The sequence below is a fragment of the Anomaloglossus baeobatrachus genome, chromosome 1 (assembly GCF_048569485.1).
Source record: "Anomaloglossus baeobatrachus isolate aAnoBae1 chromosome 1, aAnoBae1.hap1, whole genome shotgun sequence".
NCBI classification, from domain to species: Eukaryota; Metazoa; Chordata; class Amphibia; order Anura; family Aromobatidae; genus Anomaloglossus; species Anomaloglossus baeobatrachus.
The window spans coordinates 214,449,811-214,521,899 of record NC_134353.1 but is presented as its reverse complement, the minus strand read 5'-3'; positions in this window follow the sequence as shown (position 1 = coordinate 214,521,899).

The following is a 72,089-nucleotide window of genomic DNA, read 5'->3' as shown; positions in this document are numbered from 1 at the left end:
CCGCGGGCAGGAGGGGGCGGAGCGAGCTGAGCGGGGAAGTGTGGGCTTCCTGCACGTAACTAGGATAAACATCGGGTTACTAACCAAAGCGCTTTGCTTGGATACCCGATGTTTATCTTGGTTACCAGCTTCTGGCAGGCTGCCAGCGATGGCTCCTGCACACTGTAGCTGTAAAAAGCCCTGCTTTTTGCTGCTAGAACCGTTCTCGAACATATCTAGAACTATCGAGCTTTTGCAAAAAGCTCGAGTTCTAGTTCGATCTCGAACAGCCCCCAAAATCACTCGAGCCTAGAACTGGAGAACCGCGAACCGCGCTCAACTCTAGTTGTGATAGTCACAACCACTGATAGAGCATAGGATGATGGCGTCTGCTGCAGCCCCACGTGGATGTGCATACAAATCAGAGTGAAGAGGGGGTTAATGCCGCGCATCAGCCAAAATGAAGATGTAGCACGTTGATGTTATAAACGTATTCTTTTATTCCATCGGTCTACGCGTTTCGAGGATATACCTCTTCTTCAGGACTAGTGCATCAACATAGTATAGCATAAATGAAGATGTCAGACATATATATACAGCTGATAACAGAGAGCACCGCCCATTAGATGGAAAAAAAAAAAAAAACAGTAGGAGGAACCACTGATTCAGTGGTTTATAACACGTTTATAACATCAACGTGCTACATCTTCATTTTGGCTGATGCGCGGCATTAACCCCCTCTTCACTCTGATTTGTATATACTATATGTCTGACTGTTTAACTTAAGAACCTAACCACTTTTCTAATGTACTTAAAGAATTCTCTACTCTTCTCTCTTTATTTTAACTTTCTGTCTGTGTTCTTTTTTTCTTCCGATTATAATTTGTTTAAGTCACCCAGCATGCACTGGTTATTCTCAAATAGATTGCCATCAGGGGTATGGCTCTGCTATCACTCCCAGTGCTTCTTTTTCCACCCGGAAATGAAATGTCATCAGTTGGGACTGGGAGGCGCTGTGATTGCCTATTACAGCTTCTTTTTATTAAAATGATTATTATTAGGTTTTGTAGTTAACAAATCGTGAAATCATGCGTTATAAAATTTAAGGACATATAGATAGTAATAACAAGGTTAAAAAAATGCACATATTTTGACCCTCCAGTTTGTTAGTGTTGATACATCAAGCAGTATATTTTGTTAGTCAAATCAATTGCTTATGAATTAACATTTTGCAAAATATAACTAAACAACAAATAAAATTAACAACTTCCTGACATGGATTCCGTAGACAGTCCAGCAAATTTGCGAGATCAGAAACATATAATTCTAGTGAGTTTTCGATCAGGGAGGTATCAAAGACTAGAGCTTCAAGCCTGTAATTATTAGTGAGCTTGTATTTCTCGAATATAGTTAGTGTTTTCTTAACGTCAGTTGGGCTATATAGTCTGTCGGTAATTGGGCTCTGGCCATAGGTCCCATTTGGTGAGGTATTTTGTTTGAGTATTATTTTTTTATGGCATAGTAGTACTCTAAAGTTTTATGTAGAGTTAGTTTCTCCTTAGCTTCTTGAATATTAGAAGCTTTCACACTTTTCCATTTGGATGCAATGAGATTAGTGGACACTAGTAGAATATGTATTACTATGGGCCTAAAATGTTTAGGTATCGCTTCAATGTTTAAGAGAAGAAGAACTAATTCTGGAGTTAGAGCTACATCTAGCTGTGTAATGGACCTTATAAGTTATTGAATGTCTCTCCAGAATGTCTTAATTTTTGGACACGACCAAAATATGTGAGTTATGTTGCCTGAATTTCCACAGTTTCTCCAGCATTTGTTTGATGTATCTGGGTTAATTAAATGCAATTTATGGGGTGTGTAATACCAGCGGGTTATTATCTTATAATTGGTTTCTATAAGAGCAACGCAAGGTATATTTTTGTAGACTGTGGCCAATGACTTTTGAAATCTTTCTTCAAATTGATTTTCTGGGATTTTTAACTCGATTTTCCACTTTTCCAAGTGTTTTAAGTTAAGGAGATTTGTGTCTTCATTATAAATTTGGTAGATATATTTGGTTTTCCAAGTGTTTTGATTATTTGGATTCTTTAAGAGAGCTGTGATGTTACTTGGAAAGTGGAGGTTGGTTCTAGGTTTCATGAATATTTTTTCTATTATCTTTCAAGTTTTCTTATTTGACTTTGTTAGTTTGAATTCTTTTGCTAAGTCTTGGTAGAGTTTCAGCTTATCGTTATCGAGTATGTCTGAGATTAAGCATATTCCCTTGTATTTCCAGTGGTTGAGCTTTAATCTTGGTGAGAATGCAGAAAGCGTTTCGATCTTCATCCAACCTAATGATTCGGTGCCGTGTATTTTTCTAGATTGAGCTCCAAATTTCCTCCATGTTATTATTGAGTTCCTGGTGATGACCTCCTTAGGTAGTCGCTTTTTAGAGTCGCATAGGTAGGCCACCACCAGGTCACCAACTTCTATATTTGGACAGTAAGAATCTTCAAGTCCCACCCATGCAGGTTTATCATCTCTGTTCCAATACTTCTGGCTGCTTTTAATAGTCATTGCTTGATAGTAGGCCATTATGTTTGGCATCCACAACCCCCCATTGATTCTGTTTTTGTTTAGGGTAGATTGTGCTACTCGAGGTTTAGTTTTACCCCATAGACAAGATGTTAGTTGAGTTTGGAGTTTTTGTATAAGCTTCTTCTTGATTGGTAATGGGATAGTTCTGAATATATAAAGTAGCTTGGGAAGTTCCAGCATTTTGTATGTGTTTATTTTTCCTAACCAGGAAAGCTCTACTTTGGATACATGTTGTAGATCTTTTTGGATGGTATTATAAATGTCAGTAATATTCTGCTTAGCGCAGTCCTTTGTGTTTTTTGTTAGTTTGATTCCTAGTTAAGACATGCTGTCCACATTCCACTGAAATTTGATTTCCGATTGTAGGACTTTTAATAGATCCTGATCCAGATTGAGGTGCATAGCCTGGGTTTTATCCATATTGACCCTATATAATGAGACCCTTGAGAATTCTTTAAAAACTTCCAAGGTCTGTTTGACCGAGTTCAGTGGATCCGTTAGATTGAGTAGGATGTCATCTGTGAAAAGTGACACTTTGAATTGTCTGTTATTAGCAGGGACGCCCCTAATCCGGCTGTCCATCCTGATCTTCTCTGCCAAGGGCTCAATGGAAAGATCGAACAATGACGGGGGAAGAGGACACCCCTGCCTTGTTCCATTCGAGAGGTTGATTTTAACCGAGAGGAGACCATTTGTTAAAATTCTTGCAGACGGGTTTGAGTAGAATGATTTTATAAGGTCTAATACCCTCCCATTGAAGCCAATTTTTTTTAAAGTTTGAAGTAAGTAGTTCCACTGACCCCGGTCAAATGCCTTCTCAGCATCAATTGTGATAAAGACTGTGGGAGTCTTAGTTTCCCCTGAGTGAGTGAGTAGGTTTAGGATTCGTCTGGTAGCGTCTTCTGCTCCTCTGTTCGCAATGAACCCCACTTGATCTTTGTGTATAAGGTTCGGTACTATTTTTTGTAGTCTGGTGGCTAGGGTTTTTCCCAATATTTTCAGGTCAGAATTTAGGAGTGAAATGGGTCTATAGTTTCAAATGAGGTCTCTGTCTCCCTTTTCTTTATACAAAACTGATATAGTGGCTTCTTGCATCTCCTCAGGTAATTTTAAGCTTAGTGATAGTTCATTGATGAGGGTGGTTAAATATGGGGTTAAGATTGTAGCAAACTTTTTGTAGTACTCATTGGGAATTCCATCTGGTCCTGGTGCTTTATTTTGTTTTAGAGAGTTTATTGTAGCCATTATGTCACTGTTTTTGTATGGGGTGTTTAGAAAATTTAAATCTTCGTTAGACAGAGAGGGTAACTGAATTGAGTCAAGGAATTGATTGATGTCTTCCTTAGTGGGTTTGTCTTCTAGTTTATTATTTTTTAAGTTATATAGGTTGTTAAAAAATTCCTCGAATTTTAGTGAAATGTCTTTAGGATTTTTGTAAATTTTGTTGTCCCTATCTCTTATCTGTAAGATTTTGGTCTTAGATTGTCAAGGTTAAAATGACGATGATGATGAGACTCAAAGGATCTCTCGGATCCGGCTGCTGTTTCTAATTTAAATGTCATGAGTGCACTTAGAGACTAAATAACTAGACACCAAGTCAGTTACATCTATCTCCATGACTGGCTCTTAACCAAGTGTACTTTTTATTGTTTGAAAGAAACTCTAGACCAAGCAGTAAGGGGGTGTAAACAAAAGTTTTAGTCCAATCAAGTATCGCAGGGCAGGGCTTCATGACGTAGAGAGATCTACACATCCTCCTTGGATTGGTCAGTCCAGACTCCAGGAATTTCCTTTGTCCATCTGTCTTGGGTGCAAAACAGGAAATAGCAGCCATCTTTACAATTACATGTGCTGGTATATACTGTGTCTAAGGAAAATACACTGAATATGCAATATACATATATACATGTTAGTAAGAAACAAAAGCATTCACAAATATGTGTGTGTTAGTTCACATCTACTGAACTATATAACTGAGTCTATGAAATGGCTGAATTAAGTATTTTTGGATACTCAATTCTTTATCCTCAACAGTCCCCCCTAAAGACTTACTTCTGCCATTTCTAAATTCTAAGGGTACTGTGTTCCCTTAGGAAGAGAGGTAGAAAGATCTGTTGAAAAACCTGCCTAACTGAACGTTGAAACATGGGCGGAAAGGGGAAAGGGGTTTTCTTCACCGGTTTGAGACCAAAGACTCCTAGGCGAGTCCTCACCCTTTGTAGTTGGACTTTCCCATGTCTCAAGGTTCTCTAAGTCCTCTCTTCTAACTGTTCTGGCAATGCTGGTCTAAGACTGTACAGGGTTTTCTGAAAAGGATAAGTATGAGCAGAACGCTCAGTGCAGCTCTGGTTGATTAACCCTTCTGCAATGCGAGGTGTGGATCCATAGATGTTTCTGTGGTTGGATCGGCTCATCTAGTGTTGACTCATGGCTCTTTCTCGCCTGTCGTTTAGGATCAATCAGTCTCCTGACTGGAGACCATATGCTAATAGCTCTGATTTAAGATCTGGAATTGGAGAATACACCTGATTATCACACTATTCAGTCAATTATATAAAAATATGCATGTCTATGCTAAACAAAAAACATCTTACATAAAAACCTGTTTATTACGAAAAGAAAACAAAACATATACATTTTATACACGATTTGCCAGTTTCCACTTTTCTATAAAATATACACTTTTTGTAAACACATTTTTCTTTACATACCACCTTCATGTGCTTCTCAACAATAATGTCGTTTTCTGCACTGGAATGCCTCTGTCCAAACCTGGAGAGAAATTTACACAACACGCACAGACTTGCATACAACGTGCTCATAATATACATCTATAATCAGTTTGCAGTCTCTAAGAATGGGTAGAGTAGGTGCAGGGTGTTTCTACGGACTCTTTACAGTTTTTTTCTCACTTCGTTCTAGGCACTTGTCTTACAAGACTGGGTGAGTCTGCCCACCTGGGTACTGAACCCTGATGTCACCAAAGCACACACTGACAATTGTCTTTCACAGATGTTACCTGGGCCATCATTAAGAAGAGCTCTCATGGCAGAGAAAGCTTACCACCCTTTGTCCACAGACCTTCCTCAGTCCGCTGGCTCCCTGCATGTCACACTCCATTCCTTGTTGTATCGCTTGTTCCTGTAGGGATTTAAGAATACAAGGAGTGACAGAAGTCACTGACGTGACCGGTGTCACCAAGGCATGGTCGGTATTGGTGAAAGACTCTCAACTCTAGGCCCGTTCACTGCTTCTTGGTCAGCTGCACCTGTGCGAGGATCTCCATCCGAATCCATCAGCTCAGATCTAGACTTTCTTTTCGGCATACCTAATTCATTTGACAACAGGAAAAAATCTACAACCTACATACACCTCTAAAGACTCTTACCCACTCCTGTTCTACCCATCAAGAGAGGCATTAATGCATCACTGTCTCCTGTATCAATAGGATTGGAGGGAGTGGTGGAATTTAGACTACCTCATGTGGTGTAAACAGCAGCATATCCAGTGCAGAATCGACCACCATCTGGTTTCATCTATAAAAACAAAAACTAAAAAATATACATTAGATCATTCTTATAACTTTATCTCTGATCATAATACAGTTAGTGGTCATCTATACTTCACATGACTGAGAATACTAAATAAATAAACAAACAAATAAACATATAGGACAAGATTTTTCCATTTCAGTTAACAGATATGCCTCATAGTAATCTAATAAACATAGCCTGTGGGAAAAAGGTCAGCTTCAAAACCTATCTAATATGCCTACTGCACCCTCGAAGAAACTGGAGAATATAATTAATACCTTATTCCCCCCCTTGTTTAATTGTTTATTTACCAATATGGCAAAATTCAGCGTTTTATACTGGTATTCCCTAAAAGAAAAAAATAAAACAGCAGGTAATAAATTAGCTACATACTAAAACTTAAAAAGAACAAACACTGAAAATAACGTATATCTCACAACAATATACATTACTGGGAAATTTTAAAACCTTACAATAAACACTGTATCCATAAAGAAAAGAAAAACCTTTCATAGTAGAAACAACTGAGACATGATTAAATGACAGCTGTGACTAGGCGACTAACCTGCAAAAATATATGAATTGTTTAGAAATAATCGTAAAAACAGAAAAGGTGATAGAGTCACAAAATAAAAATATATTGTTCAAATAAATCGCCATTAAAAACAAAACAACACAAATTATATCGCACATCCCATGAAATCTAATATTCCCTATTCCGGTATAAGCAGTAAACTAAAAATGGGAAATCCTGAACTCTAAGGGTTAAACCAAACTTACGTCACTATTGGGGAAAGACACATTCCATTCTTATCTCTGATTATTTATCAATTCAATAAAGATTTCACTTACTTATATTTGACTTGCATGTATGGGATAGCTGAGTAAACAAATATACAATTTATACTTATTCAAATGTGTTAGTCATTTATACCACAGAACACCTCCCACCGGGGATGGGTGGAGAGCTTTGAACAAAGAGCCATTGCGAGTGGTGTGGCTTATGAGGTGTACTGCCATCAGTGGGTGTAGCAAGACGGCTGCCACAGGAAGTTCCAGGCACCTGACTTCCGGGTGTAGCATCCATGTTGTGACTCCCTGGGTGTACTGGGAGTGGCTGTAACTACGTAGTAAACCAGGGATACTTTTAGTGCCTGTAAATTTGCATTCCAGCATACAAAGGAGAGATTTGATTAGCACCAGATATGATGACTTCTAGAGAAGAACAATGAGGCACCGCTAGAGAAAAACATTTAGTGATTCTACAAACAGCAACACACAGTGAATAGGGTCTTTGTCCTCCAGTATACTCTCAGTGGAGATTAATCTGAACTACAATACATGGATTGCAGCCTGCCATCTAGTGGTAGTCCAACGATTTTACACAACTTTTTGCAATCTTTTATATTTTTTCCATTTTTTGTAACTAGGGCGACAGCGTTCTCAGCTCCTACTAAAAACAACATATTTATCTTTTGAACAGAGTATACAGTGCTCTAATTGGACCGGCCGTTCCAACGGAGTCCTTTCTCGCCTCGTCCGCGTTTGTAATGCGCCGACAGTGACTTGCGTCTAATACGCAGGAGAATCCGCTAACTCCAGCACCCTTAACTTAACTAAAATGAAATCCTTTCCCGTCTCGTCTGCTATGCAAACAGTGACTTGCGCCTGAACCGCAGGGGAATACGCTAATTCCACTTTAAGTTAACAGAACCCTTCCCGCCTCGTTTATTATCTATCCAATATTCAATATTCAATATTCAATATTTAATATTTAATATCTAACAAACAGTGGCTGTGTCATCCGCAACACAGGGGAATCGCTAGTTCTCATACTTCTGTTCAAAAACAAACAATTTAAAAAGACTGAAAAACGCATTAATTTCTCTCTAATCCAAACCAAAATAACACTTGTCTTTCTTTCAAATCATTACAACTCATCTGTTTGCTTTACTATACAAAGGCTGCAGCCATCTCCTGTATGTTAGCCCACTGACCCCTCCTTTCTCCTCACTCCAAAGAGCTGCGCTGTCTTGTCTCTGCCTGTTCACTCCTTGACCCCCCCTTGCTTCCTGCTCTCTTCTGTTCTCAGCGAAAAAATGCAGGCTGCGTAATTCGATCTCCGCTCTGTCTCAAGCAGTCGGTGAGCAATGGCCAACACACACACCGACCCCCCTTCTCCTCCACAGAACAAAGACAGCAGCTGCGTCTGTGTGGGCTCTATCAACCCCCCTTCTTTCTAACACACACAAACTTTCCTCCCTGCTGCCCTCTTAGCAAAAGAACGTAGCTGCGTGAGCGAGTGACCCCCCACCTTTTTCTTGCTTTCCTCTTAGTGGAGAAATGCAGGGACATAGAGTTGCAGTCTGTCCCTGCCCAAGTAGCCAGTGGGGGACTGACCCCCCTCCTTTTTGTGTAAGAGACTGCAGGCACGCTGGGCTTCTCTCCACCATTTCTATAGCTGTCTGCTCAGACAGTTAACTCTCCGAGAACCAAACAGAGTAATCACAAGCCTGATTAACCATACACCTATATACAAATCAACAGCTACTCATAAAGCCCCCCATTTCTACCTTACTTACAGCCAGAAATACAGACAGCTGGATCCTATACAAAAGACCTAAAAGCCAGCACCTATAGGGTCTGGGTTTTTCTCTAGGTCACCGGCGAGCGACAGTCACACCGTTAGGTCTCCGGTGCACTACCATTCTCCGGACTAGTGACCACCCCCTTTCGCCAGGTGTCTCTCGAACCACAGGTAAAACAGCACACACAATGTATATGATGTTTACCGTGGAATGAAGGGTGATCAAATCCTTGATATCGAGCAACACCTGGATACTTGTGGAGTAGCCCCCAGACGTCCGGAAAGTGGAAGCTCTGACTCACTCTTCTCGGCGGCCCCACACTTGGCGCGCCAACTGTCAAGGTTAAAATGACGATGATGATGAGACTCAAAGGATCTCTCGGATCCGGCTGCTGTTTCTAATTAAAATGTCATGAGTGCACTTAGAGACTAAATAACTAGACACCAAGTCAGTTACATCTATCTCCATGACTGGCTCTTAACCAAGTGTACTTTTTATTGTTTTAAAGAAACTCTAGACCAAGCAGTAAGGGGGTGTAAACAAAAGTTTTAGTCCAATCAAGTATCGCAGGGCAGGGCTTCATGACGTAGAGAGATCTACACATCCTCCTTGGATTGGTCAGTCCAGACTCCAGGAATTTCCTTTGTCCATCTGTCTTGGGTGCAAAACAGAAAATAGCAGCCATCTTTACAATTACATGTGCTGGTATATACTGCGTCTAAGGAAAATACACTGAATATGCAATATACATATATACATGTTAGTAAGAAACAAAAGCATTCACAAATATGTGTGTTAGTTCACATCTACTGAACTATATAACTGAGTCTATGAAATGGCTGAATTAAGTATTTTTGGATACTCAATTCTTTATCCTCAACAAGATCTCAGAATTCTTGTTCTTCTGGCTAAAAAAACCCGAAGGTTTATTCATGAGATGGTAAAAATTGGATTTTGAGGTCAGTATGAATCTTTCATATTCGTTTGAGAGAAAGGTTTTTAAATCTAGTCTGAGTTTTAAAATTTCTTTTTGTGTGTCATCTGATGGACTATTTGCTTGTGAATTTTCTAGTTCTCTAATTTTATTTATAATCTCTTCGGTTTTCTTTTGTTTAATTTTATTAATCTTAGCGTTAAGTTGGATCAGGGTTCCTCTGATGACTGCCTTATGGGCTTGCCACAGAGTTGTGATAGAGATATTTTCTATGTCATTATATTTGAAAAAATTTTTAAATCATCTTGTATTTTTAGGCTATGGTCTGGGTGGGCGAATAGAAACGAGTTAGCTCTCCAAGTTTTATTTATGTGATGATTGGTGAGGATTTCAAATGTGACGGGAGAGTGGTCTGACCACACTCTTGGGTGAATGGTAATTTGTTTAATTTTCTGTAAGGTATTGATGTTAGAAAGGACTAGGTCAATTCTTGAAAAGGATCTGTGGGGGTTTGAATAATAAGTATATTCTACTGAGGTTGTATTTAGGCATCTAAAGATGTCGTATAGCTCCTCTCGGTTCATCCAAGAATCAAGAGTGACATTGAGTACCCTGCCTTTGTTGGAAGAGTCGAATTTAGGGTTAGGTATGGCGTTAAAATCTCCAAAAAGTAAAAGAGATCCCCTTTGGTGTGATCTAATTAAAGATAGTACTCTATTTAGGAAGGTAATTTGTCCCTTGTTGGGAGCGTATATGTTGGCTAGTGTGTATGTAGTGTTATTTAGTTTGCAGATGACTATTAGATATCTATCTTCTGGGTCAATTATCGTTTTCAGTTCTTGAAATCCTATTGCGTCTCTTATAATGAGAGTCACACCTGATTTTTTCTTTTCATTTAAAGAGAGAAGGATTGTTGGGAATGATTTATGTTCAAATTTTGGCATTTTTTCTAGGGCGAATTTTGTTTCCTGTAGTCCAATTATATCTGCTTTGAATTTTTGGATGTCCCTCCATATGAGAAACCTTTTTTGTGGCGAGTTTAACGCATTGACGTTGATAGTCAGGAATTTTGGGGTCATCTTGGTGGTTGATAGCTTTTATTTTTTAGGCTTTTTCTCTTGGTGTTGTTTAGATATTTGATCTTCCTCCTGCTGGGGATACTTTTTGTCATGTTATTGATCATATTACAACTTCTTTTACCTGATGACACTCTGTTTCAGACGTGGTGTTGGAAAAGTGACTGTTGCTTCTATCATGTAGCCACACTTCTTCTGCCCATGCTGCCCTGCATCTTCAGTCTCCACAGCTTCTCCCCCGCTGCCTTCACTGAGATTAGATATCAGGGGGTGGCGATAAAAGCATAGTGAGTGATGATAGCAGAGTTACCCCACAGCTGCTATCACTATCCTGAAACAAATAGTTGTGAGGGGGCAGCACTGCTGTCGTTCACCCTGCTTCTGTCACTGCCCCTGATAACATTTTGCTTCAGTGAATTAGGTGGCAGGAACAGAAGCAATGGGGAATACAATTGTGGGCCAGTGGTGGCAGAAGTGTGGGGGCATGATAGAAGCTGCGGTCACTTCTCCATCACCACTATGGAAACATGACGTAATCAGGCGGCGTTGGTGGTAGAAGCTGTGGGAAGCCACTACATTGCTGCCCTCTAATGATGCTTTGTTTCAGGGCAGAAAAGGAAGCAGTGGGAGTGACAGTAGTCTCAGCTCCCTGATGACTATCTGTTTGAGATTACCCAGTGCATGCTGGGAGACTCAAACAAATCGTAATTAAAAAAAAACATAGACAGGAAGTTAGAGTAGTAAGGGACAGATAGAGTACTTTTAATTGATGTACATTAGAAAAGTTGGTAAATTATTAAATTAAAGTTAGATAGTTAGTATAAAATGTACTATTTATTTTGGACAACCACTTTAATTTATTATGCATATAACTATTTTACAGTGTTGTGTTATATGAATCTATATTACATATATCTTTTTTGTTTTGGAGGGTTTCATGTGGTTTTTAGGAATTTTAAGGGATGCAGTCCTGCATGCCACAGGAGGAGAAATTTTCTTTCTGATTGATTAAAGTCTGGAGGGAGGTCGAAAGGGGTCATTTGGTAACTAGCGATTGGGTCAAAAAGGAGTAAACTGCAGAAGCACAATTGCTCCTGTCTTTAGGGTGGGGGAGTCTGTGTGGTAGATTTGCAGGCACGGTGTTTCGGGGTGCTTGCCCCTTGTCAGTGCAAAGTATGGGGGTGTCTGATCTGGCTCATGAGAAAGCTATGTGGGGATCACGGGGGAACACTATTCTCCTTAAGGAGACTTTGCAAGCCAGTCTGGCTGCCAAGTGAGCCAGATCAGACACCCCCATACTTTGCACTGACGAGGGGCAAGCACCCCGAAACACCGTGTCTGCAAATTGGGATTCTGATCTGGCTTATATATCCTGAGTCATATTGCAAAGGATTGTTAAAAATCCACTTGTGACTTTTAGGATTGCTACTTCCAATAGGTGGCGCTGTGCTAGAGTTTGTCTCCTTTACTGGAGAGACAATTTGAATATTTCTTAGAGGGGCGTGGCAGCTATAAGTCCCCTTACTTGGCAGCCAGACTGGCTTGCAAAGTCTCCTTAAGGAGAATAGTGTTCCCCCGTGGTCCCCACATAGCTTTCTCATGAGCCAGATCAGACACCCCCATACTTTGCACTGACGAGGGGCAAGCACCCCGAAACACCGTGTCTGCAAATTGGGATTCTTATCTGGCTTATATATCTTGAGTCATATTGCAAAGAATTGTTAAAAATCCACTTGTGACTTTTAGGATTGCTACTTCCAATAGGTGGCGCTGTGCTAGAGTTTGTCTCCTTTACTGGAGAGACAATTTGAATATTTCTTAGAGGGGCGTGGCAGCTATAAGTCCACTTACTTGGCAGCCAGACTGGCTTGCAGAGTCTCCTTAAGGAGAATAGTGTTCCCCCGTTGTTGCTTACAGGAATACTAAAGTTTTGAATCCAGTAACGGTTAAACTACAGTTCTCTGTAGCTTGGAAAATGAACAACTCGTTCCAGTCTTCCCTTTGAAAGAGATTTGAAAGGATGTCTCGTCCACGAGACATAATTGAGGTGGATCTGGAGACGATCGGGAGTATGAAGTAGTTGTTTGTTCTCTCATCTTTCCTTTCCTTGTTTTTCTGTTTTATTTTTACTCAGGTGTGCTCATGTTCTTGTTTTGTTTGCACTGTCACATCTTGGGAGGGGCTATTGGTACTCGCCATGCACATACATTCATTGATGGCTACATTCCCACATAGATGAATAATTGAAATCCCAGCTATTCAGTTAAAGGGAATCTGTCACCAGATTTTTGCCACCTAATCTGAGAGCAACATAATGTATGGGCAGAGATCCTGATTCCATCGGTGTTTCACTCACTGGGCTGCTTAGTGTAGTTTTGATAAAATCAATGTTTAATCTGCAGTACATTATCATTAGAGGATTATTTGGCTTGCTGCCAGGTAGTCTAGCATATACATGAGCTCTGTATAACTGCTAGATCTGCAGCAGAGAAAACATTGATTTTATCAAAATGACAGCAAACAGCTCAGTAAGTAACACATCGCTGGAATCAGGGGCTCTGTCTCTACATTATGCTGCACTCAGATGGGGGAACAAAAACCTGGTGACAGATTCCCTTTAAGGATATCTTGCTGAATAATCACTATTGTGTTTCCTTGCGGTTTGTTTGTGTGTTTCCCTTCCCAGCATTCTTCCCTTTCTTTTACGTTTGGGATTTGGGGTGGTTACAACCAACACTGAGTGGGGGCACCATTTCATAGTCTTAGATTTCCAACCTTCGTGGTCAGGCAGGGGCAAATCAGGGTCAGATTTAGGGCCTCTTCTAGTCTGACTAGGGACCTATTGATTACAGGTATTCTATCTCTCCTGGTTTGTTTATCCCCATTTGAGTAGTATGGCTCAGTCGTAACACAAGTCTTTTGATATATAAATTTGAACACCTTGTGGAATAGCTACAGGTTTGGTGAATAAACAATGGGAATTCCCCAGGGACCAGACAATATGGCCATTGAAGAAGCACCAATCCAGAGCTCAGACCGCACGCGGCTTATTTTAGTTGTGCCGTAACAATTTAAAAAATATGTTTTATTTACAAAACATAAAACATAACAAAAACATAACAAAAGTTAACAAAAGTTATTCAGTTCAGTTTGGAGCTAACCTGGAGTGGTGAGGTGTTGCTGTTGTTTCTTGGTTAGTTGTGAGAGATTTCATGGTGTGTTACTTTTCCCGTTACTTTGTTACCCCTCCTGGTGCACCTTTTTTGGTTCCCTTGTGTGAGTCTTTGGTGTGGGTGTGTTTCAGTTTTTACCCCTGTCTGTTATTATTTGTTAGTGGGGTTTTTGGGGCTCTCCATCCCAATCTGTCCCCATATATATAATATGACTGTTGCATTGTCACCATATATACAGTATTTTCAAAATTTTAAATTTGCTCACACACTGTACATATAGTTTCTTTTTTATTTCAGTTTATTGTTTTAGTGGTGGTATAGGATACCAGTTAGGTATGACACTTACATATTTTGGTGTATACACAGCACAACACCTAAATTTACATATACAGCATTATAATTTTTTCACTTAATTTGTATTATTTCTTCATGTACATCACACACACACAAAATATATACAGTGTATTTGTTTTTTGTCAGCTAATTATTTTTTAGAGGCGCCTCTTAATTTTGGTGATATGGTATATTAGATTAGTTTTCGCACTATTTTCATTCATATTTACATATTATGGTATATATACAGTAATTTGGGTTATTTTTGGGCATGTATTGTAACATTTTTTTTTCAGATATATTAATATATATATATATATATATATATATATATATATATATACACTATTTATATATAACTAGAAGGTTGCCCGATTTTAACGCATCGATTATTCTAGACTTTATTGTGTAGTTATTGCAATGTATGATTTTTGTTATATATATGTATATAGATTTTGTTGTGTGTAGTTGCCAAGTGTTTGTGTAGGGCGCAGTAAATGTTCTGGGTGTTGTCTGGGTGTGGGGGTGTGTGAGAGCGGTGTTGTTTGTGTGTTGCGTTGTGTGTGTTGCGTTGTTTGTGGAGCGCTGTGTGTCTGCAGCGTTGTGTGTGTGTGGTGCTGTGTGTGTTGCCCGGTTTGTGTGTGTGTGTGTGTGTGGGGTGCATGTGTGTGTTTTGAGGGAGGTATGTTTTGTGCAGTGTGTTGCGCGGTGTGTGTATATTTATGTGTGCCGCGGTGTTTGTGTGTTGGGTGTTGTGTGTGTGTGTGCGTCATTGTCTGTGTGTGTGGGTGTCTGTGTAGGGCACTGTTTGTTGTTCCCAGTGTGTGGTGTGTTGTGCGGTGCGTGTGTGGCGGTGTGTGTGTGTGTGTGTGTGTTTTGGGGGAGGTGTGCATTGTGCTCCATCCCCCATGCTGTGCACCCCCCATCGTGTTCCATCCCCCATGCTGTGCACCCCCCATCGTGCTCCATCCTCCATGCTGCGCACCCCCATCATGCTCCATCCCCCATGCTGCACACCCCTATCGTGCTTCATCCCCCCATGCTGCGCAACCCCCATCGTACTTCATCCCCCCATGCTGCGCAACCCCCGTCGTGCTTCATCCCCCATGCTGCGCAATCCCCATCGTGCTTCATCCCCCCATGCTGCACAACCCCCATCGTGCTTCATCCCCCCCATGCTGCGCAACCCCCATCGTGCTTCCTCCCCCCATGCTGCGCACCCCCCATCGTGCTCCATGCCCCCTGCTGTGCACCCCTCAGAGAGGACTATAATAGGAGGACTGTAATAGGAGGAGTATAATAGGAGGAGGAGTCCTGGTGAGAGAGGAGTATAATAGGAGGAATAGTCCTGGGGGGAGAGGAGTATAATAGGAGGAGTAGTCCTGGGGAGAGAGGAGTATAATAGGAGGAGTAGTCCTGGGGTGGGGGGAGAGGAGTATAATAGGAGTAGTAGTCCTGGGGAGAGAGGAGTATGATAGGAGGAACAGTCCTGGGGGGAGAGGAGTATAATAGGAGTAATAGTCCTTGGAGGAGAGGAGTATAATAGGAGGAGTAGTCCGGGGGGGAGAGGAGTATAATAGGAGGAGTAATCCTGGGGAGAGAGGAGGATAATAGGAGGAGTAGTCCTGGGGGGAGAGGAGTATGATAGGAGGAGCAGTCCTGGGGGGAGAGAAGTCTAATAGGAGTAGTAGTCCTGGGGAGAGAGGAGTATAATAGGAGGAGTAGTCCTGGGGGGGGTGAGGAGTATAATAGGAGGAGTAGTCCTGGGGGGTGAGGAGCATAATAGGAGGAGTAGTCCTGGGGGGAGAGGAGTATAATAGGAGGAGTAGTCCTGGGGGGAGATGAGGATAATAGGAGGAGTAGTCCTAGGGGGAAAGGAGTATAATAGGAGAAGTCCTGGGGGGAGAGGAGTATAATAGGAGTAGTCCTGGGGGCTGAGGAGTATAATAGGAGGAGTAGTCCTGGGGGGAGAGGAGTATAATAGGAGTAGTAGTCCTGGGGAGAGAGGAGTATAATAGGAGGAGTATTCCTGGGGGTCCTTCATGCCTCGTCTGCTCATAACTTACCCACTATTCACGCTGTCCCCACCGGACAGTTCCTGAGAATGAAGAGAATCTGTTCATCAGATCAAACATTTGAGGAGCAGGATGCCGACCTCATGTCACGGTTCCAAGAAAGAGGGTACAGTAACTGCAGTATCAAGAAGGGCTACCTTAGGGCTAAAAATACTCTGAGGTCCCAACTCCTCCTGACGAGACAGAAAGACAAAGCAGATTGCCCTGGAGTCAGATTTATTACCACTTTTAATCATGAATGGCACAATATCAGGGCTATTCTGAACCGTCATTGTTCTATCTTAACATCTGACCCCTTGCTGCGGGACTCCCTCTCTGACCATCCTTTAATGACGGCTAGAAGATTGGCTAATCTCTGTGATGTACTTGTCAGGAGCCACTATGTCCCACCAGCATCTGGCTTTATAGGCCTGACTACTCCTCGGGCTGGTTGTTTCCCATGTGGCCATTGTCTGGCCTGCAGCAATATCCTACGAAGTTCGGTTTTCTCTTCAGCGGACGGAACGCGCGAATTTCACATCAGGGACTATGTTTCATGTGGCACCTCAAACATCATATATTATGCTGTTTGTGGGTGCACATTGATCTACAGTGGTCTGACGTCGCACGAACTGCGCGTCCGTGAACACGTAAGAGATATTGCTGCGGCTAAGACTGTGGTTGATATTGCCTCCTTGAAAACCATCCCATGCCACTTCAAGGCTTACCATGGGTGTGATCCGAAATCCCTATCTATACGTGGGATTGAGGTAGTCCATGGTGGCATTAGAGGTGGCAATATTAAGATAAGGCTAGCCCAGCATGAGACAAGATGGATGGTGACACTGGGCACAGTCGCCCCATCAGGTCTCAATGAGGCTTTAAGCTTCGCCTCCTTTTTATGACATTGCCCCACTTTTGGTTTTCCTCCTTTTGACTGAGGGAGATTGGTTTTCTTATATGTGTTTTTTCATTATTTATTTATTTTGTCTCTTTCTTCCTTTTACATGTTCCCTGAAAATAACAGCTTCGATCCTGTCCTATTTCAATCTATCAAGCTGAAACGTGACATATGAAGTAATATTCTAATTGAGGATATCCCTTACCCAAATGGACACAGATACCGGATTGTATATATATTGTGCTATAATAGATTCTGCCCATATATTATGTTAGTATAACGCTGTGGCAGCGATTTTTCATTATGTATTATATATACTGCATTTACATTGAATATGCAATCGCGGTGTGTCCTGGATTATATATACTATGCTTTCCTCTTACCTGTCATGGATGTGCGCGTGCGCGCTTTGTGCCTCGGGTCTGCCTTCCTCTCGGCCACCTCTCTGGGTGGCGTATGCGCATGCGCGGGTGCTATGGAGACGCGTCCCCGCTCCCGCGCATGCGCTAATGCTATGGCTGCGTGTGGGGGTTTCCGGACCTCGGGAGCGCCATGGGCGCATGCGCCGCCTGAATGCCCTGACAGGATACAGCTGTTTACAAGGTACTGGTGGCTATTTAAATCTGCCGGTCACAGGGACTAGTCACTCCCTGACGAAGCAACAGTACACAAGTGGTTTGTGAAACGTACATTGGAGTCATTCCTGGGGATTAACCTCAACCTCACCTGACTAACCTGCCTGATTAATAATGGATAACCCACACTTTTCACCTGTGCCTCTGTGCCCACTGCACAGTCTGCATGTTTTTATTCTGCTACAATAAAATCAAGTTTTATTTCTACAAAATCTCCATGATGCTGGATTTTTTCCTTTGCCTGATTAATCCCTCCTGCAGATTCTGTATTGTGGTATGTATGGGGTCCTTTTTTCGCACATGCCTTCACTGCTACAGCATTATGTGGAATATTAATCTTATACCTGATCCATGGGCAATATATTTATAGGTGTTCAGCAGTGTCTGGCACTGTGCGGATAGGACCCTTTTACAACCACTTTAGTGCACTAAAATGTATGTGATGGTATTTCTATGAGACAAGAGCTGCCTTTGGTATATTGTGGTGAATAGAGGCCCCCTGTACATATGCCTATACTGTTTTACATCTGTCTTAAAAACTTATGCACTTGTCATCCATTTTCTGACTTGTCTGGCTTAACAGTATTTGTGCACTGTGCAGATGGGGTCTCTATCAAACCCTGCTGACGCAACTATTATATAACACTTACGTGTTTTGAAATAACCAAACTCGTTGTTTGTTTAATACGTTCTATCATGACGAATGCCATCAGTCTCTTTATGAGATTTTACTTTTGCACTTGATTGTTTCTTTGTTATTCCTGCAGTAAATGTACCTAGGGGGTCCGGCAGGTTATGTATGTGCTTCTTTTTAACATCTCCCCTCTTGGCCTCATTATCCATTCACCTGTATCTTCTATCTATTTATATATGTATTTTGGCTCACTTTTTGATATATTATAAACAAAAAATATAATTGTGAAGCCCCGCTAGTATGTGTCGGTGCAGTACCTTCAGGGACTCCACGTGGATGGAACAGTCTGGTCACAGGTAGGGAACCTTCTTTTAGGATTGTCGTGACGCCACTCTCAGTATTGCGGTCAGCGGGGACCGCCACTGCAGATTAACCCTTTCACGACCGGCCGATTTTTCGCTTTCCGTTTTTTTTTTTTGCCATTCTTTTTCTGAGAGACGTAACTTTTTTATTTTTCAGTCAATATGGTCATGTGAGGGCTCATTTTTTGCGGAACGAGCTGTACTTTTAAATGAAACCATCAGTTTTACCATATTATGTACTAGAAAATGGCAAAAAAATTCCAAATGCTGAAAAATTGCAAAAAAAGTGCGATAGCACTATGGTTTTTGAGATATTTTATTCACTGTGTTCACTATATGGTAAAACTGATGTGTGGGTGTGATGCCTCAGGTCAGTGCGAGTTCGTAGACACCAAACATGTATAGGTTTACTTTTATATAAGGGGTTAAAAAAAAATCGGAAGTTTGTCCGAAAAAAGTGGCGCACGTTTTACGCCATATTCCGTGACCCGTAGCGTTCTCATTTTTCGGGATCTTAGGCTCAATGACGGCTTATTTTTTCCGTCTCGAGCTGACGTTTTTAACGGTACCATTTTTGCGCAGATGCTACGTTTTGATCGCCTCTTATTGCATTTTGCGCAAAAGTTGTGGCGACAAAAAAACGTCGTTTTGGCGTTTGGAATTTTTTTGCCGCTACGCCGTTTACTGATCAGATTAATTGATTTTATATTTTGATAGATCGGGCGTTTCTGAACGCGGCGATACCAAATGTGTGTATATTTTTTATTTTTTTAACCCTTTAATTTTTAATGGGGCGAATGGGGGGTGATTTGAACTTTTAGGTTTTTTTGTTTTTTTTTAATTTTTTAAAACTTATTTTTTTACTTTTTTTTTTTATTTTACTAGTCCCCCTAGGGGGCTATTGCGATCAGCATTCCGATCGCTCTGCAGTATCTGCTGATCACAGCTGGAAGGCTGTAAACAGCAGATACGCTGTCTTTCTCTTTTGCTGTGCTCCGGGCACAGCGAAAGTGAAACCAATTCATGTGTAGTACAGGAGTCATCACATGACCCTGTACTACCATGGCAACTATCGGGAGTCACGTGATCGCGTCACGTGACTTCCGGTTTCGGCGGTAAGTAAAACTTTACCGCGATTGCGCTTATAATGGCGCTGTCATGTATTGACAGCGCCATTATAAGGGGTTAATCGGCACGAGCAGATAACGATTCTGCTCGTGCCTAGCAGGCACACATCTCAGCTGTGAAAATCAGCTGAGATGTGTGCCGATCACGGCATGCTGCCGCCGGAGGACCGCGGGCAGTAAGATTATGTCATTTAGGACGTAATTTTACGGCCCGCGGTCGTTAAGGGGTTAAGGGATGCCTGGGGCTGATGGTGGGTGCAGTCAGTATATTAGCCCCCTGAGAGTGAGGCAAGCCCCAGGCCCCGGTGTATGTGTGTGGGACCACAGGTCGCAGAATGACTCAAACACAGTCCAAGAAGTCTTTCAACGTGTTTACTCACTGTTTGGAGGTCACGGTGAGATGCCCGGGCGACACTGTGATAACCAGGTTGAACCAGGAATTTCAGGAGGCCGTTCTGAGGGTAGCTGTCCACTCGCCTTCCTTGCACTCTTTCTGTTTTAGGAGGATCCTTTGCTTGAAGCGTGGTAGGACCCCTCCAGGGAAGCTGTTACCACCCTGCTCCCCTCTCTCTGGCTCGTCTGCCGGCAGCGTGGCCTTGGTGGGATGGCTTCTGGCCCTGTCCCCTTATGGGCCTGGTGATTGCTGCTTGGCTCAAGCTCTGTGTAGTCGTGGTGAGGGCATGAAGTACCCCCCCCACCTGTAGGTTAAGCAGCTCTGGATGATCTGCTGCCTGTACTGGGGATCTAGTTCCCCTTGTGTGCTCGGATACCGGGATCTCCGTACTCAGCCACCCTTCTCTCTGGATGATTTTCAGGCCGACCCACGGTACTCCTTTCTCCCCCGCTTTCAGCTACTGCACTCCTCAGGACCTGTCTGACACGAGAGCTCCTCTGCTCCCTTCCACACACTTCAACTTCTTCCTCCAGACTCTCCTCTTCCTCTCTCTCTCTGCCCTGCTTCCTAGCAACCAGCCCCTGAACACACCCCCAGCTGGGAATTGAAAGTTAACTCCTTCTGGCTACTCAAGGGTCCCCTCTGGTGATGTGGGAGGCCTGGTCACTATATGTTTGTGTGTGCACCTCATCCTGGCCTTTGGAGATTACCTGGAAGCATTGCTCCCGCATGGGTGCAATACTCTGTGGTGCCTGACCAGGTCAGGGGCGCCACATTCCCCCTTAGTTATCATCAGCACGTCCTCGGGCTGCAAAGACAAGAGAAAGAAAAAGGTAAATACAAACTTTTCCCACACAGGGGCAATTATTTACATTTAAACATACCAGGTACCATTTCACCACCAACCACCCACATGTCCGAACCCCACCCAAAAACCTCCAGGAGGTAGGTCGCCGGTCCTTTTGGTGACCAGGGCTGGGCCATCATATTCCCCAGACCTTTCCTCCAATCTTCCTCTCCTGAGGAGAGTGGTGTAAGGTAGGCCCCATAAACAGGCGTACCCGCTTCCGAGTGTTGGAGGGCAGGCCCCATAAACAGGCGTGCCCCCTTGTTGGTGCAGAGCCATGCCCCTCAACAGGCAGACTCTGTGGTTGATACCAAGGAGGTAACTTTTTACAATGCAAAGTTTGTGGTTAAAGCCAGTTCATAACCAGTGGTCTAACATTTTAAGGAGGTCTCACAATAGTCCTTGTGGGCACATTTCGCTTAAACGTTACTTAACTGTAAACAGGTTAAACATTACCTTTCATACCGTCACTTTGAACTAAACTGTACTTTCTCTATAGCGTAATGGGAGCTGACCAAAGTTGCTGCGGGTTGATCTACGCAGTACTATACTGTCATCTGTCTGAGGTTGTGTCCTCCCACCCGATGTATGTGTCTCAATGTGAATAATGGGTGTACTGGGTATTGATACCAATGCATGGTCTTCTGCTTCAGCTACATTTGGCTCTTCCAGGTTCTGAACAGGTTCTTCTGGGTCTCTTACTTCTCCAGATTGAGGGAATGTAATAACCGGAATAACTACTGCTCCATTGTATTGAGGCCAACTTGCTGGAAAATCTCCAAGTACAGTATGGATCATCTTTTCTTTTGGTTCTTGAACTGGCAAAGGGTTGGGACTTTCTTCAGGGGTTCTTAGTTGTTCAGGACATTTCTTTAAGCGATCCCTAGAAACGACAGCTGTTGTTTTTCCTCCATCCTTGCTGATAAGGCATGTCTTTTCATTGCTAAGCGTCGATGGTAACACAGTATAGGGTTCTTCTTCCCAGTGATTGTCAAGTTTATGACGTCTTCTCTTCCTTTTGAGAACTATATCTCCTGGCATCAAAGGAACAGCAGGTGCTTTTCGATTGTAGGCCTTTTCTTGTTTCTCACGCTGCTGAGTCAGGCTTCGCTCCACACACTCTTGTACTTTCTTGTATTGGGCTTGGCGGTTGGAATCCAAATCAGCACCTTGTAGATGGTCTTCAGGGGTCTCAACTCCCATTTCCAGATCTACTGGCAATCTCCCTGGTCTGGCCCTCATCAGGTATGCCGGTGTGCAGTTCGTGGAACTCACAGGGATGTTGTTATACATGTCCACTAGATCGGGCAGTTTTTCCGGCCACTGACTTCGTTCTTCTAGTGGGAGCGTCTTCAGAAGGTCGAGAATGATGTGGTTCATCTTCTCACACATGCCATTGGTCTGAGGATGGTAAGGCGTAGTACGGATCTTCTGGCAGCCGTATAGGTTACAAAACTCCTTAAACACTTCAGCTTCAAAGGCTGGTCCTTGGTCAGTGAGCACTTGATCTGGATAGCCATGTGGTCGACAGAAGTGTGTCTGGAAAGCTTTGGCTGCAGTTTGACCTGTCAAGTCCTTGACTGGTACTACCACCAGGAATCTGGAGTAGTGGTCAACCATAGTGAGAGCGTAGTTGTAGCCTTGTCTGCTGGGTGCCAACTTTACATGGTCCAGGGCCACGATCTCCAGGGGCCGTTTAGTTTGGATTGGCTGGAGTGGTGCTCTCTGGCTGTGCTGGTCTTTTCTTCTAAGATTGCAGGGCCCGCAGTTTCGACACCACTTCTCTAGGGCAGATCTCATGCCCACCCAGTAGAATCTTACTTTAAGTAGGGCCTCCAGTTTCTTCCAACCAAAGTGGCCTGCACCATTGTGATAGGCTTCTAGCACCATCCTCGTATCCTTCTGTGGTACAATCACTTGCCACACCTTCTCATGCGTCCTCGGGTCAATGATGCTCCTGTAAAGTTTGTCTTGATAGATGAATAATCGACCCCTCTCCTTCCATAGGTACTGTGCCTCAGGTGGGGCTCCTTTGTCAAGGCTGGCGCCCGGCTGGCTGATCAGTTTCTTTACCAAGCCTACCGCTGGATCATTTTCCTGGGTCTCCTTCCAGTTGTAGTGAGGTAGTGGGTTCAGGGTCACCTCTTGGCGGTTGGCACGCGACTGCCGACACTGTTTTGCTCCATGGCGATGGAACGCTGGCAGCTCAATCTCTTCAAGATCATCTTCATCTTCACCCTCGTCTGCTAGGTGAGGCATCCTGGACAGAGCATCTGCGTTGCCGTTCTTGCGGCCAGCTCGATACTTGACAGTAAAGTCATAATTCGCCAGTCGGGCTACCCAACGCTGCTCCATGGCACCCAATTTAGCAGTATCCAAGTGGGTCAGGGGGTTGTTGTCCGTGAAGACAGTGAATTTGGTGGCTGCCAGGTAGTGCTTGAACCGCTCTGTGATAGCCCATACCATGGCCAGGAACTCTAGCTTGAATGAGCTATAATTCTCCGGGTTTCTTTCAGTAGGCCTGAGCTTCCTGCTGGCGTAAGCAATCACACGCTCTTTGCCTCCCTGCACCTGTGAAAGCACTGCTCCCAGTCCCACATTACTGGCATCGGTGTACAGTACGAATGGCAGACCGTAGTCAGGGTAGGCTAGGATCTCTTCACCCGTCAAGGCCCCTTTCATTTGTCTGAAGGAGTGTTCTTCTGCTTCTCCCCAGTGAAATGGCGGGCCGGAGATCTTTCCTTTCTTCTTTGGGTGGCCTACCAGGAGCTCTTGCAAAGGCGCTGCCATTTTCGTGTAGCCCTTGATGAACCTTCTGTAGTAGCCTACCAAGCCAAGGAACTGACGTACCTCCCGGACGGTAGTAGGTGTGGGCCATTCCTGGATGACTGTGACCTTCTCTGGGTCCGGTGCTACTCCTTCTGCACTGACCACGTGACCTAGGTACTGGACCTTTGGCTTCAGTAAATGGCACTTGGATGGTTTCAGCTTCATTCCATATCGGGATAGCGCTTCAAAGACTTCAGCCAGGTGTTTCAGGTGGTCCTCGTAGGTCTTGGAGTACACGATGACATCATCCAGGTAGAGCAGGACGGTTTCAAAGTTGAGGTGCCCTAGGCAGCATTCCATAAGCCTCTGGAAGGTCCCGGGGGCATTGCAGAGTCCAAATGGCATGCTGTTGAACTCACAGAGGCCCATTGGGGTGGTGAAGGCCGTCTTCTCCCGATCTTCTTCTGCTACAGATACTTGCCAGTAGCCACTAGTAAGATCTAGGGTAGAAAAGTAGTTAGAGGCTTTCAAGGCAGCGAGGGATTCCTCTATCCTTGGCAAAGGGTAGGCATCCTTGTGTGTTATCTGATTTATCCGTCTGTAATCCACACACATCCTCATCGTGCCATCCTTCTTTCTTACCAGGACCAGGGGAGCCGCCCAGGGGCTACAACTGTCCCTTATGACGCCTGCCTCCTTCATGTCTTTCAGCATGTCCTTTGTGCGCTGGTAATGGGCTGGTGGAATAGGCCTATGTCTTTCCTTAATGGGAGGATGACTGCCTGTGGGTATGTGATGTTGCACCCCTTTGATCCTACCAAAGTCTAGTGGGTTCTTACTAAAGACCTGCTCGTATTCCTGCACGACCCTGTAAACCCCATGTTTCTGGTAGTCGGGTGTAGAGTCAGTCCCCACGTGTAGTTTCTGGCACCAATCCTCTAACTGCTTTTGGGAGGTCTCGCCCTCTTTTGAGTCAGCTTGTGTCAGGGGACCTACAGGTGTTATGGCGTCATCTGAGCATGTAAACAGTTTGGCTATGGTAGCGTACCTTGGTAGTCTGGCTTCCTCCTCCCCACAGTTCAACACTCGTACAGGCACTCGTCCCTTGTGTACATCAACTACCCCCCTGGCTGTCAGAATCGTGGGCCAGTGGTCTGAATGAGTGGGCTCTAGTACAGCCTGGTAATCTTGTCCTCTGAGACCTACCGCTGCTCTACACCACATCATCATTTCACTCCGTGGGGGTATCACAATGGGGTTTGCATCCATCACCCGTACACTACCAATCTCACCGCCAGTCTGTTTTACCTGTTGCTTCCTCAGAATGATTCGGATCTCCTTTTGCAAGGCTCTTTTCGACCCGCCCTCAGCACCTTCAACAATCTGGTGAAGCAACAACAACACTTCCCCTAGGCAATTTTCTATGACATTAGTGCCTAAAATCATTTGCGGGTTCCTTTCTCTAATATCAGTGTCCACAACAATCAGTCCTTGTCCCTTCATTTCCTGCCTTCCCACCTTTATGGTTACCTCTTTGACCCCGATCTGGTCTATAGGTTGTCCGTTGGCAGCATAGATGGTGAGGGAGGGGTCCGGTGGTCGGAGATCGTCGTCCGACCAAAACCTACGATACAGGACATACGGGATCGTGGTGACCTGAGAGCCGGTGTCCAATAATGCCGGGGTAGGGATCCCGTCCAGGACGATGGACAGGACAGGACGTCCACCCACGTACTGATCACAGCAGCGAACTGGGCCTGATCTTCTTAATCCTGAGGACTGGCCCCCGGCCCCAGGTTTGGCTCGTTTAAAGGACAGGCCCTTGCATAGTGACCTGCCTCCTGGCAACGACGACAGATGGGTTGTCCAGATGAGTCATAGCGATCACTGCTTCTGCCTCGGGTTGGGGGACCTCTTCTCCTCCGCATCCAAGGGACGTCCTCTGGGTTGTCAGCTAGCAGGATCCGATGAGGCACTTTGGTCTCTGAGGGCAACTGCATTGCTTTCAGGATTTGTGCTACGTCCTTAGTGAGCTGTTGCACCTGGGAGGATAGCGTACTTATGGTCTCTGCTGGCGCGTTGAGTCCCTTTGCAGTTATCAGGGTCTGCGAGGAGGATTCCGCTCCTGCAGCCGTGGAACTGGCAGGCCATGCTGGTGCGACGGGGTCTGTGTCCACAGGAGGTTGGAGTGCTTTCACTGCCCTGTCTTTCAGAATGGCAAAGTCCACGTCAGGGTGTTCCAGGGACCACAGCTTCATCTGCTTCCCATCCTCAGGAGAGCGCAGGCCCCGCAAGAATTGTTCCTTCATCATCCGGTTTCCTTCCTGATCACTGACAGGGTCCACCAGCTTGAGAGCCCGTAGTGCAGCCTGCAGCCTGAGGGCATAGTCTCTTATGCTATCTTGGGGCTTCTGACGGCAGTTATAGAAGTCTGTCCTCAGCTCTCCCTCTGTGCGGTGTTCAAAAGCAGCTGCTAGTTTGGCAAAGATGGTCTCAACAGAGCTCCGGTCATCATTGGTCCAGGACTCAGCTTCCAATTCTGCTGCCTCAGTCAATTGTCCCAGCACCACAGCGGCCCTCTGCTTACCAGTCATCGCGTGCATGTCTAGCAGGGTGTTGATCTTCTTCTTAAACCCGGTCAGCGTGTCTATTTTACCGGCGTATTGGGGCAGCCATTGCGCTCCTGGGACATACAGTAAGGAAACTGGCATTATGGGGGAGACTTCGGCCGGCGCGGCTGCGACCGCGGCACCGGCACCGGGCGCTGCTGCGTCCAGCGCGACGGGGGCTGGCATCGCTTGGGCTGCGTTGCCCTGACCAGGGGCATTACCTCCTGCAGCGTCCATTTTTCTTCAAAAATCTGCGCGCCCCCTTTCCACTTCCTGGATCAGAACGCTCTCTGAATTGTGGGGATTCTGGGGCGGCCACACCTCTTTGTGGGCGGTGCTCTTCTCCCTCGCGCGGGCTGCAGCGCGCGCTTTTGAAGATGGCAATATGGCGGCGGTTCAATTTTTGCGGTCGGACCTCTGAGGCACACGGTCACCTGTCTGAACAGGTCTAGTCCTTATCCTGTTCGTGACGCCAGAAGTTGTGAAGCCCCGCTAGTATGTGTCGGTGCAGTACCTTCAGGGACTCCACGTGGATGGAACAGTCTGGTCACAGGTAGGGAACCTTCTTTTAGGATTGTCGTGACGCCACTCTCAGTATTGCGGTCAGCGGGGACCGCCACTGCAGATTAAGGGATGCCTGGGGCTGATGGTGGGTGCAGTCAGTATATTAGCCCCCTGAGAGTGAGGCAAGCCCCAGGCCCCGGTGTATGTGTGTGGGACCACAGGTCGCAGAATGACTCAAACACAGTCCAAGAAGTCTTTCAACGTGTTTACTCACTGTTTGGAGGTCACGGTGAGATGCCCGGGCGACACTGTGATAACCAGGTTGAACCAGGAATTTCAGGAGGCCGTTCTGAGGGTAGCTGTCCACTCGCCTTCCTTGCACTCTTTCTGTTTTAGAAGGATCCTTTGCTTGAAGCGTGGTAGGACCCCTCCAGGGAAGCTGTTACCACCCTGCTCCCCTCTCTCTGGCTCGTCTGCCGGCAGCGTGGCCTTGGTGGGATGGCTTCTGGCCCTGTCCCCTTATGGGCCTGGTGATTGCTGCTTGGCTCAAGCTCTGTGTAGTCGTGGTGAGGGCATGAAGTACCCCCCCCCCACCTGTAGGTTAAGCAGCTCTGGATGATCTGCTGCCTGTACTGGGGATCTAGTTCCCCTTGTGTGCTCGGATACCGGGATCTCCGTACTCAGCCACCCTTCTCTCTGGATGATTTTCAGGCCGACCCACGGTACTCCTTTCTCCCCCGCTTTCAGCTACTGCACTCCTCAGGACCTGTCTGACACGAGAGCTCCTCTGCTCCCTTCCACACACTTCAACTTCTTCCTCCAGACTCTCCTCTTCCTCTCTCTCTCTGCCCTGCTTCCTAGCAACCAGCCCCTGAACACACCCCCAGCTGGGAATTGAAAGTTAACTCCTTCTGGCTACTCAAGGGTCCCCTCTGGTGATGTGGGAGGCCTGGTCACTATATGTTTGTGTGTGCACCTCATCCTGGCCTTTGGAGATTACCTGGAAGCATTGCTCCCGCATGGGTGCAATACTCTGTGGTGCCTGACCAGGTCAGGGGCGCCACATAATGAAAATATATATTTTTTTTTGAAGCAATCCTACTCGTCTTTCTCCTGTTTTGGAATTGTAATATGAATAGCTCAGGCACAAAATGCAGCATCCTAACTGAGGGACTGTTGTATTTGTGTCAAAATTAATATTGTTGGACTATATGTATTAGTGATGAGCGAGTACTAAAATGCTCGGGTGCTCGAGGCTCGGGCCGAGCATCCCAAAATACTCGTGTACTCGGCCCGAGCACCGAGCCCAATGTTATCCTATGGGAGACCCGAGTATTATTCTGAAATGACCCCCGGCAGCATGTAGAAACCATAAAACTGTAAATTTTAAAAAAAAACGTGCGTGTGTGTGTAAGCGTGCATATATATATATACACGCGGAGTGGAGTGCGGGAGGGGCCATAGCCGAGCGGGGAAGTGTCGGGCTAAAGGCACGGTCATGCTGTGAGGGCCGGCCAATCACTGCAATTCCACAAGTAACAGGGCTGTGGCATTGCAGTGGTCTGCCAGCCAATCCCTGCATAAGGGCTGGCTCTAAAAAGAGTGCCAACATGAAGACCACGAATACAGCACGAGTATCGCGAAATTACTCGGTCCCCGCCGAGTAGCCCGAGTACAGTGATACTCGTGCGAGTACCAAGTAGTGACAAGCATACTCGCTCAACACTAATATGTATCTAACATTTTTTTCTGTGGTTTCCACAGTTTTCCTTCTATCACTCTTTATGGATTTTAGAGCCCGTGACGACGCCTGGCTCACACAAATTGATATTGTTGGACTATATGTATCTAGTATAATAGGAGGAGTAGTCCTGGGGGGTGAGGAGCATAATAGGAGGAGTACTCCTGGGGTGAGAGGAGTATAATAGGAGGAGTACTCCTGGGGGAGAGGAGTATAATAGGAGGAGTAGTCCTGGGGGGAGATGAGGATAATAGGAGTAAAAGTCCTGGGGGGAGAGGAGTATAATAGGAGTAATAGTCCTTGGGGGAGAGGAGTATAATAAGAGGAGTAGTCCGGTGGGAGAGGAGTATAATAGGGGGAGTAGTCCTGGGGAGAGAGGAGTATAATAGGAGGAGTAGTCCTGGGGTGGGGGAAGAGGAGTATGATAGGAGGAGCAGTCCTGGGGGAGAGGAGTATAATAGGAGGAGTAGTCCTGGGGGGTGAGGAGTATAATAGGAGGAGTAGTCCTGGGGGGCGAGGAGCATAATAGGAGGAGTAGTCCTGGGGGGTGAGGAGCATAATAGGAGGAGTAGTCCTGGGGGGAGAGGAGTATAATAGGAGGAGTACTCCTGGGGGGAGAGGAGTATAATAGGAGGAGTAGTCCTGGGGAGTGAGGAGTATAATAGGAGGAGTAGTCCTGGGGAGTGAGGAGTATAATAGGAGGAGTAGTCCTGGGGGGTGAGGAGCATAATAGGAGGAGTAGTCCTAGGGGGAGAGGAGTATACTAGGAGGAGTACTCCTGGGGGGAGAGGAGTATAATAGGAGGAGTAGTCCTGGGGGGAGATGAGGATAATAGGAGGAGTAGTCCTAGGGGGAGAGGAGTCTAATAGGAGGAGTAGTCCTGGGGGGAGAGGAGTCTTCTAATAGGAGGAGTAGTCCTGGGGGGGAGAGGAGTCTAATAGGAGGAGTAGTCCTGGGGGGAGGTGTCTAATAGGTGGAGTAGTCCTAGGGGGAGGTGTCTAATAGGTGGCGTAGTCCTAGGGGGAGGTGTCTAATAGGTGGAGTAGTCCTGGGGGGAGGTGTCTAATAGGTGGAGTAGTCTTGGGGAGAGGTGTATAGGTGCCCTATGTGTGCGGGGGAGGTGTATAGGTGCCCAATGGGGGGCGGGGGCCGAGTGGCCAACGTGTAGGGTGTGCGGGGCCGAGCGGCCAACGTGTGCGGGGGGCGAGCTGAGCGGCCAACGTGTGCGGGGATCGGGGCCGGGCCGAGCGGCCGATGCGGGGGAGCGGGGCCGGGCCAATGCAACGGTTGTCACTGTAATGACGTCATTTTGGAGCAAGACAGACAGAGACAGACAGAGACAGACAGAGACAGACAGAGACAGACAGAATAAGGCAATTATATATATAGATACATAATATACTAATTTTTCTGAATAGGTTTCATTTATGTTAGTTCACCTTCATGGTATAAAATGGTTCTTTTAATATTATAATATTATACATAACACAAGTAACACGGAATAATTTTCACATATTTTATTTATAAATTACATGGTAGTTCTCATTGGTTAATACTAATAAGCTTCATATTTTTTATTATCTTTATTAGGTATTGTATTGGTACATATTTATTGTATTATTCATACTCCACCAACTTTATTTGTATTTATACACTCTGTTTGCTATTGGTTGTATAGGACTTCGGTTCTGTGCAGTCAGTGCATGTGATTTATGGTTTTTCAGTGGGCTGTATTTAGATTACATACCAGTATTTGCCCATTGTAACACTTCATTTACTTACTTTCTATACATGTGCGTGGTCATGCCCCAGTATTAGATGATGGTGGTAATGCACCTTTATTTGGTACACACCGGTAGTATGTCGTCTGTGCTCATGCACACTTGCGTGGGGTCTTGGCTGGCTGGTGACGGTGTCTATCCCACCCATGGTGACACGGTTTGCGACGCGTCATCATGGTTGACGTCCTCACTAGCATTGCTGGCCCGCACGTCGGTTGTGCCATGCGCCGCATCAGTGGCAACTCCCCTTATGTCGTAAGCGCTTCAGGATTGGTTAGGACTGCTTTATTAGGAGGATTCCATTACACTCATACAACACTTCCTCCCTTGAGAAAGGCGGCAGATGCTGAAACGTGCATCAGGAGACTGGGGGGTTCCCCAGCATTGATAGGTAATTATAACACCATGTTATCTTTTCATAGCAGCAAATAGTTTATTCTAGCAATCCTGAATCTTAGTTGGCAATATTATAATAATAATAATAATAATAATAATAATTTTATTCATTTATATAGCGCTATTAATTCCACAGCGCTTTACATACAATATGCAGTTCATGTATAGAAACTTTGAGACACAAATACAGCGCTCTATTATGTAATGGGATTATGCAATATTGAGGATGGTGCAATACTTACTGATTATGTATGGCAATCAGTCTTAGTAGGCATATTGATCAAGGGCAGGTGTAAGATTAATTATTGGTGATATAAGAAAATTTGGTAATATATATTGTACTTTGATTATCATATTTCATTGCACTATTATTGCTTTATTATGTATGTAATGTTTATCATCACTACCACCCTATTTATGCCTATACACAGTATCACTATTGTCCATGATTAATGTAATTGTGTGTACCATCTATTTTTATAATAATTTTGGTCTTGCATCATATTGATCTGACTATTTGTTTTGTCATTATACTGTGACCTGTGTTTTTAACTTGCTTTGCTGTGGATATATTCCCCCTTTTATTGGTGTTACCACACTGGTGGGTCCCTTCCACCTTTTTATCAGTGTTATTTTCTATTGATGTGATCTAATAAAGTTATGGTTTTTAATGATGATCATGGTACGCAATTTTTTTTGTTTCTTAATTCTCTTAAGTGGGATATAGTCAGCAGTGGGATACCGAAGAGATCTGTGTTAAGACCAATTCTTTTTAATCTCTTCATTAATGACCTTGTGGATGGGAGTAAACTGTCGGTCTTTGCTGACGACACCAAACTATGTAGGATATTAAAAACTGACCTTGTTAATACAATATTTCAAAATGATCTGGATAAGATGTTGGAATGGGCAGACACTTGGCAAATGATTTAATGTTGATAAATGTAAAGTAATGCACCTAGGATGGAGTAATCCTATTGCTGCATATACATTACATTGAACCAAACTCGGGACTACAGAACAGGAGAAAGATTTAGGTATTGCTATGGTCATCTCTCTTGGACATGCTCAGGTTCGGAGTCTCTGTTATACCATGTGAAACTATACACATTAGATATGTTATTTACTTTTCGGGGTTACATGGGGTTAATGTCAGTTTTCTTTTAATCAGCAGCAAGCTCATTGCCTCTGCTCAGGTGTTTCTGCTGATAACCACTCCCAACCTGGATAAATACCCTCTGCTCACAAAAGAGGGCGCTGGTTATTCAGAATTCATTCTGGAGTTTAGTCTGGAGCAGGAAGGAGATGTTTGCTGCTACTGTTGTCTGCTATTGTTTGGTACCCTGCTGTTTAGTTACCTTCTCCTTTCCTCATATACCTTCTGTGCACCTTCTTGTAGCCTCCTTCGTGTTTGTTTTTGGTGCGCGTGAGTTTTGTTGTCCCCCGTCTGTGTTTGTCGGTGGGGTTTTGTGACTACTGTCCTGGCCCGTCCCTTGGGTGGTGGGTGTGGAGGGTATTACATCAGGGCTCTGAACAGGAGATAAGGACACGCTGGTGGCTCAGACCTCACTACCATCGAGTGTATGTCCGGGTTGAGAGTCAGCTCAAGGCACTACCTAGTCTGAGGACCAGCTTAGGGATCCTTATCCAGTCACAGCGTAGTCACCAGCGTGCCATAATAAGCGGCCCTACCTTTGTATTTGATTGTGTCCGTATGGCTCAGTCCAACACAAGAACAAGAGACCAGTTCAGCTCAACATAGTATATAGGATATCTCAGAAGCTGCAGTGCATGGAAAAATATCAGGCCGGCTCCTAAACAGAAGCAATCCAGATTAGATGAAGACCAGCATCTGCAGATAGTATATTTAAACCTTTGCTTTATTCTTCCATAAGTTACCACACAGACATCGTCCAGTCTACACGTTTTGAACAAAAATGTTCTTAATCATGACACGATTAAGAACGTTTTTTTTGTTCAAAACGCGTAGACCGGATGGTGTCTATGTTTTAACGTATGTAAGAATAAAGCAAAGGTTTTAATATACTATCTGCGGATGCTGGTCTTCATCTAATCTGGATTGCTTCCGTATGGCTCAGGCTGCGGCAATGACACAGTTGTGGCAGACTCTGTTACAGGAGATGCACAGGTGGTGCAGCATCTGCAGCACGTGACAGGTCTATTGGCAGCGAGTCAGACACTGCCTGAATGTAATGTTGTCCTCTGAGGCAGATTTTCTGGGGGGCGCAACAGGTTAAAAATTTTCAAGGGTGCATGCAGGCTTTACTTTAATCTCCACCCTTGTTCTTCTGGAAGTGAGGAACAGCGAGTGGGGATCGATGTCTCCTTGTTGCGGGGAGATCCCTAGTCCTGGACCTTCTTTCTCCTGACCGATACTCAGTCTCTACGGTCGGAAGATTAGTTTTTTGCAGCTTTGGCCCTGGTCTACGGTGACCCTGATGGAGTCTCCGTGGTGGAATCTAATCTCCAGCAGGGAGTGCAGCCAGCAGAAGAGTACTGTTCTGATTTCTTGAGATGGGCAACAGACACCAATTGGAACGATCCGGCTCTCAGGAGTCACTTCGTCTGCTCAGCTCAGGAATTCTCTACTCCAGTACTCTGTGCCTACATCACTGGAGGTTGCAATATCCCTTGCCATCAAGGTGGATAGATGCCTCATGGAAAGATCCACTAAGACTAGGTACACTAAAGCCTTTCCTGAGGAGGAGGTTCCAAATGTGTGTTAGAATGAACCCATGCTGGTGAGGGATGTCTCCACTCAGGCTACTGGGGTTAGCTGAGACCCTGGATACCAGTTTTCTTCTTCTCCTGCCAGGTACTTTTGACCAAACTGTGGTATTATTGTCCCTCTTTCCACCTATTACTCTCCTTTTGGGGCTATTTCACTGGCATTTTGCTTATAAGAGCTCTATTATTGGGTAGATCCTGTCTGTATACATTATATAGGACCTGGACCAGCATTCTGCAGTCCCCTGTGTTTATACAACTGGGTCTCTATCCTCGGGGACACTGCGGGTTACATGGGCTTTATTGTTATTTATTTACCATCTATTTATATGTGGTTGGGTATGTTTAAATGGCATAGATTGTCATTTTTGTATTTTTTACATGCTGTGGGACTGTCTGTATGGTTACATCCATTTTTTTTAAAATGTTTTTAATCATGTGGTGTCGTTATCAATAAAGGTATTATTGTTTATTGTTTGCTATTATCGGTGTGTATATCTCCTTGTGTATGAGCTTTTTCTCCCTTTTGACTTTTCCTCTTCATACACGATATTGCACCCATGATTTTTATATTTATTGAAATTAGCTGTGCACTCTTGGTTCTATACTACTCATACTACTCTGTTGGCTAAAGGTAAAGTTACAGCTCTCAGAATATGGCAAAAAAATATTTTTTTTATAAAGCATTTTTAGGTTGTTGTAGTAACAAAATAAAAAAAAACACCTACACATGTGGTCAAAATTGTTGGTAAGAAAACGGCAATGGTCACAGAAATAACTTGAATCTGACAAAAGTAATAATAAATGAAAAATCTTTGAAAATGAATAAATGAAAGTCAGACATTGCTTTTCAACCATGCTTCCACAGAATAAAAAAAAAATAAAACTCATGAAATAGGCCTACACAAGACAGAAATGATGGTACTCTTAACTTATATTTTGTTGCACAACCTTTTGAGGCAATCATTGCAATCAAACGATTCCTGTAACTGTCAATGAGACTTCTGCACCTCTCGACAGGTATTTTGGCCCACTCCTTAAGAACAAACTGCTCTAGTTGTCTCATGTTTGAAGGTTGCCTTTTCCAGAAGGCATGTTTCAGCTCTTTCCAAAGATGCTCAATAAGATTTAGGTCAGGGCTCACAGAAGGCCACTTCAGAATAGTCTAATGTTTTCCTCTTAGCCATTCTTGGGTGTTTTTATCTGTGTGTTTTGGGTCATTATCCTGTTGCAAGACCTGCGACTGAGACCAAGCTTTCTGACACTGGGCAGCACATTTCTCTCCAGAATCTATTGATAGTCTTGAGATTTCATTGTACTCTGCACAGATTCAAGACACCCTGTGCCAGATGCAGCAAAGTGCCCCAGAACATAACAGAGCCTCCTCCATGTTTCACAGTAGGGACAGTGTCCTTTTTTTGATATGCTTCATTTTTCCCCATCTGTGAACATAGAGCTGATGTGCCTTGCCAAAAAGTTCAATTTTTGTCTTAGCTGTCCATAGGAAACTCTCCCAGAAGCTTTGTGGCTTGTCAACATGTAGTTTGGCAAATTCCAACCTGGCTTTTTTATGATTTTTTTTTCAACAATGGTGTCCTCTTTGGTCGTCTCCCATGAAGTCCACTTTGGCTCAAACAATGACGGATGGTGCGATCTGACAATGAAGGTCCTTGAGCTTGAAGGTCACCTTTAATCTCTTTAGAAGTTATTCTAGGCTCTTTTGTTACCATTCGTATCATCCGTCTCTTTGATTTGTCATCACTTTTCCTCCTGCGGCCACATACAGGGAGGTTAGCTACAGTCCCATGGATCTTAAATTTCTGAATAATATGTGCAACTGTAGTCACAGGAACATCAAGCTGCTTGAAGATGGTCTTATAACTTTTACCTTTAACCCATTATCTACGAATGTCCTTTTTTTGGGACGCCTAATCTTTTGCTTGTAGCAACTAAGATTTTATAATTAAGTCCAATTTTTTGTGTTGTGTTTGTAAAATGAATGTTTTCAAAACAGGAAATCATGTCATTGTCATTTTTAATCGAATATTCTTCCACCCAGAGAGCTTTCAAAACACCTATTTTCGAGGTTTTCTCAGAATTTTCAAAAATTTGGCAAATTATGTTTCTGATTCATTAGGACCCAAATCATTAAAAATCTGTCATTTAATAAAAAAAATTGAAAATTGCTAATTTGGCAAGTAATGAGTTAACATGCTTGTCTATAATTTTCTTTCTGATCTCCTGAGACAACTCTTTCCTTTGCTTCCTCTAGTCCATGTTGAGTGTGGTACACACCATGTCACCAAACAGCACAGCGAGTATCTGTAGCCCTACATACAGGTCCACTGACTGATTACAAGATTGTAGACACCTGTGATTCAAATTAATGGACACACCTTTATTTAACATGTCCCTTTTGTCACATTATTTTCAGTGGTACCATCATTTTTGTCTAGGCCTATTTCATGAGTTTTATTTTTTAATAAGTTCTGTTGAAGCATGGTTGAAAGCAATGTCTGACTTTCATTTGTTTATTTTGATGGTGCACCACCACATTCTGGGTGTCAGGTCCAAGTATTCCTACATGAACAGTGTCCTGGATTGGTCATCATGGTCCAGTTTAATGGCCCACAAGGTCTCCCGATCTGACACACTGATCTGTTGCTATCTGTTTGTTAAGAGTGGGAGAAGAGGGGTGCATTGACAATCCAACACAATGGGAAGCACTTTGAACACATTTTATAAGTGGTCATAAAATTGTAAATAACCAATGAATGAATAAAGTGACATTAAAACCAAGCACGCCATTGTTTTTCTTGTGACATTCTTTAAGTTTGATGTGTTACATGACCCTCTTCCCATTGGAAAAAATAAAGTTGGATCCAAAATGGCCGACTTCAAAATGTCTGCCATCGTCACCACCCATCTTGAAAAGTTTCCCCCCTCCCATATACTAATTAGCCACAAACAGGAAGTTGATATCACCAACCATTCCCATTTTATTTAGGTGTATCCATATAAATGGCCCACACAGTATATACAGTATGAGCCCCCCACATAGTCCCTTATATACAGTATGAGACCCCACATAACCCCTCTATATAGAATGTGAGGCCCACATAGCCACGCTATATACAGAATGAGCCCCCACATAACCCTTCTATATACAGTGTGAGCACCCACATAGCCCCTTAATATTCAGTGTGAACCCCCATGTGAATTCCTCTATATACAGTATGAGCTCCCACAATCTCCTAAATATAGTAAGACCGCACCTAGCCTCCTAAATACAGGATAAGCCCTCCCATAGTCCACTATATCGCATGAGCCTTCACATTGCCCCTATATACAGTATGAGCCCTCACATAGCTCCCTGCATACAGTATGAGTCCCCACATAGATCCTATGTATAGTTTATACAGTATACTATATAGCAGAGGTCCCCAACATGTCTGACCTTGAGAGCCACATTCAGCTCCAAGACAGGGTCGCGAGCTACATTAATCTCCCCTCATAGTAGTGATACCCAGAGCCCCCATTACCGGTATAATGACAGCTAAAGCTTTTCCCACAGAAATCTCCACACTGAGGCCAAGATCACTGCATACCGAGATCCAGGGGTTCCTACCTCCATTCAGATCTGTTCTTCTGTGTGGGGCTACTCAAAACCCACCATCCGGAGAGCTACTCTTCATAGCTAATTGCAAGATCTGGCGATAATGCACCAAGCTGGCAGACAGCCGCGTACCACACATCACGGGCCCACAAGCCACGTGTGGTTCCGCAGCCACAGGTTGAGGACCCCTGCTGTGTAATGTAAGTATACAGGTAATACAGTGACAAAAAACAAAGCCAGTTAAACTCAAAATGGCATGTATTATAAGATGTGCACTGCGCTAAAAATTCCAAACTGTACTATTATAAATTTGAGATTTTTGGCAAAAAAATTGCAAATTCTTGAGCTACCCCGCCACGTCATGGCAAATCTCTTTGGGGCAGTCCTAGTCTAAAATATTTTGTATTTAAAATGTGCCATACGGCCTCACATATGAAAAAGTAGAACTGTTCATAGCAGCACTTACCTGGTGCTTTTCAATCCCATACCCATGACTGAAATATGGCTGTGGGCGGGACAGGTCCAAGCAAATGCTGCATGAAATAAATAGCCTGTGCACAGGGAGAGATGGCTGAATGTGAACAGCCACCAATTGCCAAAATCAAGACAGGTGGAAAAACAAACCAAAATGAGGTGCACGGGGGGCAGCAGGTGAGGGTCAGTGACTTAGCAGCAGTGACGTCTGTAGTTGAAATTATTCATCTCCGCCTTATCTCTTCATCTGGCGCAGACCGCTATCACTTCTTCCCGCCAAGACTCGACTCTGCGGAAAATAGCACACAGTGATCTATAACTGGTCGCTTCTAAGAAACATTACCACTTTTTTCCTCGACTTCTTTACTGCGCCAGATGAAGAAAATAAGCTACAAAGAGCCACCTGCACAGTAACAGGACCTCCCTTTTATTCACCCATGGGAAACAATATCCTCAAAAGTAAAATATATTACAGCAGTAATAATGTTCCGTAATTGGCCCCTACAGTTATCATGCTCCACGCTTGCCACCATAAAGCAATAACATATGATGTACTGTATAGGAAAAAAAATTGCTGAAGAGCTGCATAAAATTTTTTATTAAATTTTAGCAATTAGTGGCAGCATGTCATGGACCATTTACTGCTTAATTAGAAACTTTTTTGAAAAATGTATATCTAAAGTACCGAGACGTATATTCAAAATAGATACATATATATGTATATATATAATTTTGTGTAAATACAGGGAGAGGGAATGGTAATAAAAAAAGGATGCACACCGTAACAAAGGTGAACTCAATACATTTTTTCCCTAGTGTTATGTAGAGGTAAAATTGAGCACTGCCCTCCTTTCAGAAAATATCTTAAAGGATAAAAATTTAATGGCACGCTTTAGAAGCTGTAAAATATGAATACATTCTTTAAATTTTAATTATAAATCAGAATGGCACTACATAGGATGTGACAGTGACTTTCCCCAGATGTCCAAGGCCTGTAGAGAGAAGAGGGTGCAGTAAAGCCACTTAGGCAGCACATTTGTGTGTCCAGAACTCTAATGGGATGTGAAAGGAAAGCCTGTTTCTTTTCTATGTCTGACAGGCTACAGTTCTTTGCAGGAAAGTCTTAAGACACGGTCAAAAATTAACTACATTTTTAGTTTAATGTCTTTATTTGGACGGTATGGCAACTTAACGGGTAATTTTAACTTTTGAAAAAGATGTGATGCTTTAAAATAGTCTGTCACCCCAAATTCACACATCAACTAATCACAGCCTCCTACGACATGGAGCTACAATAAAAATGTTTTTTTGTTTTTAGATTTATTCCTGCATTTTCCAAACAAACAACTTTATTGTGATATGCAAATGAAGGTTCTCACTGCACCCTTGGCGTGGATAAATGTCTTGGTGCACCCACTTATTTATATTGCTGCCACTCCTATGCTGGTTGACAGCACTGGTTTGCCCGAAGCCAGCACTGCCTGTTAAGCCTCCTTTGTTACTTTCCTTGTGCAGGAGAGAACATACAAATCGCTCTCTCCTCCCTGCTGACATTGCTCATGTCTTCTGATATCACTTCAGTGGAGGAGACACACTCTCTCTTTGCAGCTGACATCACTACAGAGCTATTCCCGAGCAATGTCATCAGCGAGGAGAGAGTGATTTGGGTACTTTCTCCTCTCTTGTGCTTGTGTCCTCTGCTATCACCCATATAACGCTCTCCTCACTGATGACATAGTGAAAGCTGTGAAATGATACCAGCTACAAGGAGAGAGAAATTTGTGTGCTCTCTCCTGGACAGGGAGTGTGATCACATAATGGAAATATACAGTTAGGTCCACAAATATTTGGACAGTGACTGAATCTTTGTGATTTGTTCTCTGCATGCCCTTAACCCCTTCACGACCTTGGACGGATCTATCCGTCCAGGATCGTGTCCCGTTAAGCCCCGCCCCCTGCCGCGGGCGGGCAGCGTGGATCGGCACACATATCAGCTGTTTTCAACAGCTGACATGTGTGCCTGCTAGCCGCGGGTGGAATCGCTTCCACCGGCGGCCATTAACCCTTTAAATCTTGCTGCCAAAGTCTGGCAGCAAGATCTAAATGCGCACGGCCATGTTTTTTACTTACCGCCGCCCCCACCGGAAGTCACGTGTGTTATCACGTGACTATCGGTGGTTGCCATCGTAGCACAGGGTCATGTGATGACGCCTGCAGCTACGTAGTTTCACTTTCGTTTTCCCTCGGCCAAGAGCAGAGGGAAAAACAAAGTGACTGAATCTGCTGTTTACAGCTGTATTGCTGTGATCAGCAGATAGATAATAGCGATCGGATTGCTGATCGCTATAGCCCCCTAGGGGGACTAGTAAAATAAAAAAAAAAAGTTTTAAAAAATAAAAAAAACAAAAAAAACCTAAAAGTTCAAATCACCCCCCTTTCCCCCCATTGAAAATTAAAGGGTTAAAAAATAAATAAATATACACATATTTGGTATTGCCGCGTTCAGAAATGCCTGATCTATCAAAATATAAAATCAATTAATCTGATTGGTAAACGGCATAGTAGCAAAAAAATTCCAAACGCCAAAATTACGTTTTTTGATCGCCGCAAGTTTTACGCAAAATGCAATAACAGGCGATCAAAACATAGTATCTGCGCAAAAATGGTACCATTATAAACGTCAGCTCGAGACGCAAAAAATAAGCCATCACTGAGCCATAGATCCCAAAAAATAAGAACGCTACGTGTTTCGGAAAATGGCGCAAAACGTGCGCCACTTTTATTGGACAAACTTGTGAATTTTTTTAACCCCTTAGATACATGTAAACCTATACATGTTTGGTGTCTACAAACTCGCACCGACCTGAGGCATCACATAGATACATCAGTTTTATCATATAGTGAACACGGTGAATAAAACATCCCAAAAACTATTGTGCGATTACACTTTTTTTGCAGTTTTTCCACACTTGGAATTTTTTTGCTGTTTTCCAGTACAATATATGGTAAAACCTATGTTTTCATTTAAAAGTACAACTCGTCCCGCAAAAAACAAGCCCTCATATGGCAAGATTGACGGAATAATAAAAAAGTTACGGCTCCTGGAAGAAAAGGAGCAAAAAACAAAAACGCAAAAACGGAAAGTGCCCGAGGGCTGAAGGGGTTAAAAATGAAACAACTGAGATGGAAATGAAGTGTAGACTTTCAGGTTTAAGGGGTTGAACAAAAATATGCTGTGAAATGTTTAGGAAATACAACCATTTTTCTACAAAACCTCCTTATTTCATGGGCCCAAAAGTAACTGTACAAATATACTTTACCATAAATAAAATATTTATTTTTAATACTTTGTAGTTAATTCTTTGCTGGCAATGACTGCCTGAGGTCTGGAAGCCATGGATGTCACTAAACGTTGGGTTTCCTCCTTTGCAATGCTTTGCCAGGCCTTTACTGCAGCTGACTTCAGTTGTTTGTTTGTGGGTCTTTCTGCCTTAAGTTTTGTCTTAAGTATGAAAAATGCAGCTTGATGGGGTTACGATTTGATGATTGACTTGGCCATTGAAGGATATTCAACTTCTTTGCCTTAAAAACTCATGGGTTGCTTTCACAGTATGTTTTGGGTCATTATCCAGCTGTACTGAAGAGGGCTATCCAATCAACCTTTCTGCATTTGGTGAAATCTGAACAGAAAGTTTAGCCCTGTACACTTCAGAATTCAACCTGCGGCATTTGTCTTCAGTCACATCATCAATAAACACTAGTTACCCAGTGTCATTGGAAGCCATGCATGCCAGGGCCATCACACTGCCTCCACGCTGTGTTACAGAGGATGTGGTGTACTTTGGATCATGAGCCGTTCCAAGTCTTCCCCATATTTTCTTCTTCCCATCATTCTGGTACAGGTTGATCTTCATTTCATCGGTCCATAGAATACTTTTCAAGAACTGGTCTGGCTTCTTTAGATGCTTTTTGACAAAGTTTAATCTGGCCTTTCTATTTTTAAGGCCAATTAATGGTGTACACCTTGTGGCAAGTCCTTTTTATTTTCTCTCATGAAGTCTTCTCCTTATGGTAGATTTAGATACTGAAACACCCACTTCCTGGAGAGTGTTCTTTACTTGGGTTGATGTTGTGAAGGTGACCTAACTGTATATCCTGACAGCACTGGCTCTGGGCAAGAACAGTATATAGGCCCTTTACTGTCCAATAGCTTATCATAATGCAGAAATCTGCCTGTTTTGGAGTTAGAAATAGACACCTTTACCTTACCTCTTGTGCTCCAGTGCAGCTGCACAGATGAAGTGTGCCACCCCTGCAGCGGTCGAACCGCTCGGATCTGGGATTTGCTGTGGCTCGAGGGTCTCCGGACCCAGGGGCTCACGGCCACTCAAATGTAAAGGGGGGGTATTTACAGGGGATAAAAGTTTGTGACGCTACCCGAGGTTCGCGCTAAGGGGAGTACCGGCGCTGCCGATGGGAGTACCCGGGGGAGATGGAGTGGGGGCAGCCAGATAACATTTCTCTCCACGGGTAGGGGAGGCCCCGGGACTCTGGATGGTTGTGTTGGTGGGGAGCATGGTGCGGATTGGAAGCAGGGGAGGACCATGTACTCACTCAGGCAGTGTTGGTGATGATGCGACCGCAAAGCAGACTGCTCTCAAGGGCTCACGCTTGGCATTTCTTTGGGCTGCTTGGGTTGGAAAGCCCTATCCCCCTTGTTGCGCTAGTGCCCCTGATCTCTGAGCTTCTTGGGGACAGTCCATAAAGTCCCTATCCTCCGCAGGTTAATTGACGTGTTGCCTGAAGCTACTCCCCGACCTAGGGTCCAGTACCCTGCCGTGTTTTTGGTCCCAGACCGGTTATTAGACTCAGATGCCTCCTGTCCTCCAAGACCGGATCCAGGCACCCAGCCTCAACACCCTGCGACCGGGTCTCCGACTCCTCCGACCCAGACCACCGTCTGCGACCCAACCTCTCACTCCCAGGGAGTCCCACACTCCCCATCTCCTCACTACTCGAGGGCTAACTCTGTTCTGTCTTACTTCCCTCTCACCAGTCTGCCTGACCCCTATGTGGGTGGCCCTATTCCAGCTCAGCACTGGTGTGTCTGATAGGGTGTGATGTGAGGTGTGGTTGGGATTTGGATGCTGATAGCGGCAGTACCATAGGTTGGGAACCCAGAACCATGGGGGTTCCAGTCCTGCACTAAGAGATAAAGAGCGTGCAGTACCCTGTGATGCCCTGACTAGTCCAGGGGTGTCATACACACTTATGATAAGTCAGCCCCTGAAGGAGTGGCAGTGATCAAAATAATTGAAACTCCCATCTACATTGAGGTCAATTGACACAAATTGAGGTTTTAATATCATAGAATATTGAGGTACACCCTGTTGCGGTGGGATGGCTTTAAAACTATTTTGATCAAAAACAGTGTTTACTAAGTACTGTTATTTATATGTACTATTACTATTTACTTTCTTAGGGCAGGGTATATGCTCATTTTGTTTCTATCTTAGGTTTAATCTAAATAAGTGGGTAGAATAGTGCACCAAGACATTCAGCCACACCAATTGTACATGGAGCACCCTCATTTGCAGATTACAATAAAGTTGATTTTTGGGGGGAAACACAGGAATAAATTTATAAAGAAAAAGCACGATTTTCACTGTTGCTCCATCTTCTCCAAGACTATGTGGTTTGGTTGAAGTGTAAGTATGATGTGACAGGCTCCATTTAGTGAGGACATGTTCATTTGCAGGCTGTCACATCTGACAATTTACATCTGCATAAGTGTTCTTTTGTAGTCTACCGCAGGGGCAGAGCTAAAGGGCAGGATTGAAAGCAAAGAGACATTGGCCCAGCCATTCAGGGTTTTAGCCTAGCATTAATGTCACCTACAAAGCACCGTAACGCTCACAGAACACATCTATCAGTCAAACACTGCATTGATATGGGAGACCGTCAGTTAAAAAAAACAACTGATTTTCTGAGGATGACCCAACTGCCAAATGGACACAGCAAGTGGCGTTAAACTTCAGATGGGAGACCCAACCTGAATCTTTGCCCTAGTTAAAAGAAAACTTGGCTATACATGTCGTCTACTGGTTCAAAAACTATTGGATGGATAGAAAGTATGCTGCACTTGGTGCAAAGTAAAACAGAACAGAAATAATCATTTTTGTTTCTGTTTGTAAGTAAGAATTTGTCACTTGTCTTCACATGTTCTCAGTGGACAGGTACTGCGACTTGTAGAGTTGATACCGTAAAACATAAAGGTCTAAATTATTTATTCTTACAAAAAAAATGTTAAATTGATATGACAAGGATAATATACCTTCTTAGAAAGTAATGATGAGTCACTAGATCAGTAGTTTTCTACCTGCTAAAACAACCACTGACCCCTATAACACTAAACCTACAAATTAAGCAAGAAATATAGTTTCCCTTATTGTTAGTTAGTCTGAAGCATTTTCGGCATGTCCCTGAAACAGTCTGTAGTGAGCAAAGGGGTTAAGCTCCTGCTTATCAGTTCTACATTCAGCTGGAGGCCAATTGAGCCCCCGCTCTGATGGCTTTTGTACTACCTCCCAGAGGGCACAGCAGAGGTAGAGAGTAGCAATGGGTGAACCTGCAAATATCCAAAATCGGCAGGTCTAGCAGGATTTTTTTTAAAAAACCCGCTTCAGGCCTGGAATTACGGATATCTAGCAGGACGCCAATCCCCATATATGTCTATGGGGACCCGAATCAAGCACTTTAAAATGGTGGTACCGTGTTTCCCAGAAAATAAGACTGGGTCTAATCTTATTTTTTACTCCGAAAAATAGGATTTGGCTTATTTTCAGGGGATGTCTTATTTTTTTTAACAATCCACATTTATTATTGAACAAAAAAAACATTTATTCAAATATATTATATTCTGGAACCACAACATAACTCTACAAACCCTTTGAGTAACACGTGTGTGTGTGTGTGTGTGTATATCTATCTATTATTTATATATTTATATCTCTTATCTATCTCTCTATCCATCCATATAACTATCTATAATCTATTTATCCATCCATTCAAACACACACTGCCCTTTCAAACCTGCTTGTCTCCTCTTCAGCTTTCCTGCAATGACCTCTGGACTAGAGATGAGCGAGCAGTAAAATGCTCGGGTGCTCGATACTCGGGTCAAGCATTTTGAAATGCTCGGGTGCTCGACCCGAGCACCGAACCCAATGTTAGCCTATAGGATACCCAAGCAGTTTTACGGCGGCACTTCCGGCCGTATGGAAAAAGCTCAAAAATGTCACAAATGTAGAACAGTGCTCAAATGACATGGGAGCAGCATGGGGAAAACCCCTGTAAGCATTTCTGACTCGCAGGTCACTGCTGTGAGCAATGTTGTCTTTGTATTACGGGGAGGAAGAATCCTGCGTCCCTCCTCCCGTGTGACATGCACTTTCGCTTTGTAGCGTATGTGTGGCAGCTTCTCTCTGCCTGTACATTCACTGCTAAGCGAAACCAAGAGTTAATACTAGGAAAAAAATATATCATATTCACCTGTCTGCAAAATCCCGGGACACGTCTGAGCGTTCCAGGACCTGCCGGTAATCAGCTGATGCGGTCACCAGACGGCATCATCTGATCGTAGAAGTCCAACGGTGAGTCCGGCTTTTTACCGCCTGGCCGGTTTAAACGACCAGCTGATTACCAGTCTGCACAGAGGAGTATAGTTGTTTTTTTTTCTACTGATGCATCAGCTGATTGCATAAACGGATTTTATACAATCAGCTGATGTGTCATGTGATTCAGGTCCTTGAAGCTTATACATCTGATTGCTTTGCCTTCCGGTAAACCGTTAAGATGATATTGGGTTCGGATTGGACATGGCTGGACACTGGACACAGGACAATGGCGAAGGGGGGGTTCGTTAGTTCAATAAAGATGGAGTCACTAATTGTGCTGTGTTTTATTTCTAATAAAAATATTTTTCTCTGTGTTATGGAGTTTTTTTTTACCAGAAATTCATGGTGGCCATGCTTAATATTGGCGTGATACCATGAATTTTGGGCTTAGGGCCATCTGATAATACACAGCTGGCCGTAACCCCATTATTACCCAGCGAACCACCTGGCACCAGGGCCAATGGAAGAGTTGGACACTATGAACGCGCCATTTTCAGGGTGGCTGAGGACTTCAATTTTCAGCAGGGGGGCCCAGAAAGCTTGGGCCAACCTGTGCTGCGCATTCCAATCCTCAGCTGCCTAGTCGTACCTGGCTGGACACAAAAATTGCGCGAAGCTCACATTTTATTTATTTATATATATATTTTTTTTAATTATTTCATGAATTTCATGAAATAATTAAAAAAAAAACAAAGGGCTTTCCTATATTTTTGGTTCCCAGCTAGGTACAAATAGGCAGCTGGAGATTGGGGGCAGACCGTACCTGCCTGCTGTACCTGGCTAGCATATAAAAATATGGCAAAGCCCATGTCGATTTTTTTTTTATTTATTTTTTATTTTTATTTTTTTAATCATTAGAAAAAAAACCCCAAACACATAGGGGTAAAAAAAAAAAAAAAAAGAAATGCGTGGGCTACTGCTGAATTTTCTATTGCTAAGTAAGGGTAACCCAAGCAGCTACTAGATGTTAACCCCCACTGCTTGGTGTTATCTTCACTGGCAATGGAAAATCCAGGAAAGCCCTTTTTTAAGTTTTTTTTCCAAAAAACAAAAATAAAATAAAAATGACGTGGGCTTTGCCATATTTTTGTATGCTAGCCAGGTACAGCAGGCAGGAACGGGTTGCTCCAACCCCCAGCTGCCTATTTGTACCCAGCTGGGAACCAAAAATATAGGGAAGCCCTTTTTTAATTATTTCATTAATTTGATGAAATAATAAAAAAAATTACGTGGGATGCGCCCAATTTTTGTATCCAGCCATTTGTACCTAGGCAGCTAGGGATTGGAATCCGCACCGTGGGTTGGCCCAAGCTTTCTGGGCCCCTCAGCTGCGAATTGCAGTCTGCAGCTGCCCCAGAAAATGGCGCTTTCATAGAAGTGCCATCTTCTGGCGCTGTATCCAACTCTTCCAGCGGCCTTGGTGCCGGGTGGCTTTCTGGGTATTAAGGGGTTAATGCCAGCTTTGTTTTACCAGCTAGTATTAAGCCTAAGATTCTTAATGTCAGGTCAAGTTTAACCCAGCCATTAAGAATCTCCAATAAAGGGTTAAAAAAAGACACCACACAGAGAAAAAATACTTTATTATAAATAAATGCACAGACACATTAGGGACTCCATGTTTATTATCCCCTCTCACCCCTCCACGATCCTGGTCTTCTGTTTTCTTCAACCCATGCAAGTTTGCTATATCACACAGCACAGGGAGGAAAAACGCTGCTCCTCCCCATGCTGTGTAATCGAGCAGAGGCTGCGGCGTTTTGGTAGGCGGTGACGTCACCGCTGCCACCGTTGCCATAGTAACTTACTGAGCGGGTTACTACAGCAACGGTGATCTCCGATCAGCTGATTCCCGGGGCCGCTATGCACTGGCTCCTGCATAAGTCCCTGAATGGCGGCGCCAGTAAACAGGGAGTTAACTCCTCCTAACTAAAGGAGCCAGTGTAGAGCGGCCCGGTAATCAGGTGATCGGAGATCACCGATGCTATAGTAACATACCGAGCGGGTTACTATGGCAATGTTGGTAGCGATGACGTTACGTCTTCTACAACCTACACACTAAAGCGGGCTTTACACACTGCGACATCGCTAGCAATGTCGAGCGCGATAGCACCCACCCCTGTCGTACGTGCGATATTGTGTGATCGCTGCCGTAGCGAACATTATCGCTACGGCAGCGTCACATGCACATACCTGCTCTGCGACGTCGCTCTGGCCGGTGATCCCCCTCCTTTCTAAGGGAGCGGCATCACAGCAACGTCACACGGCAGGCGTCAAATAGAAACGGAGGGGCGGAGATGAGTGGGACGTAAAATCCCGCCCACCTCTTTCCTTCCGGATTGCCGATGGAGGCAGGTAAGGAGATGTTCGTCGATCCTGCGGTGTCACACACAGCGATGTGTGCTGCCGCAGGAACGGCGAACAACATCGCTAATAAGCATTTAACGATTTTTTTGTTTCAGGATGACCTCTCCGCGGCAAATGATTGTGACCGCTTTTGCGATCGTTTAAGGTCGCTCAAAAGTGTCACACGCTGTGATCTCGTTAATGAAGCCGGATGTGCGTCACAAACACCGTAACCCCGACGATAATTCATTAACGATATCGTAGCATGTAAAGCCTGCTTAAGAGTCTGTCCCTAGCTCTGCAGCACCTCCCCCTACACTAGCTGACTGTGGATCACACTGCCGAGCACAGCGCTGTCAGCTGTCATATAGAGCTGATGATGCTGTGTGGCCAGCCAATCACTATTGGTTGTGGCATAACAGTGTGTGACAGCCACTCCCTGCATGTGGGCTGACTCTGCAAATACTGCCTACATGAAGGGAGGGGGAGCCGAGCATCTGCCCGAGCATCTCGCCGAGTAAACCGAGCACTGATTAGCGGCGAGCATGTTCGCTCATCCCTACTCTGGACACATGATGTGATGTCAGAAAGGTCCTGGAGCAGTGTTATCATCATTGCTTACCAGACTTCTCCTGTTCAGGTCTTTTAGACTCTTGCAATTAAGACCAACCAGACCACAATATATATATGTATATGGAGGCTCAATTGCACCAATCATGAATATAGCACCAAAAAGATATGTGCAAGCCAAGTAGTAAAAGCATATAATTTTTATTACATTAAATAACCAAAATATAAACAAACAATGGATCAGCCCAGAAGGACGGATGATATACTGGGAGACATAGGGCACTTGTTATTGAATACCGGATTATCAAAGAATAGGCAATGCATATTAAAGTAAGAGCAGTCTAACTGGCTTCGGCCCCTTTGAGTAGTTATAATAGTTATAAATATATGTATATATATATATATGGGACCGCAACCAGAAGCAGCATTAACATCAAAACGTATGAAGGGCATTTACCAACGAATCCGGAGAAGTAATAGTGCCGCAGCCTCCCACCAACACACTGACGCGCGTTTCGCACCCCCAAGGTGCTTCGTCCAGGAGTCCTCCACTCCTGGACGAAGCACCTTGGGGGTGCGAAACGCGCGTCAGTGTGTTGGTGGGAGGCTGCGGCACTATTACTTCTCCGGATTCGTTGGTAAATGCCCTTCATACGTTTTGATGTTAATGCTGCTTCTGGTTGCGGTCCCATATATATATATATACATATATTTATAACTATTATAACTACTCAAAGGGGCCGAAGCCAGTTAGACTGCTCTTACTTTAATATGCATTGCCTATTCTTTGATAATCCGGTATTCAATAACAAGTGCCCTATGTCTCCCAGTATATCATCCGTCCTTCTGGGCTGATCCATTGTTTGTTTATATTTTGGTTATTTAATGTAATAAAAATTATATGCTTTTACTACTTGGCTTGCACATATCTTTTTGGTGCTCTTGCAATTAAGAGACAATTGGTCACATGACTGTGAAGTCATGAAAGGTCCTTAAACAATCTGAACCCCAGAATACGACTGTTGGGGTCCCTTAGAGAGTGGTGCCCTGATAAATTGCGGTTTGACTCCCCATAACGCCGTCCCTAACTGTAACAGGGGCTTATTTTTGGAGCAGGACTTAAATTTCAAGCACACTGCAAAAATTCTGTAAAATCATGATAGGACTTATTTTCGGGGTAGCTCTTATTTTCGATGAAACACGGTAGAAGGGATAGGGGGATTAGAGCAAGCTCATTATACTTACCAGTCTCTGCGTGGCTATAACACTACTTCTGCGGCCACTCATTAACCTCACGCATATGCACTGCTTCCCCCATCCACCGCCAATCCCGGCATCTGTGATTGGTTGCAGTGAGACCGTGCCTCCACCCAATGTGACAGCAAGTCTGACTGCTTACAATCGCACACGCTGTGCGTGTCCCTATAATGGTGTAAAAATAAATGAATACAAATACTAGTGTAGGGTCCCCCCATATTAAGATGCACAGCATATATAAAGCCTATGGCTACAGGCTGCAGCCCCCAGCCATGTGCTTACCTTGGCTGTGTATCAAAATAAGAGGGACCCCATGTGTGTGTTTTTTTTTATTTAAATAAATAATTTTAAAAACTGGCGTACGGTCCCCCTGATTTTGATACCCAGCCATGATAGAGTTGACAGCTGGGGCTGGTATTCTCAGGCATTAGAGGCCATGTTTATTACCCACCCAACCTAAAAAGAACAGCTTTCAGCTTTCCAGAATTGTCACATACATAGATGTGTCAGTCCCGGCACTTTACCTGGTTCATCCTGATTGTCCTGGGGCAGTGGCAATCGGAGTAATAAGTGATTAATGACAGCTCACAGCTGTCACTAAGCCCTAGATTAGTAAACAAAGGTGTCTATGAGATCCCCCATCACTAATCTGTAAGTGAAAAGAAATAAACATAAACACCAAAAAAATCCCCACCCTCTTTCACCCCTTTATTAACCCCAAACACCTAATTTTTTTTTTAAACCAAATTTTTATTTATTTTCTGCAAATGGTAAAATAGAGTACAGAATGAAGAAAATAAGGGTCAACAAATCAAAATAGCAAATAGCATAGCCTCTACAATTTATCAACCAAATATCTGTCACTGTCATCAAATTCGCTCCTTCCCCTTCTTCGTCTGTCTAGATTTCCATTATTCAGTCTCCGCTACCCCCCTTCAGCCTTCCTTCATAACTTGTTACAAACATTACTTATAAACACTATCCCTCCCATCCCCCTCCCTCCCCTCTCCATGCGACACGACCCAGACTCTAGCCAGCTATACTTTCAGCTCGCACAGGGATCCTGACAGATCTTACTTCATGTACCATTCCGTAGACATAAATGTGGACATTATTTGTATTATTTCTTCTCTAGAACATATAACGCTTATGAACTTTCTCCATTTACTAAAAAATTTTGCTGTCATCCTTTCTTTACATCTCTCCACCATCACCTTCTCCAACATGAGCGTTTTTTTCAATTGATTAACCAGTTCTTCTTTTGTTGGTACTTCCTTCACCAGCCACGTTTAAAGAATAGCCCTTTTACTTATCATTGCTATATCATGGAAAAGATTCGGTAACTTGTCTCCCCCTTTCTTTCCCTCCTCCCGATGCTGATAGTGAAATAACCAGACCATTGGATCCAACTCCACATTTCAATTCCAGATTTTCCTCACTACCCCCTGGACTTGTTTCCAAAATCTTTCAATCCTCTCACACTGCCATATCCCATGATATAGATCTGTATTTTCCGTACCACAATTTGGACAACTCACCATCTTATCTGGATGTCTTGCATTCAATATATTAAATCCATAGATAGCTCTATGTATGATCCTGAATTGGGTATCTCTTAAGTTCTCATTGACAATCTTCTTCCTCATCACCATCCAACCATTGAAAATCTTCTCCTCCCCCTCTTGATCTCCCAACTGCCTTGCCCACCCTTCCAACATTCTTCCTGATATGTTAGGGACTTACACTTCTCTCATATTTCCATAAAGACTTGATATATTTGTGGCATGGATGTCCCTTAATATAATCGCATCCATCTGATTTGCCTCATATTCGTTAGTTATGTTTTGTAATTTCTTCATTATCCCTTGTTTCACCTGTTCAAACTGGACAGTCTGGAATGGGCGCAAGTCATACTTTGCTCTCAACACCTCACATGTCATCCATCTCCGTTCTGTATCATGCATCAGGTTTTTTAGAGTTCCAATCCCTTTTTCCCTCCACTCTTTAAAGAGATTATTTTCCCTTCCCTGTGGAAAGTCAGGACAAGCCCATATATTAAGGAATTTGGAGATGTTCCAGGCTAACCCGAAATTTTTCCTAACCGCCTTCCAAGTCATCACTGTGTCTCTACAAATCAGTGAGTGTTTAATATTGGGCGGCAAATTTGGCATGGAGGTATGTAGGATTGAACTCAGGTCCCAAGGCTTGCAAAATTCAGCCTCTATATCCCAGTCAGAATACCTACTTGTTTGTCTAATCCAATCGACTACATGTCTTATGTTTGGTAGTCTGAACCCTCCATTTTCCATTGACAGCATTAACTTTTTGGCACTAATCCTCGGCCTATATCCCTTCCACAAAAAACGTGAGAACGCTTTTGTCAATCTGTTCACATCCGAGTGTTTAAGAAGCAATGGGATTGTCTGCATTGGATAGAGAAGCTTGGAAAAGCTCATCATTTTTATTAGATGATTTCTTCCCAGAAGAGTCAACGGCAAATTTGCCCAACCTTGCAGTTCATGTTCAATTTTCTCGATCAAAGGGGAATAATTTAATGAATATATGGTCTTTGTATCCCTCCCAACTAGAGATGAGCGAACCGGTCGCGGTTCGGCTTGAGGTCGGTTCGCCGAACGGGGGTCCCGTTCGAGTTCGGTTCGTCGAACGTTCGACGAACCGAACTAGAACCAATAGGCTATAATGGGAGGCAATCACAAACACATAAAAATGCATGATAAATGTACACAAACAGTTAATAAACATTGCCATAACACTTACCGGTCCCCGCGATCCCTCCTGCACTCTGTCTCCTGCCGCTATTCCATACGATGATCGCTGAATCCTCCCGGTGACCGGCACTGCCAGCAGAGAAGCAGGACCTATCGTGATGTCAAAATAGCCATGTGACCAGTTACGTGGCTATTATCTCATTGGCTACAGACTGGTCACATGACTATGACACGTCATGTAGGATCTGCGAGTGCATCTCTCCGGTACACGGTGCACATTTGTGTATCGCCGTGTACCGGCGATATGCTCTAGCACACGGTCGACTCCCCGTTCCGTTAGGGACCGGCTGACACAGCCGGTCATTAACGGAGATCACCGTTGCCATAGCAACGCAGTTAGCGGTGACGCCACCGCTAACCGCGGCTCCGGGAGCACCGTTGCTATGGTAACGCGTCTGTCAGCGTTACCGCTGTTACCGCTAGCAGCACTGATCACTCATGGAGTGAAGGCTGCACGCTGCTTCCCGATTGTAGTGAGGATTGTAGTGAGGATGAGGTGCCCCAGCCCATGAAGGGCTGGTGCACCTCATCCTCACTACAATCGTCACTACTACTACACTAGTGAGGATTGTAGTGAGGATGAGATGCCCCAGCCCATCAAGTAATGGGCTGGGGCACCTCATCCTCACTACAATCCTCACTACAATCCTGAAGTGCAGTTTCTTCAAATTCATTTAAAGGCACTTGGAACGCTGAAATTGCTGCTTATAATTTAAGCCTCTATTAAAAACCTCTTATCAGCGCTGGTTTATTGGGGATTTATTGGGCTGACAGGGGGTAATAAAGATGGAGTCTCTAATGTGTCTGTGTATTTATTTCTATTAAAGTATTTTTTCTCTGTGTGGTGTCTTTTTTGTAACCCTTTATTGGAGATTCTTAATGGCCGGGTCAAACGTGCCTGACATTAAGAATCTCTGGCTTAATACTGGCTAGTAAAACAAAGCCAGTATTAACTCATGATTACCCAACAAGCCACCCGACTCCAGGGCTGTTGGAAGAGTTGGATACAGCGCCAGATGATGGCGCTTCTATGAAAGCGCCATTTTCTGGGACGGCTGCGGACTGCAATTCGCAGCAGAGGCGCCCAGAAACCTCGGGCTAACCTGTGCTGTGGATTCCAATCCCCAGCTGCCTAGTTGTACCCGGCTGGACACAAAAATGGGGCGAAGCTTACGTCGGTTTTTTTTTAATTATTTCATGAAATAAGTGAAATAATTAAAAAAAACAGGCTTCCCTATATTTTTGGTTCCCAGCCAGGTACAAATAGGCAACTGGGGGTTGGAGGCAGCCCGTGGCTGCCTGCTGTACCTGGCCAGCATACAAAAATATGGCGAAGCCCACGTCATTTTTTTGGTGGGCAAAAAACTTCTGCATACAGTCCTGGATGGAGTATGCTGAGCCTTGTAGTTCTGCAGCTGCTGTCTGCTCTTCTCCATACAGACAGACAGCAGCTGCAGAACTACAAGGCTCAGCATACTCCATCCAGGACTGTATGCAGAAGTTTTTTGCCCCCTGAAAAGATTATGTGGGCTTCGCCATATTTTTGTATGCTAGCCGGGTACAGCAGGCAGGTACGGCTGCCCCCAACCCCCAGTTGCCTATTTGTACCCGGCTTGGAACCAAAAATAAAGGGAAGCCCTTTTTTTATTATTTCATGAATTTCATGAAATAATTAGAAAACAAATGACGTAGGCTTCGCCCCATTTTTGTGTCCAGCCAGGTACAACTAGGCAGCTGGGGATTGGAATCCACAGCACAGGTTGGCCTGAGCTTTCTGGGCCCCACTGCTGAGAATTGCAGTCTGCAGCCACCTCAGAAAATGGCAATTTCATAGAAGCGCCATCTTCTGGCGCTGTATCCAACTCTTCCAGCACCTGCCTGCTATACCTGGCTAGCATACAAAAATATGGCGAAGCTCACGTCCTTTTTTTGTAGTTTTTTGGCAAAAAAAATAAAAAATGCTTCCTTGGATTTTCCATTGCCAGTGAAGGTAACACCAAGCAGTGGGGGTTAGCAGCCCAGTAGCTGCTTGGATTACCCTTAGCTAGCAATACAAAAAATGCAGCGGAAGCCCATATATATTTTTTTTAATTATTTATTTAAATAACTAAAAATAAAATGGGCTTCCCTGTATTTTGATTGCTGGACATCACAGTGCTGTAAAAATAAATCTTTAAAAAAATGACGTAGCGCTCCGCGGTATTTTTGATTCTCAGCGCAGATAAAGCAGACAGCTATGGGTTGCCACCCCCATCTGCCTGCTGTTATCTTGGTTGGCAATCAAAATACAGGGAAGCCCATTAATTTTTTCTATTTAAAAAATAGTTTAAAAAAAAAATGACGTTGGGTCCCCCCATTTTTGATAGCCAGTTAGGGTAAAGCAGACGGCTGTAGCCTGAAAACCACAGCTGGCAGCTTTACCGTGGTTGGGGATCCAATGTGGAGGTCCCCTCAGGCTCTTTAAATATTAATAATTACACAATAAAAGTAGGGTCCCCCCCAAATTGGATCACCAGCCAAGGTAAAGCGGACAGCTGTGGTCTGGTATTCTCAGGGTGGGAAGGTCCATAGTTATTGGGCCTTCACAGCCAAAAATAGCAGGCCGCAGGCACCCCAGACGTGGCGCATCCACTAGATGCGCCAATCCTGGCGCTTCACCCCAGCTCATCCCGTGCCCTGGTGCAGTGGCAAACGGGGTAATAAATCGGGTTGATACTAGCTGTAAAGTCACCTGAGATCAAGCCCAGCAGTTTGTGATGTCATGGCGTCTATTAGATACCCAACATCATAAACTGTCAGTACTAACAAAAAAAAAAAATCGACAAAAGAAATTTATTTGAAAAAATAGTCCCCAAAACATTTCCTCTTTCACCAATTTATTGTAAGAAAAAAAATAAAGGGGTCCCACGACGACTCTGGACCGTCTAGAATATGGGGGGGAGACACTCAGGGAACGTATCCCCCATTTTCTAGGAGTGCGGACCCTTCATGTGAGGAGTGTGGGTGCAATGAATCTGCACTCACTCTTCTCGAGTCCACAGCAGCAGATTCCATGTCGTAATGGTTGCTACCAAAGCTGCAATGCCCTGCTCATGAGGTAAGGGCATGCCTAATCAGGAGAACTACTGTAGAGGAAGCTCTGCTCACTGGTATATAGGTGCTCAGAGGTAATGATAGATAAAATTAGTGAGTAACCTCGGCACTCTAAATCTCCCAGACTAAGTCAGTAAGTCACAACGGATAGTAATGCAAAATCACTCTTTATTGGTCCGTATTAAGAAAAAAATTTTTTTCATAACCATATATGTTTTTGTCCAAAACAAGTTACAAATGACGTTTCGGACTGAGCCTTCGTCAGATTGGACTTATCTGCATGTAATCATGAAAAATGACAATAATCAGTATCACATAAGAGTGAGAGAACAATAACATAAACTCGAACAATGTAGAGGTACAATTGGGATGCAGCAAAAAAATTGCAACACAGCAAGAAATGAAACACATTATACAAATGTCATAATACAGTACAAGGACAATATAGTAATGACAAATATGGGGTCAGAGTAGGCTTAGACAGCTCTGGTGTGAAAGAGATGTCAATCATAAAGTAACATGTGCAGTAGGTGTAGAGCTACACTATGCATGGCAGAGCTAATGGGTAGACCGACCATAGAAAAAGAACGGAGAAAAAGTGGAGAAGAAGTGGAGAAAAAGTGGAGAAAAAGTGGGGAAAAAGTGGAGAAAAAATGTAGAAAAAGTGGAGAAAAAGTGGAGAAAAAATGAAGAAAAAGTGGAGAAAAAGTGGAGCACCCTTTGGTGCCTTTCATGTGGCACTAAGGGGTGCTTAGCTTTGTATTTAGCCAAAAAAATGAAAAAAAAAATGACGTAGGGTTCCCCTTATTTTTGTAGCCAGCTAGGGTAAAGCAGACGGCTGCAGCCTGCAGACCACAGCTGGCAACCTCACCTTGGCTGGTAATCCAAAACTGAGGGCACCCCACGCTGTTATTTTAAATTAAATAAATAATTACAAAAAAAAACCACGTAGGGGTCCCCCCAAAATTGGATCACCAGCCAAGGTAAAGCAGACAGCTGGGTTCTGATATTCTCAGACTAAGGAGGTCCATGGTTATTGGACTCTCCCCAGCCTAAAAATAGCAGGCCGCAGCCGCCCCAGAAGTGGCACATCCATTAGATGCGCTAATCCTGGTGCTTCGCCCCAGCTCATCCCGCGCCCTGGTGCGGTGGCAAACGGGGTAATATATGGGGTTAATACCAGATGTGTAATGTCACCTGGCATCAAGCCCTGGGGTTGGTGAGGTCAGGCGTCTATCAGATACCCGACATCACCAACCCAGTCAGTAATAAAAAAAAATAGACGACAAACACATTTTTATTTGAAAAAACACTCCCCAAAACATTCCCTCTTTAACCAATTTATTAGAAAGAAAAACAAATCCAGGTCTGGTGTAATCCAAGAGGTTGCCATGACGATCCACCCTGTCCCAGTCAATGAAGAGCAGGATGTTCCCCATTGGCAGGGAGAGCAGTGCCGTGACCTGAGCTAACATCAATGGGTCAGCCCAGGTCACTGCAGGGGATGACAAGTGCTGCTGTCAGCGAGGTACATTACCTGCGCTGATCTCCAGCACACTGACAGCCCCTGTCACTGAGTTCAATGACCGGCGCCTTCACACCAAGTATCGCGAGAGGCCCGTGACGTCACCGCTAGTCAGTCTCGGGTCGGAAGCAAGAGGTGATGTGATAATCGGCGGCCATGGAGGAAAGTGACAGCGCTGAGGTCGGGATGGCGGGACTTCATCACCGCAGGTAAGCCGAGCGGGACCATGTGTGTGTGTGTGTGTGTGTGTGCGTGTGCGTGTGTATGTATGTGTACATGCCGCGGGCAGGAGGGGGCGGAGCGAGCTGAGCGGGGAAGTGTGGGCTTCCTGCACGTAACTAGGATAAACATCGGGTTACTAACCAAAGCGCTTTGGTTGGATACCCGATGTTTATCTTGGTTACCAGCTTCTGGCAGGCTGCCAGCGATGGCTCCTGCACACTGTAGCTGTAAAAAGCCCTGCTTTTTGCTGCTAGAACCGTTCTCGAACGTATCTAGAACTATCGAGCTTTTGCAAAAAGCTCGAGTTCTAGTTCGATCTCGAACAGCCCCCAAAATCACTCGAGCCTAGAACTGGAGAACCGCGAACCGCGAACTGCGCTCAACTCTACTCCCAACCTGTACTCCCAAGTATTTAATTGTATTTCTAGCTATTGTAATGTCACATAATTCACCCCTCTCCCCCTCCGCTCTCTTTCCATCCAAGAAGAGAATTTCACATTTGTTTTTGTTAAGTCTAAACCCTGCTAACCTCCCAAACTCCTCAATTTGTTCTATGACTCTACTCAATTGCGTTTTAGGTTTGCTCATGAACAGGATTATATCGTCAGCAAATAAGGCTGAGTGCAATGACTTCCTCCCTACCTTGATCCCTTCAAACCATCCCTCTCATTCAAACATCTAGCCAGTGGTTCAATAGCCAAGTTAAACAATAGTGGTGACATCGGTCATCCTTGCCTGGTTCCCTTCATCAAAGGAAATGTTTTTCACAGAAATCCCGGGGTACTCACTCTTGCTTGAAGATTTGCATAAAGGACCCTCACAAAATTCCTAAAAGCTCCGTGTAAGCCCAGGTGATCTAACACCTGTTCCAGCTATGACCACCTCACATTGTCGAAGGCTTTCTCTGCGTCCAAGGTGATCAAGGCTGGATGCCCCTCCCCTCCATCTCTCCTCTGCTTTACTACTTCAATTCCTAGCATTACTTTCCTAATGTTTGTCACCACTGAACGCCCTTTAACAAAGCCGGCCTGGGGGAGATCTATAATCTGTGGCAATACTGCCGCTAACCTATTTGCCATCAACTTCGCTAAAATTTTTAGGTCTTGATTAATCAGCGAGATGGGCCTATAACTAGATGGGTCTTCTAAATTCTTTCCTCCTTTAGGAATGAGCTTTATATAGGCTGTATTAAGTGTACCCGATATTCTTTCCCCGTCCATTATCTTATTGAATAACTCTGTCAGTATAGGTGAGATTTGATCCTTCATAATTTTGAAAAAACTTCCGCTAAAACCATCTGGTCCTGGGGCCTTCGTTGTTTTTAACTCTACTATAACCTGTAGCACCTCCTCCTCCGTCACCTCTTTATTCAGAGCCTGTGAATTTTCCTCCGTGAGCGTAGGCATTTTTGTTCCTTTTAACCACTCATTTCCTTCTCTTCTATCATCTAACCCCTCCTCTTTATATAAGCCTGCATAGAAGTCTCCAGGATTTTCGTTTATCTCTTTGCGATCTGTCGTTTTACTCCCCACAGCGTTTCTCAGTGTCATAATATGTGTCATCGGTCGTCGTCCCCTTGCCAGATTTGCCAGTAACTTCCCTGCCTTGTTCCCGAAACGAGTCAACTCTGCCTCTTGTTGTGTCCTGTACATACTTTCTTTCCTTTCTACCCAGTTCTCAAAATTGCCCTTCGCCTCCACCCACTTTGCTTTTGTCACCCTTGATGGTTTTTCTAAGAAGTCAGTATATGCTTCCCTGACTGCCCGGCTAGCCTCCTGAAACTTTACTTTTGCCTGTCGTTTCACCTTTGTCGTATATCCTATCACTTTTCCTCTCAAAACTGCCTTAGCCGTCTCCCAATACAATAGTGTTTCCCCATTGTCCTCCTGATTCGTCAATGTATAATCCACCCACCATTCTGTCAGTATTCTATGGAAGTCCAAAGTCAAGAATGAGGGGAAGCGCCATATATAATCCTGTCCTCTCTGAACTTTGTCAGCTATACTGACTACCACTGGGCTATGATCCGATATTACCATAGTCTCTATAACTATCTCTTCTACCCTCTGCAATAAATTCTCACTTGTCAGCCAGAGGTCAATCCTTTACCAAGAGTCATGTGGGTGGGAATAGGGTGTAAATTCTCTCTCTTGCGGGTGATATAATCTCCAGCAATCCTGTAGTGTAGTTGTATTTAACAATGCTCTCAGCGACCCCTCCGTGTTCCTCCCCTGCTTCCCCTGACTTCTCCTGTCTTCTTCCTGAGAAACCACTGTATTGAAGTCTCCCCCCACCAATTTACATATATCCCCGTCCAGCAAAATCTTATTAGTTATATTTTAAAAAAAAAAACCCTTTGTTCCGTATTGGGTGCATATATATTGTGGATACTAAAAGTGCTTTGAGTACCTGAAATCTTTATATGTATGTATCTTCCTTCTTCATCTGAATCTTGTGTTTCCACCTCGTGTGCAAAGTTTTTATTGATCAAAATAAGAACCCCTGCCTTCCTACCTTTTGAGGCCGACCCATATACCCTTCCCACCCACATCTTGTTCATACGGAAGAACTCATCCTTTTGCAAGTGCGTCTCCTGTAATAAAGCAATATCAACCTTAAGCTTCTTGAGATGGCGTAGTATCATATTTCGTTTGTGCGGCGATCTGAGTCCCTTAACATTCCACGTAATGAGCTTAACCATAATCCCCAAAATCAACAGTTCCTTTTTCAGGCTGTGTCGCATGGATTCCCCAACTCTCTTCCCCTCCCCTCCCCCCCAACTGTATACAACCCCTCCCATCCCCAACTTTACAAATACATTTAACGTCTTCCATTTTTTCTGAGATGATTGAGACTCCTTTCAAACCCCTGCTTCAAGTCAAGCTCTCAATGACGCCACCCCACTAAGTCACCTCTCCCCCTCTATTGGCTATTAACTCCTTGCCCCTAAACAGCCTTTATAAATTTAGCAAGCTCCTAAAACCATCATTAAGAGATGAAAAAGAGAGAGAAAAAAAACCCAAAACAAAACAAAAACATTAGTATATGATAAAAGGGAAAAAGTGATAAGCATGACAAAGAGAGAGAGAAAGAGGGAGAGAAAGAAAAAGAGATAGAGAAGAAGAAAGAGAAAAAGAGGTAGGCGAGACTTTAGAGAGTTAAGGCACATTTGTCACCATACGGCTCCATTCAGCAGTCCCAAATTAAGTCCTCTTCTTGTCCTGCTTATTCATGAGCTGCTGCCTCTTCCTCCTCTTTTCCCAGCTGAAGTCGCCATCTGTCGCTTTTCCTTCGGACTGGCTGGTCTGGATCTCGATTGACTCCACTCTGGCTCATTGTCGGGTCTAACTTCAGATGTTATGTTTGCAGGATCTGCATGTTTCGGATCAGTGAAAGTCCCTTCTTTTCCATTCCTCTCCTGTCGCCGTGTGCTCCCCTCCTGTAGTATCTCTCGTTCCGCCTCTGAAGGATCCTGAAAAGTCTTTGTGACCCCATAGCTCCTCTTACTCTTAGTATTGCTGGGTATAAAAGCTGAAATGTAATGTTTTTGTGATGTGATAGAGGGCAGTGCAGATCTGGCTAAATGCTTTTCTTTTTCGTGTGACTTCTGCCGAATAGTCGCCAAATAATAGAATCTTGTGTCCCTGAATGCGTAGTGCCTGTTTCCTATTCCTGAAGGCTCGTAGAATTTCTTATCTTTGTATTCCAGGTATTTTATAATAACCTGTCTTGCTCTGGATATTTCACCTTGCCTGGAGGTATTATCATTGTTACTGTGACCATCTCTTTGCTCCCTTATGGATCCCACTCTGTGCGCTCTTTCTACACGGCAGCTATGTGGTAAGCCTAAAGCCTGGGGTAATTCTTTTTCACAGATTGAGTCCAAATATTTTGTTGTCACTGTCTCAGGCAGACCCACCAGCCTTAGGTTATTCCTCCCAGACCTGTTTTCAAGATCTTCTATTTTATCCTTCATAAGCTGAGCATTAGTGTCTAGCTCCTTAAATCTGCCCTCCAATCTTGTCAGATTCTCTTCAGCATCAGAGACTCTTTGTTCTACCTCTGTCAGTCTCATATCATGGTGCTCCACATCCTACTGCAATGCAGCCAAAGCCTCCTTCACTGAGGCTGCTATTGCCTCTCTGATGTCTGCTGTCAGATGGTCTGCCACTTCTTTTGCCAGCCTTTTGTAATCAATCTCATATCTTTCCCCCAAGCCCAATGTCTCTGTACCACTCTGCATACTCTGAATTCTTCTGTTATCTTGGCCTCCTGCACACTGCTGCAGCTGCCCTTGTTGTTCCTCTCCCTCCTCCCCTTCCTTCCTCCTCACTGTCGGCGCCATATTATCTCCACTCACCCCCTCCTCCCTCTGCTGTGCTCTCGGCTTGAATGGTGTTCCTGAGCTCCTAAGGAGATAACAATCCATGCTCTGACAGCTGGTAATTCAGTGCAGCCTGTCTATGTTGGTCTGGGGTGCTGTTTGCTTCTGTAGGTCGCTGTATATTGCAGAGGCTGTATGGAGCTTCTCCTTCTCCCTCCTCACATCTCAGCGCAGGAACAGGAAGTGGTCCAAACACCTAATTTTACCGTAATCCCCCATGGTCCAACAACTATTCCAGCTTTGCTATATACTGAAGAGATAACACATGGGCAAAATACATGTCTGCATGTTGTGGATTTAGGCAGAGACTAACTGAGCCTTCGCTGTGGGTGGTGATGTCACCCACTTTTTTTATGGCCACAGCTGGAGGTTTTCACAGTGCCCTACATGTTACCGCAGTAAAACTAACCTCAGGTGACCTCATCTCAGGTGAGGCCACTAAGTTCACAGACCTGCATCTCCTGGCAGAAAACCACATTATTTTTGCCATGAAATGCAGATTTGGTGCTGAAATTTATACACCATATTCCTGTACCAATCATGCATCTTCTCGCAAAATAAAACCAGCAAAACACAATGCGGTGTTGATGTGATAGTGATGCAATTTTTTGCCAGGAGATGCAGATTTTGTGCAGGAATATGGTGTATAAATTTCAGCACCAAATCTGTATTTCTTGGGAAAAAAAACACACAAAGATGGTTTTGACACAATTTTGGGGCGGTTTAATGTCAGGAGTTGCAGATTTTGTGCAGGAATATAGTGTATAAATTTCAGCACCAAATCTGCATCTCTTGGCAAAAAAAAGCAGTTTTCTGCCAGGAGATGCAGTTCTGTGAGCTCTAAAGTGAGGTCACTGAGTTGAATGAGGTCACCTGAAGTCAATTTACCTGTGGTCCTGTGGGGGTACCATGGGAAGCTCCAGCTGTGACCACAAATAAACTGAGTGACATCACTGCTCTTCGCTGTGGCTAAGTCAGTTTCTGCCTGAAGCCCACAGCATGTGGACATGTTTTGTGCCCGCACGCTGTGAGTTCAGTGTGTAGCAGAGCCAGAATCATCGTGGTTATGTCTGAACTGGGTTTTGGAGTTAATAAAGTGGTGAAAGAGGGTGGGTTTTTGGTATGCTATTGTATTGTATTTTAGGGTGTACTCCATTGATAGGCAGAATAATATTGAGATAGGGTCATTTGAGGATATCGTAGGCACTGGGACATCAGTATGTGCGGTATACTTACCTATTGTGGGTTTCATTGTTTCAAGCCATATTGTGGGGTTGTTGTGTATCTCTATATTTTTGTCTGTTTCTTGTCCTTTCTCTCCTTTGGACAATTTTTTAATATTTTCTAATAAAAATTATATTTTTTATAGGAAATTGTTTATGGTCGTTTTTTGTATTCTATTTAAAATAAAATATTTTTTCTGTTTGTTTTTTTTTTCTTTTCACTTACAGATTAGTAGTTGGGGTCTCAGAGATAGTATATCACCTCGTACAATCTAATGCTCAATACATTGCAGCACTTGTCACATGAAAGTACCACACTCTAAAGCAGGCTGAGAGGAGAGTGATGTGTGATCTGGGCATGCCCAAACGGTGCCCAAAACTTAGTCCAATAGCTGTGTAGATAAAGACCTCTGCAGTATTGTAGCTGAATTATCGCCTGCCTCAGAGGACTTTATCTACACAGCTATTGAACTACCCAGTGTTGGAGACATCCACAGACATGCTGGACTTTGGATCGTGGCTTTTTGCCCTTATGTATGCATATTGTTCGTAAAGCTTCCTTGATATATGTGAAGCTAAGTATTGCTTTTGGAGGACTTTCTAACATAAGTTGTACATTTTAGGTCCCTCTGTATAATTTTGCCGTTCTACTAAGTGCAAATCTTTTCCTTTCCAACCCTCCCTTCCTCTTTATTTATTTACACCACTGGTCATTTAGGGTAAATATATGGAATTATCCATCCAATTATTATTGGGCATCTATAACTGTGTGGCCATTATATTGGAAGGTTGGTTTGAATAGGTTGGATCTTTACTTGGTCTTTCTGGATTACACAAAATATTTTTTTTTGTTAGTGTGATGTGCCTATTACACATTTTTTGTGTGTGTTTTTAAAATTGCTATAATAAAATTTTGTATTTTGGGAATCTTTGTGACTAACCACTTCATATTTACCGATTCACTGGAGTGGCTGTCACACTACTCCCGCGGCCTCTCATTCTTCTTCCTGGGCCACGTAAACCCATACATATTCACTGCTTCCCCCGTCCACCGGCGACTGTTATTGGTTGTAGTCAGACGAACCCCCACACTGCATGACAGCGTGTCTGAGGCTTTCAATCACAGATGCCAGTGGGCGAGTCTATACCATACAGTAAAATAAATAAATAAATTAAAGATGGACATGCTACAGGGTGATATCAGAGGCTCCCTGCTGCTCACTACGAGACTCCTGGATTCTGCTATTGTGACGCCCCTGGACTATTCAGAGTGTCACAGGGTACTGCACTTTCTGCCCTTTGGTGCAGTATTCAACCCCTCATGGTTCTGGGTTCTCAACCTGTAGGACTGCCTACATCAGCATCCAAAATCCCAACCACACCTCACACCACACCCTGTCAGGCACACCAGTGGGCTGCTGAGCTGGAATAGAGCCGCCCACCTACGGGTCAGGCAGACTGGTGGGAGGTGATAGAGCAGTCGGCTCCAGGGGAGCAAAGTGAGAGGAGACTGGGGGTTGGAGCTCCCATCAAGAGTAGTTGTAGCCCTCGAGAAGTGAGGAGCTGCAGAGTGTGTGGCTCCCTGGGAGTGAGAGGTTGGGTCGCAGACGGTAGTCTGGGCCCGGAGGAGTCAGACACCCGGTCGCAGGGTATTGAGGCTGGGTGCCTAGACCTGGTCTTGGAGGACAGGGGGCATCTGAGACTAATAACCGGTCTGGGACCGAAAGCACGGCAGGGTACAGGACCCTAGGTCAGGGAGTAGCTTCAGGCAACCCGGCAATTAACCTGTGGAGGATAGTGACTTTATGGACGGTCCCCAAGAAGCTCACAGATCAGGGGCCCTAGCGCAATGAGGGGGATAGGGCTTTCCAACCCAAGCAGCCCACAGAAATTCCACACGTGAGCCCTTGAGAGCACAGCTTCACTACCAAAAAGGAAAGAGCGGGGCCCCGACAGCTTTATGACAACGGGCCACAAGGACACTTTCAAAATTTGTGCAAGGAGGCAGGCTTTGGATTACCCGGCAGTACCACAGGGGACGTTTACCTTGTTGTCAGAGTCTGCTTTGCGGTCGCACCATCACCGATGCTGCCTGAGTGAGTACATGAGCCTCCGCTGCTTCCAATTCGCCCTGCGCACCCCGCTCCACCATCACACAGAGTCCCGGGGTCTCCCCTACCCGTGGAGGGAACTTCATCTGGCTGCCCCACTCCATCTCCCCTGGGTACTCGCAGCGGCAGTACTCCTTTACCGTGAACCACGGGTGGTGTCACAAACTCTCATCCCCTGTAAATAGTCCCCCTTTTACATTTGAGTGGCCACAAGCCCCCGGGTCCGGAGACCCTCGAGCCACAGCAGCGACCCCGAATCCGAGCGGTTTGACCGCTGCAGGGGCGGCACACTATCTAAATATAGGGCCTGGGTCATAGCTTCCACCAAAGAACCATGGGAAACATGGAGAGCCAGAGTGTCTTTAAGCTCTTCAGAAAGGCCCCTCTAGAATCGACACCTGAGGGTGGCATCATCACAATGAACCTCAGTGGACCATTGCCGAAATTCGGTGCAATAATCCTTAGAGGTGCTGCTTCCCTGTGTCAGGCTCATGATCTGTGCTTCAACAACTTGGATACTGTCAGGTTCATCGTAAATTACACCTATTGTGTCAAAAAAGTTGTCAACAGAAACCTATTCTTTTTCACCAAAATTTTTTATTATGGCAGTGGAGCACTGTAGAGAGCCTTCATAAAACTATAAACCTGTCCCTGCAACTATGATTTTGATAATTCAAGACAAGGTGTACCCCAATCAGGACAGTCCTAAACTCTGGAATTAAAACCTAACCTTGTATCACTGACATCAATGTAGATGGGGCAAAAAAGGACCAGGGTCAGACTAGTTTAGGCACCTGACCATGGGAATATAACTGAAATACCTAGCTCAAAGGGGGAGCGTCCATTCTCCTGTTTGTACAAGGAATTACACCAAACAAAAAAAATGAGCCTAAGCATAAGTTGGTATACATGCAGTGTATAAGCGCTTTGAGCTAGGCGTTCATTTATATAGCTTCCCAGGGGCAGGTGTCTGAATTAGTCAGACCCTAATCGGTCCTTCTGCCCCATCTACAATGATGTTGGTGACACAAGGTGAGGTTTTAATACTGGACTTAAGGACTTTATTAGGGTACATCATGTTGTGGTGGGATTGCTTTTATATTTTTTTATACACATGTGGTCAAAATTGTTGGTACCCCTCGTTTAATGAAAGAAAAATCCACAATGGTCACAGAAATAACTTGAATCTGACAAAAGTAATAAATTAAAAAATCTATGAAATTGATCAAATGAAAGTCAGACATTGCTTTTCAACCATGCTTCCACATAATTTATTTAAAAAAATAAAACTCATGAAATAGGCCTGGACAGAAATGATGGTACCATTAACTTAATATTTTGTTGCACAACCTTTTGAGGAAATCACTGGAATCATACAATTACTGTAAGCGTCAATGAGACTTCTGCACCTCTCGACAGGAATCTTGGCCAACTCCTCAAGAGCAAACTGCTCTAGTTGTCAAATGTTTGAAGGTTGCATTTTCCAGACGGCATGTTTCAGCTCTTTCCAAAGATACTCAATAGGATTTACTGTAGGTCAGGGCTCATAGAAGGCCACTATAGAATAGTCCAATGTTTTCCTCTCAGCCATTCTTGGGTGTTCTTAGCTGTGTGTTTTGGGTCATTATCCTGTTGCAAGACCCATGACCTGTGACTGAGACCAAGCTTTCTGACACTGGGCAACACATTTCTCTCTAGAATCCCTTGATAGTCTTGAGATTGCATTGTACCCTGCACAGATTCAAGACACCCTGTGCCAGATACAGCAAAGCAGCTCCAGAACATAACAGAGCCTCCTCCATGTTTCATAGTATGGACAGTATTCTTTTCTTGATATGCTTAATTTTTCCATCTGTGAACAAAGAGCTCATGTGCCTTGCCAAAAAGTTCAAATTTTGTATCATTTGTCCATAGAACATTCTTCCAGAATCTTTGTGGCTTGTCAATATGTAGTTTGGCAATTTTCAGTCTGGCTTTTTTATGATTTTTTTTCAACAAAGGTGTCCTCCTTGGTTGTCTCCAATGAAGTCCACTTTGATAAAACAAAAATGGATGGTGTTATCTGACACTGATGTTCCTTGAGCTTGAAGTTCACCTATGATCTCATTAGGAGTTTTTCTGGGCTCTTTTGTTACCAGTCATATTATCCGTCTCTTTGATTTGTCATCAATTTTCCTCCTGCGGCCACATCCAGGGAGGTTTGCTACTGTCCCATGGATCTAAAATTTCTGAATATGTGCAACTGTAGTCACAGGAACATCAAGCTGCTTGGAGATGGTCTTATACCCTTTACCTTTTAACATGCTTGTCTATAATTTTCTTTCTAATCTCCTGTGACAACATTTTCCTTCACTTCCTTTGGTCCATGTTGAGTGTGGTACACACTATGTCACCAAACAGCACAGTGAGTATCTGTAGCCCTATATACAGGCCCACTGACTGATTACAAGATTGTAGGCCCCTGTGATTCTAAATAGTGGACACACCTTGATTTAATATATCCCTTTTGTCACATTATTTTCAGGGGTACCATCATTTCTGTCCAGGCCTGTTTCATGAGTTTTAGTGTTTAAAACATTCTGTGGAAGCATAGTTGAAAAGCAATGTCTGAGTTTCATTTGTTCATTTTCATAGATTTTTTATTATTACTTTTGTGAGATTCAAGTTATTTCTGTTACCATTGGGGCTTTTTCTTTCATGAAACGAGGGGTAACAACAATTTTGACCACGGGTATATATATATATATATCTCAAAAAACGTACTATTACTATATACCGTATTTTTCGCTTTATAAGACGCACTTTTGTTCCCCCAAATTTTGGGGGAAAGTAGGGGATGCGTCTTATAAACCGAATATACGGGGGGGTGTACATATATATATATATATATATATATATACTGTAGTGTCCGTTCTTGAGCGGTGCTGGGGGCAGGTGACAGCTAAGGGGGACAGCGTTTGATCTCCTGCTCCCGCTCATATAATATGCACAGCCGCTGTCCAGCAGTGTGGTGCTGAAACTGCATCATGCTGAGGGGCTGGAGGAGCGGGGCATATTATATCTGCCTGTCCTCCCTTTGATCGCACATGATTCCCCCTGTGTTAGATATGGCCCCCGTGCTGCTGCCCATAGTAAAATAAAAAAAGCTTTACTCACCTCCTCCAGCGCTGATCTCCGGTCTCCTGCTGCTGTTGTCTGTGATAAGGCACGCAGAGATGATATCACTCTGCCGTGCCGATCACATGACCGGCAGCAAGAACCAGGAAGTAAGGAAGCCGGAGCTCAACCGCGAGGAGGGACAGCGCTGAGAAGGTAAGGAACGAGTGTTTTATTTTATTATGGGCAGCAGCATGGGGGGCATATCAAACACAGGGGAGATGTGCCATCTATATTGGCCATGGGCAGCACACATGGGGGCCATATCTAACACAGGGGAAGTGTGCCATCTATAGGGGCCATTGGCAGCACACATGGGGGCCATATCAAACACAGGGGAGGTGTGCCATCTATAGGGGCCATAGGCAGCACAGGGGGACGTGTCCCAGTACAATGGGGCTATATTCAATATAAGGGGGCCATATCCAGATTAAGGAGGGCTAATTTTAGGATGGGGGGCTATGAGGGACATATACCCTATATGATTTGTTAGACGGACACTGGCATTATAAGATGGACCCCATTTAAAAAAAAAATATCTTTTCCTTCACCAAATTTGGGGGTGCGTCTTATAATCAGGTGCGTCTTATAAAGCGAAAATTACGGTACTTACTGAAGAGTATATAATCATTTTATTTCTATTTTAGGTTACCACTGTTAAATGACCAGTGTGAACATGCTCTTATGTACTACATTTATACCAATTTATGCTCCAGCTCATTTTTTTGGCTTTGCTGAGATTCCTTGTACATAGTTCAAACAGGAGCTTACCCCCTTTGAGCTAGGCATTTCATCTACATAGGTTCCGATAGGCAGGTGTTTGAACTAACCCCGGTCCATCTCTGCCATCATCTACATTGATGTCAATGACACAATGCATCATCTACATTGATGTCAATGACACAATGGGAGGTTTTAATACAAGAGGATAGGACCGTCCCGATACAACTTAAGTACCCTATTTATCTCTATGTATTATTACTACTTACTACAGAATACAGTTGAAACCAGAGGTTTCCATACACTATCTGAAAAGACACACATGCATGTTTTTCTCATCAAGAAATCAGAATAAACTTTCCCATTTTAGGTCAATTAGGATTAACAAAATTATTTGAGAGAGAGAGAGAATATTTTAAAGCATTTTTATTACTTTCTGAAAAGTCAAAAGTTTACATACATTTCATTAGTATTTGGTACCATTGCTCTTAAACTGTATAACTTGAGTCAAATGTTTTGTCTTCATCACCTGAGGAAGACCACATTGTTGTTGAAACACATTGTGGCTATAAGGGACCATTAATGAAAGGTTTGTTTTTTTACAATCTCCAAAAAACATCCCCTGGTTTCCTTTATTCAGTTATAGCACTCCATTAGACCGGCGCTTTTGTTTCTCTGCATATCTATTCCCCTGTGGGAAGCCTGGCAGGAGCAGCTTAGAAAAAAGGAAACTGTGAAAAACCATAATTACACCTCTTTGGATACCGGGTGCAACGCTAGGAGACCACAGGATCTGCGGTGATGTCACACTGTGTCTGATCACATGATGTCAGGACTAAGCGCACTACAGATAAAACGTTAACGTGCAGCAATAGGAGCATTCCCGCAAGCAAAATCCAGCCTACTACTGGGGTTGTGCGGGGGCGCACAACCCTTTAAGGTGAGCAGAAAGGAAAGGAAAGCTTTTTAATATATTAATCCCACCGGTGCTTCTCATTGCGCCCCCTATTTTTAACTTTCTCTTGCGTATTTTTCCATTTGGGCTCTCTAGTTTTTCAGTAGAAACTGGTGACAAAACCTAAAGACATCTGATGCCATTTTGACATTAGTGGTCATCAGTTTAGGCATAAAACTGAACCAGATGGCCTGAGACTATAGAAACCCTGCCTTAGCCTTTTCTTGTTTCTGTATAGTAATAACGTTATTACGTGTTACTGGAAATAATAAGCCCACATGATTAATGTCTAACACCAGAAAGTAGAATGCAAAGAGAAAAAGTCATAAAATTATTATTATTATTATTATTATTATTATTATTATTATTATTATTATTATTATTATTATTATTTTTATTATTATTTTAAAAATATAAATTTTGGTCCATTTTGGGTTTAAATAAGTTCTAATTTAAAAAAATGTACTTAGATTTCAGTATGCAAGCAAATAGAAGGATTTAAGCGCATTGGCAGGTAAATGTGAAATACATAGATACATGATAGAGGGATAGATAGAGGTATAGATAGATAGATAGATAGATAGATAGATAGATAGATAGATAGATAGATAGATAGATGCGTAGATAGATACATAGATGAAACCAAACGTTTCCAACAGTATCTAAAAAGACACATATGCATGTTTTTCTCACATGAAATCAGAATAAACCTTTAGGTTAATTAGAAACCAAAATTATTTATACTTGCCAAATGCTAGAATAATAATAGAGAGAGAATGTTTTAAGGCATTTTTATTACTTTCTGCAAAGTCAAAAGTTTACATATACTAATGCGGGCGTCACACGAGACGATATATTGTGCGATATGTCGGCGGGGTCATGTCGTAAGTGACGCACATCCGGCATCGTTTGATATATCGTAGCGTGTGACAGCTACGAGCGACGGTGAACGAGCAAAAATACTCACCTTATCGTTGCTCGTTGACACATCGCTCATTTTCAAAAAGTCGTTTCTTCTTCTCTGCGCCGGTTGTTCATTGTACCCAGGTCAGCACACATCGCTCCGTGTAACACCCCCAGAACGATGAACATTAACCCTAACAAAGTCAAAAGAAAGGAATTACATTTAATATTGAGAGCCTTGCATGGAAATGTCTCTAGCCATGAATCTGTCACTAGTCTCATAATGAAGAGAGACAGCCATAACAGTCCCCCCCTCCCCCTTTTAACAAGAAGCCTCAGGACTCTCAAGATTGAATACATCCGACTTGTTGTTCACCTCCCATGTGAACAGACCCTTATGTCTACCAGTAACGCATACAGGCTCTGGGGACACCACACATCTCATAAATCCTGGGAACAATGTTAGGGGTGTTAGGTACTGGGGATAGCTCCAGCCGAGCGCCCATAGGGCTGACAATGTCCGCAAGACGATACGGACCAAGACTCTTAGAGCCCCGGATGCACGCTTCCATGTGATGTTATAATGGACACCCATACAAGATCATTCACACACAGTTCCGGACTTGGACGTTTTTTCCATGCATACGTTTGGAAACTGGCAAACTTCCTAAAGTATGAACAACAGAGGTAACACCACCCAACTGCAAAGCTATACTCTCATGAATCACGGCCTCACCCCTCTAACCACAACTATAAGGGGACCCTGAGGCCTAAGATTAACCTCAGGAGTGGGATGATTAATGTGATGGCCCTTGCGACTACAGAAAAAAAAACACCCCTATCCCACGGTGAACCCCAGGTGGCTTAGTATGAGATATACCCCACACCTAAATGGGTTCATCTAGATCTACTAGAGGGACCACCTCCTGAGGAAGAACAATGGGGAATATGGTCCTAGTTGGTCACTCTCTAAAGCATCTGTCCACCCTTATAGCTAAGGTCATGTGTCTCCAACGACTTAGAAGCAGGATACTGGACCAGAGAGTCCTTCCACCGATCAGACAACCCTGAAAGAACTGACTCCACAGAGTCAGATCATTCTATTGGATGTCTGTGGCCCATCTCTGAGCAATACTCCTCAGCCAGCCATGCCCCCTGTTGGAGACTACGGAGATTTAATTTCACAAGGGAGACACTATCAGACCAGGGCCAGAGCCACAAAGAACTTGTCTACCAACCGCAAAGCCACAGCTGTCCGGCAGAGAAAAGGCCCAAGACTGGGGATCTCCCTGCAACAGGGAGACTACGATCTTCATCGGCTGTTCCTCACTCCCTGATGAACGAAGGTGGAGCTTAAAA